The sequence below is a fragment of the Quercus suber genome, unplaced genomic scaffold, assembly GCF_002906115.3.
Source record: "Quercus suber isolate HL8 unplaced genomic scaffold, Cork oak 2.0 scaffold_201, whole genome shotgun sequence".
Lineage (NCBI taxonomy): Eukaryota > Viridiplantae > Streptophyta > Magnoliopsida > Fagales > Fagaceae > Quercus > Quercus suber.
The window spans coordinates 409,859-481,947 of NW_027069659.1; the positions used below are offsets into that span (position 1 = coordinate 409,859).

General features: G+C 35.0%; 2 protein-coding genes and 1 long non-coding RNA gene across 3 annotated transcripts; 2 read left to right on the forward strand and 1 right to left on the reverse strand.

Annotated features, from left to right (window-relative positions):
* Positions 1-10,114: 10,114 nt before the first annotated feature.
* LOC136069981 (uncharacterized) lies at positions 10,115-14,405 on the reverse strand. Its single transcript, XR_010631187.1, has 4 exons — positions 14,290-14,405; positions 13,261-13,323; positions 10,546-10,709; positions 10,115-10,446 (listed from the first exon to the last, which is right to left on the reverse strand). It is a non-coding gene; the product is annotated as an uncharacterized LOC136069981 (long non-coding RNA).
* Positions 14,406-24,373: 9,968 nt separating this feature from the next.
* On the forward strand, positions 24,374-25,654 carry LOC112034521 (inositol-tetrakisphosphate 1-kinase 1). The gene has a single exon (XM_024067337.2). The coding sequence runs from the start codon at positions 24,553-24,555 to the stop codon at positions 25,630-25,632; it is 1,080 nt and encodes a 359-aa protein (XP_023923105.2). The 5' UTR covers positions 24,374-24,552; the 3' UTR covers positions 25,633-25,654.
* A 14,322-nt stretch (positions 25,655-39,976) lies between these two features.
* LOC112019868 (GDSL esterase/lipase At4g10955) lies at positions 39,977-41,192 on the forward strand. Its single transcript, XM_024052411.1, has 2 exons — positions 39,977-39,996; positions 40,442-41,192. Exons 1-2 carry the CDS (start codon positions 39,977-39,979, stop codon positions 41,190-41,192), a joined length of 771 nt encoding a protein of 256 aa, XP_023908179.1.
* Positions 41,193-72,089: the final 30,897 nt, after the last annotated feature.

Genomic DNA, 72,089 nt, shown 5'->3' on the forward strand with positions numbered 1-72,089 from the left:
CAAACATTTGGATCAATTGGTATTATTTGAGGGAAAATTCTTTTATTAAGAGATTCTGCCATTGTGAGAGCATGGAAACAAGATACCCAAGAAACATCCAAATGTATATGGAGGGTCCCATCTGAATTAGTAACCCAATGCATCTCTGCAGGGTGGAAGATTCCGTCTGCTCGGATATCATTTTATTGGTATTATTTGAGGGAAAATTCTTTTATTAAGAGATTCTGCCATTGTGAGAGCATGGAAACAAGATACCCAAGAAACATCCAAATGTATATGGAGGGTCCCATCTGAATTAGTAACCCAATGCATCTCTGCAGGGTGGAAGATTCCGTCTGCTCGGATATCATTTTTGGAATTGAGCTTGGCTACTAAATAGGCTGAAGTAATTTTATGGCCGAATCTTGGGTGTTTTGTTTTTGGATACCCCATCATGAGCATCATTTTTCAAAATTTCAAACTAGAATTTGTGAAAATATTTATTTCCTTGAGGGAAAATATATCTGTAAAACTCTAGTTCAAAATGAAGACATAGGTAATACTCATTAAGTAAATATCACATGTAGAGGTAATGTGCAACATTCCAGTTGGTTATCCAAAAGGCAAAAGGGGTTTTCCATAGTTGGTCTATATCAGGGAAAATAGCAAGGGAGTGGCACTGGTGTTTTTTAAGGTAATCATGAAGGACTCTAATAATTCTTTTGGTTTTGGCTTCAAGGGTCAAAGTTTTTATTTGATCTTTTATTTCTGCGGGAAGGATTTCTACCATTTTAAGGATATTATTAGGATCTAAATAGGAAGGGCCTGAGGAGGAGGATGGATCAGTAATAGTATATATACACAGGGGTAGAGGAATAATGGTGGTATTAAGGATTTGAGGTTTTCTAGAAAGGTAATCAGTGATAAGGTTATCTTTGCTTTTAATGTGTTTTACCTAAATAGACCATTGTGAAAACCAATTTGACTATCTGAGTAATTGAGGATGTAAGAGCATTTTCCTTTTGAACTGGAGCATCTTGGGAAAGAAAGACACATCCATTGCTACTAAAAAAATTATGCCCATGGAGATGGAACTGAAATTTTTCAATCCCGTATTTAACTACTAGGATCTCTTTGAAAGTGGAGTGGTAACGAAGTTCTGAAAGCTTGAATGCACCACTTTTATAACCGCAAATACTTCTCTTGCCATTAACTTCTTCAAAAAGAGTTGCTGGCATAGATAGAACCTATTGTGGCAGTTTAAAACTGCTGGTATAAGCCTTGTTATTATATCCATTGAAGACCTATACCAACGCTTTCGAAAACGTTGGAATAGGTACTACCTATGCTAGTGCTTTTAAAAGTGCTAGTATAGGTTGTATTCATATCTCCGTAAATACCCTAAAAAAAAAAATAAAAAGTGCTGGTATAGGCCCTGAAATCCGCCGGTACAGGTCTTCAAAGCTATTGGTAAAGACTGTCCTGACACAAGTAAAAATGCTGGAATAGGGTCTGAAAAGCGCCAAGACCTATCCCAGCACTTTTCAAAAGCGTTGGTACAAGTTCAGCGACCCTATACCGACTGTCACTGCGCGGGAGTTTGAAGCGCCGGGAAAAAAGCATCGGGATAGGCATTTTGGGTCTATTCCAGCGTGGCCTATCATATATTATTCTCTCACTAGATGCAAACTATAACTATATTTTCTTTCGGGATTATAGATTAGAAGATAAGTATACTTGTATACAATTTTAACATAATTTCTCTTTGGACAGATTTTCTTGACCATGAGTTTTCTTGAGCAAGTAGTGTGGTGTTTGTTCCAAAACTAGTTTTCTCATGAGAAACTTATACCTAAATAATTCAAAAATAAAAATTTAATCAATCGCAATACTCTTTAAAATTATAATAAATAGTCTTTTTATAACTTAAAATAGTTATGTAATACTGAAGAACTTAACTAAAATTGTCAATATTTAGAATCAATATGACATATAATTAAAAAATTATCATAAAAATTAAATAACAAAGCAACAAATAAAACATTGGTGTTTCAATAAGTAATGAATTAAACCCTAGTCCCTATAGGTAGAACAGCATTACATTTGGGGTTTAATATAAACTGAGACTTAATTATAACGTTTTGAAACTTTAGAGTTTAATCTGTTTCTTTCAAAACTATAAGGCTTATTTATTACTTTTTGAAAATTTATGTTTAATTTTGTATTTTTGAAACTATAGGGTTTAATTTGTTACAACATATAAATTATGTGTTTTAAAATGTAATTTAAAAAAAAAAAACTCAAAGATGAGGTGCTTGGGATGGCAAAAATGCCTAGCCTCATTTGGCTTACTCTGCCTCACGCTGATTTTTCCTACCATGAAAGATGATGTGATGATGATAGGTTTTGCTTGCCCCTCCCCATCTTATCATGCCCGCCCAATCTAATCTACCCCTCTATTGCCTCAAGCGGGGTTTTTTTTTTTTTTTTTTGGCCCCAAAGAGGTGATGGAGTGGGTACGGGACACTTATGATCCAACTTTGTCTAGTCTCATTGCCGTTCCTATTAGGTGCCTATGTCCATTTGACCTATGGCATACCATGACTCTATGGGTGTTAGTATGCCTTCTCAACTTTTGCTTAAGAAGAAAAAGAAATTTCCCTACCTCTTTTTTTAATGAAAATTTCCTACCTCTTTCCTTTAGTAAAGAGGATGTCTTATATATAGATAAGTTAATTTTGTTGCAAATGGCCTGGCTGATCGTGGCAGAGCAAATGCAGTTTGAAGTGTTTTAAGATACCCATCCCACCTTTTTAATTATTACCTACTTGTGGGATAGATTGGGATTATACTATTAACATTAAGACTTAAAAAGTTTGTAAAGGAAAATGTTTAATACGGAAAGTAATCAATTGAAAGGTTTTTTCCCCTCTTGGATTGAATTCTATTATAACCTAATCTTAAGTGTATATACATAATCTAAGTATATATATGTGCGAAGCCATACACCACAAGCACTTACTATATATACATGTGTGAAGTTTATTCCTGAAGATTTGAATCCTAACCCTTGCCTCCCCATACACCACAAGCACTTACATGTTAATCAATTGATAGTCTTAAAGGCACCAACATATGAAAAAAATTTCTAATCAATTAGCATTAATTTTTCCAACTAATGAGATGTATCTAATGCATCTTTGAGATATTTATGCATTTAAGATATTTATGAAATAGAGTAATTCTTAGGCACTTCTGGAGTATGGAGAAATAGTGTATAAAAATGAGAGAACACTATTTCTCCATACTCCGAGAGTACCTAAGAATTTTCTTATAAATAAAAATGCCATTGAAATAATCATTTAATTAATAATTAGAATCTATACTATTTATAACATGATTCTCTTCTTTGGACTAGACTTTTATGTGATTCAAAAATGCCCTTATACCTTAATTAAGTTTAAGTAATAACAAAACTTGGGGACAAATATGTAAAATAAAACCCACTACACCACTTTAAATTTTCAAATACATGTTCAAATTAAAAAAGGTTAAAAAAAAAATTGTTTACCTCACAATCCATTCCAATTCAGTGTTTGTATTCTATTTAAGTTCAAATACTAGGCTACTGCTTCTTCCAAAAAAAAAAAGTTCTTACCCTTATCCTTATCTCAACTGAAAATAGATTCCTACAATCCAACACACACATGTTGATTGCCTTTTAATTGAATTCAAATTTTTAATCCCTCATCTAAACATAAAATATGAATTAAAAAAAAGAAAAAAGAAAAAAAGAAGCTATCAGCTACTACCAGCTTTAAAATCCTTGCTCTATTTGTATATATTTCATGTTTCAATTTTTACTTTTTTTGCATAAACACTTTGATTTCCTTAATTACCTTTTTCAATTCATCACCATCTCTTCGTTGAGAAATGTATATTTCCTTTCATATTGTTTTAATTATTACGTTGTTTTTTTCATTGTATTTTCTTTTTCTTTGAACTAATCTAATATGTTTGATTTAATCTCCTATTATTTATTTATTTCTCATTACTCTTATCTCTCTTTTCTAGGTTATTTCCACAACTCCATCGATTCCCTCTCATTTTATCTCAACATGTACTCTTTAAGAAATGTTTTTTTTTTTTTTTCACTATTTAAACATTAATCACCCTTAGAATTTTGGTGAAGAGTTTTGTCATATAAAAGAAAATAGAAAAGCCTCTGAGCACACGCAACGCCCATGCATAGAGACTAGTATATACTATTTTTATAAAAATAATCCAACAATATATAACAATTTGCAATTATAATTTAGGTGAAAATACAATTTTTGTCTCTACATTTTAGAATTATAGTCAATTTGGTTATTATATTTTCGAAGCAGTCAATTTAGTTCATATAATTTTCAATTTATAGTCAATTTAGTCTCTACCTTCAACTCACTAACAAAAATTTATATGTGGCTAATGGATTGCACAGTTGGCAACTTAAAGCATACGTGGCTTATAACAAAATAATATAAAATATTAATATAATGGACATTCTGAAAAATAATTTGGGGGTTTTGGTCTGTGTAAAAGTTGAAATTAGTGAGTATTTTATGTCAATGTATTGTATACGTTGTGGTTGAGGATTTGATGAAATTAGGGATTGATTGTTTGATTTGTTTTTGGTTTATTATGTTTTGTTGCCAAGAAAATTAAAGGAAAAAATTGCTGAATAAGTTTTTTTTAATCTTTAAAAATTTTAAGTTATGATAAATTATTGATTTTTGTTTTTTTAATCATTTAATTGATGATGTTGTACTTTTAAATAAATATTAATATTTTTTAATTATTTTTTATAGGTTACATAAGCTTCAAGTGTGCAGTTATGTAATCTGTTACCATATATGCATTTTTCGTTAATAGATTGATGGTAACTTGGTAAAAGTCAAATTAATTGCAAGTTGAAAATAATGAAAACTAAATTAATTGCTACCAAAATATAAGGACCAAAATAGTATTTTGTCCTATAATTTACTATAAAGTTATATATATATATATTAATAAATAAAAATAAATAAATAATTAAAAAAAAAACAAAAACAAAAACAAAAAACAAGGATCCTCTTAATAGACTCATAACACGTGTGAAGAGGCTGATCGACATAAACCAAATTTGACAGTGTTTTATCCAAAAAAAAAAATTGACAGTGTTTGGAGGCTCTTTTTGGACAACTGACTCAAGGCCCACAGCCACCCAATGACCACAACCCGTGCATATAGCCCATGAATTAATTCAATCCCAACGTATGGGCCTCGTGGTTAGTTGGGATCAATGTTAAAGAAAAGCTAGTCCCATAAATGATGGTCCAAAAGAGAGGAAGAGAAGCCGAAGCTACTAGTAAGTGCGTAACAGGGACATAGCTCCCACCAAATTCATCTTCAAAGCAGCCCAGGCTTTTTGCTGCCTTTAACTTCTTGTTAAAATCAAAGCAAAACAATTGGGGATTAACCAAGGCTTGTGATTGCAATGAGCATCAAGTTTAAAACCAGATTTCCCCTCTATTGTGCGAACCAAAAGGGAATGATCCACATCAATTTGGATCCATTAAAGGCCTAGCAAGAGGGTTTGGAACACTTGTGAGACCAATGAATCCTTATTCATGTCATGTGTAAAAGAAAGAACTCACATGGAACAAGGAAATACTTTCTGACACCAAGTATAAGGCTGTTATAGCCCTTAATTTCAACATATTTGAATGATGGTTTTCCTTTTANTAAAAAAAAAAAAATTGACAGTGTTTGGAGGCTCTTTTTGGACAACTGACTCAAGGCCCACAGCCACCCAATGACCACAACCCGTGCATATAGCCCATGAATTAATTCAATCCCAACGTATGGGCCTCGTGGTTAGTTGGGATCAATGTTAAAGAAAAGCTAGTCCCATAAATGATGGTCCAAAAGAGAGGAAGAGAAGCCGAAGCTACTAGTAAGTGCGTAACAGGGACATAGCTCCCACCAAATTCATCTTCAAAGCAGCCCAGGCTTTTTGCTGCCTTTAACTTCTTGTTAAAATCAAAGCAAAACAATTGGGGATTAACCAAGGCTTGTGATTGCAATGAGCATCAAGTTTAAAACCAGATTTCCCCTCTATTGTGCGAACCAAAAGGGAATGATCCACATCAATTTGGATCCATTAAAGGCCTAGCAAGAGGGTTTGGAACACTTGTGAGACCAATGAATCCTTATTCATGTCATGTGTAAAAGAAAGAACTCACATGGAACAAGGAAATACTTTCTGACACCAAGTATAAGGCTGTTATAGCCCTTAATTTCAGTATATTTGAATGATGGTTTTCCTTTTAAGGAAGCCATTTTTTAAAAGGAATTAAGCAGCCAAGCCGCTGTCTCCAAAACAAACAGCAACACAACCTGTGTTAAAGGAAGAACACAGCTCAATATATAAGAGCCAATGTAGTGTCCAATGAATGGTAGCTATTGCTTCCCCCTTCATTCAACATGTTCTAAATTAAACCAAACACCATTATAAAATAGGAGAGAGGCCAAAAACGTAGGAGGCAAATTACCATCAACTCTGGAACAAAAAGATCAGAACTCACACAGGCACTTAAAATGCTTGAAACCTCTTCATCTCTAATGCATCTTGAAGCATTTAGTTACATTTATATGAACAACTCATTTTGTACTCGTTAATAATCTTGGTGCCCAGCTCCAATGATGAGCTTAACATATGTCAACTAAGAGTACGTAATCAAGTGTTCACAATTACTCGAAAGTAATTACAACTCAAAAGTACTTAAATCGTTTTGAAAACGATGCTGAAAAATAACATTTGCTTACTGTTTTGATCATAACTTTTGATTCACAAAGAATTTTTTAGTAAAGTTTGTTTAATTGAAAAGTAGACATCCTGGGATTTAATTTGAACATAAATAGTGTGAGATTTGGATTTAAAATGTGTGCATTATGGCCATTTGAAGTTAGGTGTGCAGTCAAATTTAGTGTTCGGAAGCGTGCGCACACATACTTGACCATGCGTGCGCATGCTGCATTCTAGAACCTCAGAAATTTAATTTTAAAGGGCCTAAAGTTTCATTCTTTGATGGGGCCAGGACTCTAGACATTTGGGAACGTCCAAAAGTCTCTAAAAGGCCCTAGAAACCCTAATTTACTCATTTAAATACCAATCTTATGCTTCCATTACAAACTCTAACTAGAGAGAGCTTATTTTTTGCCTCAATGTTTTCTAAAATCCTATTCCATCTTTTCTAAATGCCCACACATCCCTAAGCACTTTTTTTTTTTTTTACAGATTCATAACCTCTCTCTAATAGTTTTCTAGAGCAAAACTAATTTTCTAAATTGTCTTACATAAACTTTTTCAACTAAAGTTTGTTCTATTGTGTTCTTTAATTCCTTTGTTCATTGAATTTAATCTTTATGGTATGAATATGAAGTGCCCAATAAAATTATGTCGGCGTAAAAAGTAAGCCTATGTATATATGTATAAGGGTTTCTCAGGGGATGGCTGGAAATTGTCATTGCTTTGGTGTCAGATTGCAAGTTGGGCAAGGCGGCGAGTTTGATGGAATACAATTATATATAAAGACTAGATATTCGGAGACTTCACGGCCAACACCAGTGATCTTCTTATGCTACAAAACAGTAAAAGAGTATTGATAAGTTTATGTTAGTGATACTGATACATACATTAGAACTTTTGCTACAATAAGTGGTAAAAAAGCTTGTGTGGAAGATAGAGATTTAATTAATAATTTTTTTTTTTTGGTTAAAAACCAGATCTGGAAACATCACATGCATCAAATTAAAATCCCACTAAACTCGCCAGATACTCCTAATTAAAGCGAAATTATTAGGTCCATTGGAGGCTAGGACTACTTAGGTGGTCCTCCTAACCAATAAAATGTTGTCATTTATGTAAATATGACATCACTTAGTAATTTTTTATTTTTTATTACTGATGAGGAAACTAACTCACTCATTTACATAAGTGGCATCATTTTAGGATAATGAAATTCTCTACCTACAAACTACACGTCTACACTTGTTGAGCCGCCAGAAGAATCATAGGGTCTGTTTGGATACAACTGGAAACTGAAACTAAAAACTAAAAAATACTGTAGTAAAATAATTTTTAATGAAAAAGTTGCTAAAAAGTGAAATTTGTGGGTCTATGAACAGTGCACACTGTGTACTATTTATTAGAAAAGTCAAATATTGCGACTACTATTCATGAACATTAGCTGAAAACGCAAACGCCCAACGTGGACGCGCAAACCAAACGTACACATAATGTCACGTACGTAACATCCAAATAGAATGTTAATTTTATGGATATATTCTTATTTATCAAGAAAGCATATATATATATATATATATATTTTTTGTTTCATTAATTCTCTTTCGATCGGTGCCATATTTTGGGAATGAAATAAAAAGTGGGTTAACGTAAGTTTAAATATCTCCATTACATAAAAGAATGGTGCTTGTAGGGACTGAATTTGAGCACTTCTACTATTGAGAGAGTGGACTCAAGCCCGGTTGGCCCATTACAATGAATTTGTAGAGAGCGGGCTCAAGAACTCGGCCCTAGCAGACGGACAATGCCCAATGTAGAATTCCCTTCCGTTGAAGGCTGGCGCATTAGGGTTACCCTCCAAGGTCGCTCCTCGGCACCGATCCAAGGAACTTGACAGTGGTCTCCCCCCTTTCTCCCCCTGATTTATCCGTTTCTTCCCCATATATAGCCCATTTCCTCACAATCTCTTTCTTCCACCTGTTAATCATCCACGCCCTTCCCTTCTAACCGTTTGTCCCATCAGCTGCTTTACCAGTACTCATGTGAGTTGCAGCAACCAAGGCTGCCTTGTCCAGAAGTCACGTCCCCATTAGTGCGGCTAGAGGGTTAGGTGAGCGCATTTAGTGTGGAGGTGACAACCTACCATGGGCTTGCTCCCCCATTTAATGTTGGTCTCGGTCCTCTGAGGACAGGGTCATCCTCGGCGGAGCTCCGAGCAACTCAGTCCTTCATACTTCGTCCTCGGGCGCTCCTTCTTCCTCGGCATGGGCCCTGGGCCGGATGTAAAGTGGGCCGGGATTACCAAGTTCTCAGGCCCCACAGTGCTCATAAGAGAAAGCAACTGAGTATCATTCCTAGGGGTGTGCGCAGTTCGGTCGGCTCAGTTTTTTCTCAAATTTGTTACCGAATTGATAAGGATCGGTTTTCTCATAATTAAAACCGATGCATACTGATTAGGGTCGGTTTCCCGACCTATAACAGTGCGGTTTGATCGGCTCAGTCTAATCGGTTTGATCGATTTGAAACATTAAAAATTCTTTTTTTTTATTAAAAAAAAAAATCTATTCTACCTATTCAGTATTCACACAAAATCTGTTCAAAAATCTGTTCAATCTCATCAAAAAACAGCAACAAAATCTGTTCAAATTTCACAGAAACTTCATAAAAAAATTTGTTCAACTTGTTTACACAAAATCTATTCAATCTGTTTAAAAAAAAAAAAAAAAGCAACAAAATATGTTCAACTTGTTCACACAAAATCTATCCAATCTACTTAAAAAACAGCAACAAAATTTGTTCAAATTTCACAAAGACTTCATAAAAAAATCTGTTCAACCTGTTCACACAAAATCTGTTCAAAAACCTATTCAATCTATTCAAAAATCTGTTCAATATGTTCAAATTTGTTAACACATAAACAATAATGATCCAAATTTCATCATTTCATTCATAAAAACAATTTGTGCAAATTTTTTTCACAGCAAACTGTCTAAAATTTTTCATTTCATTCACCATGCAAAAATGTTTTGAAATTGCCTCAATAAAAGTTCAACTCCCAAAACATTATCATGAAGCATATAATATAATTAGTGTCACTATGTGTGTTAGTGTCAATAACAATAAGCGTTAATGCATCCACTTAATAACATATACAAAACCATTTGTCGCTCTCCACAAATGCCAAAAGAAAGATATACAAATTAAATTAGCATTTATGCAAAAGAATGCTAATTACTTGTATCCCCAATGATAATCTCACCCATGACTACCCAAATAACTATCATTAGTGAAAAGTCCACTACCAATAACATGTTCAAATATAATTAGCATATAGGCAAAAGAATACTAATTCTTATAAGTCCTTTGTCCAGTAAGTCTATGCACTATGGATCATTCTAGAACTTTTACAAAATACTAAACAAAACAAAATAAACACGTGTTAGTAACAATAAAACGTTTATGAATAATAAAATATTTATAATTAATACAAACGCATGATAATAGCAAGGATACTTACATAATACTAACTACTAACTAACTCCAAGCAAAGAGTAACATATCACTCATCATCATCCAACACAACGGTGCTTGGATCCTCCTCCATAGGCATTGGGCAAACCGATGCAATTTCTACAATTCTATTCAAAAAATAATAATTCTTAAGCATTGAGCAAATAAATAAACAATTGAATAATTGATACATACAACAAACAAAATGAACATATATATATTTTTACCAGTGTCAATCCCAAAATCATCCATATCCTCCACATTATCCATGCACTCCCGAAGCTTTATTGATCTTTTTTTCTTTGCATCCTTCAACCAATTTTGGGTACAAATGACGGCTTCAATTGTATTAGGAGATAGTGAACTACGGAACGAATCCAAAACATGCCCCCTGTATTAAAAGGAGACACAGATGCAACTGTAGAGACAAGAATAGCCAACACATCACGTGCAATTTGGGAAATGACTCGATATTTAGAAGAATTCATTTTCCACCACATCAAAATGTCAAAATCTTCCACATCAAGGTTCTCAGAAGATTCCAACAAATACCTATCTAACTCAGATTTGCTTTCTACACTGTCCTCATCTGCCAAGTGTTGCTTAAACCTATTATTTTAGCTTTTAATGCGATCAGACAATGAAGCATTACCAACACTTGACTTGGAGTCCCTAGACAATGACACGGAGCTCCATTTTGACTCACTCTCTCCATTTACAACCTCTTCAATGCATCCCAAAACTTAAAGCTCATCTCATTCCTCTTGTCCTTTCCATACCACTCCCTAAACCAAAATTTGACATACTTCAATCTATACCTTAGGTCAAGAACAACAGTAACAAAAGTATCAAATTGATTTTATCTATACTTCCCCTATACTTATCATATATATTTTTTTTCATCTCTACCACCATAGTCCTCAAAAGTGGATCTCCATCAACACTACACAACTGTTGTAATTGATCTTCAATGCAAATTAGCTCACGAAAGTATGTATTAGAAGTGACAAACAAAGACCCAAAAAATCTAAGTGTCGCCTCATAAAATATGCCAAGAAATTTCACAAAGGTCTTGACATTTTCCCAATCAAGATAGTTAGAAGGATCAATGGACTTTTTCCATTTTCCATCCGTTTCACAAAAATAAAGTTTGTTATGCCCATCCTCCTTTTCCAACATATCAAATGCCTTCACAAATTTTAAAGCACAATCTAACATGAGATAAGTCGAATTCCACCTTGTTGGCACATCAAAGGGCAACAAAAATTTGGCTTTAATTTTCTCATTTTCAACACATTCTTAAAACTTCTCAAACCTTGTGAGAGAGGCTCTGACATATCGTACCGCATTTCGAACTTTGGCAATTGATTCATGAATGGACTTCAACCCACTTTGCACTATCAAATTCAAGATATGCGCACAACAACGCATATGCATGAACTCACCACCCAATATGCTACTTTCTCTTTCTTTTGTTTTCTTCTTCACATAATCAATTGTCACATCATTAGAACTAGCATTGTCCACGGTAATTGTAAACAATCGGTCTATACCCCACTTCAACAAATATGACTCAACCGCTCTACCTATAGTTTTCTCTTTGTGATTAGCTATAGGGCAAAAGTTCAAGATTTTCTTTTGGTAAGTCCAATCCCCATCAATGAAGTGTGTGGTGACTACCATGCAGTTCAAGTTTTGTATTGATGTCCAAGTATGCATTGTCACACAAACCCGTTGCCCAACAAAAGCCCTTCTCAGAATATCCACCTCACTAGAATAAATCTTCATGCAAGCCCTTGCTAGGATAGTGCGATGGGGAATAGGAAACCTAGGCTCAACTATTTCCATAAATTCTTGAAAGCCTTGACGCTCCACAAATTTAAAAGGCAATTCGTCAATAATGATCATTCTTACCAACACCAATCTTATCCTCTCTTCACTATAGTTTGCAATCACTAACACATTTGAACTACTTTTCCCTTCTCTCTTGGCTTGGAAAGACAAAGTTTTTTACTTATCATCACTGGAAAAATGCCACTTCTTACACACCTTCATGTGTTGCAACATGCCTGAAGTACCATTTTTCTTACCATGACATTTATATTGATTTTTACAATACTTGGATTCAGACCTAGAATTCTTGGGATTAGGACTAGCCAACTTAATGAAGTGCTGTCATACTATAGACGGGTCCTTACCACCTTATTTAGGTGATAGTTAGGGAAGTGATGCACCAAGTCCAATTGGTGCTGTAGGTTCAAGTGGGTTAGGGTTAGCACTACTAGGAGGAGGTGGGTTAGGGTCCCTAGGGGCACCAAATCCAAGTGAAGCATTGACATCCATCTAATAAAAAAAATTTCAACCAACAAAAAAACAAAGTTTCCACAACAATGTCAAATTATAATTTTTTCAGCAAATACAATATCAAATAGCTAACTCTCAATCAATGAATGTCACAACCAGATCCAATTATAGCAATAACTAATCGGTTTAGTTATAACAAGGCAATAATAACAGACTAATACAATTATTAGTCATTACTCAACAATTCATGTCACTAATATTAACAACAATTCAGAACTAGAGAATTAGCTTTTATTTTATATTTATATTGAATAAATATAAAATAAAAGCTAATTATATATATATATATATATAAACTTAAAGTAGTTGTTACTAAGTGAACGTTTGGATACAACTGAAATTTTTTTTCAGCTGTGTCCAGCATCTGGTAGTGGGTTTCATGAACTGTTCACGAGACCCACAAACCTTTTTTTTAACAAAACTTTCATTAAAAATGGGTCCCATGGAATTATTCATACATTTAAAAATTATTTTGCTACAGTGTTTTCAGTTTTCAATAATAAGCAGTATCCAAACAGACCCTAATTACTAAAAATTTAAAATCAAAATGTTGAATATAGTGAGTGATTAGTGATTACCTCTCGGTGAAGGATTGAAAGTGAGTACTCTCTCATTCTTTGTCTCCCTCAAAAATTAAAATGCTGAAGAGAAAAAAAAGGGTAGTAGTACTTAGTAGACTATGACACACCGAGTCATTAATTAGCTAGCTCATGCAATGCAACTATGCAAGTAAGTTACTTATAAAGAATTAAGTGGGACTAAAGTAAGTTACTTAAGACATATTAATTAAAGTAAGTTACTTATAACCCTAAGACATATTAATTTATTAAAGCAGTCGATTCAATCGTTTGACCCTAAGACAGTAAGGCATATTAGAGTATTAATTTTTTTATTTTTTTGGGGGCTAAGTACTAGACTATAATATATATATATATATATATCACTTTCATATGATATGATATTTTTTTGGGAGGGTATATATACTCGTTTCAGTCCTCTTCTTAAATAACTCAAGTCAAAGAAACTACAACAAGAAGGGCAACAAATATTTTTGTTGTATAAAATATTGGCATATTGAATCAGGCATACTTGATTTAGCCTATCATAATAGGTGTAATATTGAACCATGATGGAAAATGAGATGCATGTTAACACAGCTCTGATCATGGAAGAAAGTAGGACTAGTCTTTTTGATGGTCCGTGTTTAAAGATAGAATGATAACCCGGATGAAGATGTTGATAGACAAAGAAATACATAGTTCATTTTATTAAAAGGGTATTTGAAATTTTTTAAATATTGAACTATAAGATCACTTTTTTCTTTTTCTTTTATATTATATAAGATCAGTGTTTTTTTTTTTTTTTTTTTTTTTTTTTTTGGGTAACCTTTTATAAATGCTTTAATTACAGAAAGGGGAGAAATGTATATTTCAATGGGCTAGATGAGAGATATCTGATAAGGTCCAAATCAATCGTGGGCTTAGCATGTATCTTAGTACCGAATCAAGTTTACTTCACTAATCAAACAAAGAGAAAAGAAAGTAGAAAGAAAATGGTGAATCATGACTGAATTAGATTGGGCTCAAAATTAGTTACCGGTGGCTTACCGTGACTGCTGAGTGAGCGCCTGCTGCTGGCTGCTACAGAGGCCAGCAGAGCCAAGCGACGACGGCAAGAGCTCAGAGGCAAGGCATCACTGCGTTAGGTGAGAGGCAAGAGAGAGAGAGTTAATGGGTTATGAGAGACAAAAGAATGAATTTATAGTAGAGTAGAATCTGAAAACCTAGTATAAAACGGCACCGGTTTTTATTTTTTATTTTTATTAACACCCTTACGACGACGTTTTTTTTTTTAAAATAAAATAAAATGAGAACCTATAAAACTATGCCATATCCAAACTTGGGAGAACGATATATAGGTATCAGTTCAGTTAAGCATGTCTTGGTTTCAGATTTCCAACTCCGATGACTGCACCGCACCGGCATCGAAACTCCCTTCGCGCTCCAATCGTTGGCATCGGCTTCATCAGTCGGTTGCAGTGGCTATATGAGACGATCGATGTCGGTCAGTTGGATCGATGCTAGTGACTTTCTACTCACCCCTAATTCCTACAACATATCACTAGAGTTGCAAGTAATCTCCCTAATCACGCAAAGAACCTTTCAAGTTCCATAATTTTTATCTACTTGCATTAATGATAGCTAATTCTGGCGCGCGCGCCACACACACATATATAGTTATTCTTATCTTCCCGATATCCAGTTGATATCTTGTGATTCAAACACGCAAAGATCCCCATTACTTTTTTTGTTTTTATAAATATGATATATATTTTTTATTGTATATGTTTTAATAACTTGCTCTTTATTATCATGACAAAACACCAATTAATTATATAGTATAGGTAGGTAGGGTTCGAATTTTAAAAAAAAAAATTGATACAAAATAGAAATTTTACTATAACCTAATCTAAGTATATATATATGTGAAGTCCTCTTCTGAAGACTTGAACTCCGACCCTTGTCTCTCACACCCCACAAACACTTATATTTGTGAAGTAATCATCGCACTAAGGGTGTGCGGTGGTAGGATTCGAACTTAAAATCTCTTATGTGATTACAAAATTTTTTTTAAGTTAAACTAATTAGAATTCAAGTATTATTAATTATTTAAATTACAAATTTTTTTAAAGTAAAATAAAATGAAATGGAAGGCCCCACCAAAGGGCTATAGTAATTTGAAATGATCCTCATGCCAGCATGGCACCCACTTCATTATATCTCGTAGGGCCTACATATTGAGCATATAATATTAATGGTTATGGCAATTGGCAATTTAGTGATTTAGTCTTTATGCTCCACATTTGGTAGTATTGAACATTTGGAGGATTATATCCAATTATATGTTCTCTTTGTGATGCTCAACCACCCATTCTTAAATTAATGGAGTCGTTATTTTTATATTAAGATAATTAATAAACAAAATAGCTCCCTACTGATTGGTGCATGTATCCCATCTTTTCTTCTTTGTAAAGCATTGCAGCTTTGATGACTTTCTAAGGAAAAAACACTTGATTTAAAATATATATAAAATCCTATCCGAAATCCAGTATCCTGGCACATAGAAATGTCTAGGAAAGTATTAAAATATACTAAATAAATTTTAAATAAACGAATATTGACATTGATGTTATTATATTAAAGAATCAGAAATGATAATGATGAAATATACTAATAAAAACGAGAAATGATGACATTGATGTTTTTGTTCGGGGACGCAATTTTGCACTAAACATAAAAGCAATTTCTTTGCTTATCCATTTCACACCCAGAGTGAAGGGGCCTAAGGGGAAAGTATAATGTCTAATTTTTTTTTTAACTGTAAAATATTTTTGTATGTAAGGATGCTATCTTTACATCTCTTTATTTTAAATGCATGGAAGGAGACCAACAACCTAATCCAATTGTTTAATTTATCCGTAAAATATCTTTGTATTGTTAATTAGACTTTAAAAGAATACTTCAAAGACCAATTATGAGGTCTGAACAGAAATTTAGAACCCTTTTATTGATTTTAAGGGAAATTAACAAAGGGAAATGCTAACAAATTATACAATTCAAGTTGTTACCAATTAATTACAACAAATTATGTAAATCACCAACTATAAAGCAAAAAATAGTAAAATACTACAGTAAATAACACTTCAAAAGGCAACAAATATATATATATATATATATAAGAAGAAAACACAAGATCTTAGTGAAAAAAATGAAAACCTATGGATACATCCAAAAGAAAAATTATAATGAGGGTTCTCAAACCCCAAGAAGAAACTCGATCACTAATAAATAACCAAAGTTTACATTTGAATCATACCTATGATCCTATACTTCACAACCTAGAAAACTTATTAATGTGAACCTACGATTAGTTACAAGCCGCTTGGACTCTTCTATCTTGAATTACTTCCATGAACTATGTCCGTGACTCAAGGACCACCATGAAGGGTTTGATCTCCACCAGCAAACATATTGGGATGGCTTTATGGGTTTAGCCTTGATCACAGGTGGTCATCCAAGGTTTAGGGTTTTCTCTTTTGTAGCAAACGACACAAGGTCTTTGACTTCTTGAAAAGGTCTTATTTGGTCAACTAAAATGTGTCCTTAGTTATGCATGTAGGGCATGAGTTGCAAGTCTACAACCGACTTAATTAAAACTTCTTAGAATCAGGATTCTCTTGTCTCAATCAAACGAGACTTAGTCGAGAGTGAGTCAAGTAGCCTGCTTTGATCGATCAAGACATGATCGAAGGACATTCAAGATTCCAAAATATGTCTTCTTTTGAGTTGGTTCTTGACACTTGATCTTGATCTTATGGATGATATTACAACTCAAACAAGATTACAAGTTATGGAATTTGCCAACCTCTATACAAGTTTATTCACGATTTATGCATTTTACCCTTTTGTCATCCAATCCACACCTTTTACCTTGTTTAGGAGCATCGACTTTTTCTATAAACATGAGAATATTTTTAATTACGAACACATAGTAGTAGGTAGTCATTTATGCATTTCTCTTTCATGCAATGTATAATCAAGATTTTTGATATGGACACATAGGTCATACGCCCGATTTCCTCAATCACTCACATTCTGGCACAACTAACTAGTTAGTGTGTAAGATGCAATGCTAAACTACAAATGGTAAAAGGTCACAGGCTTTGTGTTTATGGCCTTCATGTTAAACTCTTCTTGCTTGGCCATAAACTCTTAGGATTGAATCCCCTAGAGTCTTGTCATCAAGGAACGAGTGCTTAAGTTATTAGGAGTAAAAGACGGGTGTCTACACTTTGAACGAGTGGCCCACTAATTTTTCTAGCATCGTTAAATATAATTGGCACAAAATTATAACTGTATGACATTTGTGTTGGGTTATATAGAGCATAGTTTTGTGTTCGATCGAGTTTGTCACCCAACTCGATTTGGAAGCATGCAAATTTTAAATGGGATGTTTTGTGAGACATAGTCCATAGAATGGACGAGCGATGATCCATTTTGTGATCTGACTCAGATTCGTTTTTTGCCTATGTGTTTGGGCTATTTATTTGTTACTTCAGAATTATTCTTTGTTATATCATTGTAATTAGAAAGATACATAATTCAGAACTCAGATGTAATTAGAATTTATTTTAGATTTTCAGTTAAGATTCCACTTTAATATATTATACATGATTGGATTTTGTGATAGTACTCGTGTATTAAAAAAGCATGTGTTCCTCATGGAAATGCCAAACCATCTTTTTGCGGGTTTGTGTTTGGGCTATTTATTTGTTGCTTCAGAATTATTGTTTGTTATATCATTATGCTATAGCCACCTCTGCACGTCTCTCACTAATGTAGTGAAATTTGTTACGACTCTATGAATGTAGACATATTACCAAACCCTGTAAATCTTTGTGTCGTGTGATTGCTTCTTTACATATTTTTTTTCTCTATTTTTTGCATCTCTAAGCTTCTAGGAATCAAGTTAAATTCCTAACAACTTGGTATAAATTGGAGTGCAATTGAAGTATAAAGACATTTAGCATCATATTATAGTCCAATTAGAATGACACCGGGTGTGTGTTTGGGGTTTGCTTTAAAAAAGTATTGTTTTTAAAAATAAAAATAAAAACTTTTTGTCTCACTTTTTAAAATTAAAATAAACTAGTTTTGAACTTTTTGTCACATATCTATATATTTATATATATAATAATAGGTGAAACTGAGAGAAACTCAAATTAGAATTCCAAGTTAGAGTTTCAATTCTACACCATATGTTTTAAATTATTTATTCTTAAAGAGTTTTATTTCTTAATTTTAAAATCAAATATGAGACCACATCATAAATATTCATTCAAGTAAGTTATCAAGTAAAAAAACTAAAGAGTCTAGAATGAATGAATAAAAGAAAAAGTGTTTTACAATAATAATAATAATAATAATAAAATGGACAATTTATATTTTATACTTAATAATATCCTTATAATTTTTTAAAGAGTTAACAAAATATAAAAATAACTATCAATAGTATTTAAATTATATATATAAATTATATTATGCATCTTATTATATATCTTTAAGTGTATTCATGCATATATATAGAATTACAAGCTATTTAAATATAGAAGCTACCAAATCATATCTTTTTATAAATACAACACAAAAAAGTTACCGAAATTAAGCCAAAGCAGCCAAAGTATCAAAATATAATTTTTAGAAAGAAAAGTAATACAGAACTATGATGTAATTAGAATTTATTTTAAATTTTCAATTAAGTTCCACTTTAATATATTACACATCATTCTCAAAAAAAAAAAAAATATATATATATATATTATACATGATTGGATTTTGTGATAGTACACGTGTACTAAAAAAAAGCATGTGTTCCTCGTGGAAACGCCAAACCATCTTTTCGCCGGTTGGGAGCACAACCGAAAGTTAACAACTCCACTACGAAAATGCCAAAAGTATCTTTGTCAAAAGGGATCCACAGCCACAGCCCGCAGGCCTCAAATCCACTAAATTTGTACTGGCTTGGAGATAAGTTGTTGCGGAAAACCTGAGAAATTTTTTTTTTTATTTTAAATATTACTTTGATAATGTTATTTAAGTATTTTTAACATAAACAGAAATGTTTTAGAAATATGTGTTATATTGTTTAAATAAAAAATTATTGTTTAAACAACACAACAAAATATATCCTAAATATTTTTAACATAGGCGAGAAGAGAGAAGAATGCTTTAAAAAAACTAACAATGATTTATATCCAAAAGAGTCTAAGGGTCCGTTTGGTTAGAGTAGTGGAAAAGTGGAAGGATAAAAAATTAGTGGGAGAATGGAAAAGTGGGAGGATAGAAAAGATTTGGTTTTCCCTCATATGTGTTTGGATGGAGGGAAAAGTGGGAGGGTAGAAAACTTTTTTATTTGGTTGGAGAGAAAAAAAGAGAGGATGGAAAATGTAGTTTATATAAATTAACTATTATGTCCTTATTATGTAATAGTGAGAAAGTGAGAGGGGTAGGTGAGTGTAATAAAGTAAGGGTATTTGTGTAAATTACATTATCTGTATCTTTTCATCCCCATTTTCCTCTCAAATTGGGAGGATAAAAAAGTGTGAGTTCGGAAGGATTATTTTCCTCCCCATTTTCTATATCTCTTGTTTTCTCTCCTGAACCAAACGGTGAAAAATGCAATTTTCCACCCTATTTTCCATCCTTCCTGTTTTCACCACAACCAAGCATACCTCTTTTTAACTCACACTCATTTTCCAATATGAAATTAATTCATTGTTTATATTTTTAGAACACTAAGGGGTGTTTGGTACATGGACTTAATCAATAGTTTTCAGTTTTTAAACAATATTACATGTATTTTCACACTCTTTTTCTACATACACGTATTTTTAAAAAATACAAATTACGTTACTAGAACGACATTACCAATGCTCTAAGTAATTTTGAACTTGTTTGGTACATCAATTTAAATATATATTTTCAGTTTTTAAACAACATTATACATATTTTCATATACTTTCTCCCTCACATATATTTTTAAAAAGCTTATAAAAAAAAAGTTATTTAAATACCCGTATTAAACAGTCCTTTAACGATAAGACTGATAGCTACATTTTTTTTTTCGCCTATAAAACCGTCTTTCTTTTCCTTAGTATACTATTAATTTTGATATTTTGCTAACTTTATGGTCACCACTAGTCGTGAATGACTCATTGTCATGTCATGCAGTCTAAGAATGCACTTGGTCATCCTATGAACTTCCACTGTATCCATTAAATTTTGCACAAGTGATAAAGACATGAATTTATGGGCCACTTGTCTCCAATCAAATCATTAGTCGTACCGGAATGTGATAATTCACATCACAAAAATGTGGTCATCTCAAATTCCTGTTATACAATGGAAGAAGATTGTGGAGACAGGTGAGAAAAAGAGAGAGAGAAAGAATGTGAAGATTGGTGAAAAGAGTGACGAATTGGGTGCCTTTTTTTTTTTTTCTTTTTTTTTTTTCTTTTTTTGAAACACTAACAAGATTTTATAATGAAATTATAGATTTATCCATTCGTTAAATTAAATGATTTTGTTAAATATTAAAAGAAATTGTAATTATATTTGTGTCACTTTTATGTTTAGATTAATATCAATTTTAGTTTTTAAAATTTTAATTTTCAATATCATCTTTTTAATGTTTGATCCCATTGTCAAAGGTTTCTTTCAATTCCGTAAAATTCATTTTTGTTAGATGTCGCATTACAGTGATGTAGCTTTAACATGAAACACTATATGAAACTATATATCAATTTTTTTAGTATAGTTAATCCAATATATATTATACCTAGTGTATTAAGGTTGTGTTCAAGTTATACTTGATGTAGTGTTAAAAAAAAAAAAAAAACTTGTAAACAACAATAACATTTTCAAAATTTTAATTTAATAAATAGTTATTAAATTGTGTAATATTATTTAAAATTACAAGAAATATAATTTGATTATAATCCATATAAAATAAACAATATATATATATATATACATTCTTCTTTCCTCTTTTCTCTTTCACTAATTCATTATTGTTTTTTTTATTATTTAGTTTTTATCCTTTTCAATTCTTGTATCTTCGAGTTGCACAAGTTTGATAGCCTATAATACTCCAACAACCAACATCTAATTAGCAAAACCTCTATAAAATCTGTCATTTTTTCTTTACTACTTACAATTCATCGCATGGATGAATTGTGACAAAAATGGTGTCACTTGTTGTAGCACTAGCGTTTTTCATTTTTTATCCTTCAAACATATTTTTAACTAGTTGATTATAATGTTAGGCATAATTAACATAAATTATGCTTTCGGTTTGAAAAATACGCGACTACTTTGTATGAGTGCGTATATATTATTATATATAAAAACTAATTGAGGCTTCAACCAATGAAGAAGTTAATTTCTCTTAACTTCCATGTCTAAAAAAAATAATTCCAGCCTAGCATTACCACATTCCAACCGTGGCAATTTGTTTCTCTTTTATTTTAAATGGAAAGAGTTATTTATTTTTACATGTTATTCATAGGGATGGCAATGGGGCGGGGCAAGGCTGAAGGATGGGATCTTCGTCCCTGCCTCACCCCGCATGACGAGGAAAACTTTCTCACCCCATCCCCGCCCCTTGGGGCCCCGTAAAGTCCCGCCCCACCCCGTAAAACTCTACTTTTTATTAATTTGCCTTACAATTAGTACAGTTTTTTTAATGAAACCTATTTCATTAATAAAAAAAAATACTTGAAATTATAACTAAATTTATCCCATCAAATCAAATCAATTTTTAGAAAAAAATTGAATAATATATCCAAGCGTTTAACAAGACAATCACAAAAAAAAAACTCATAGTATAACACGTAATAAAATAAAGACAGAGAACAACATTGGGTAGAATAAAATAAGCTAATATTGATATGTTATTTAAATAGTAGGGTTTTAGGGTATAAAAAATTTACAATTATAACCCTTAGCAACTTGGGTGGGGGCGGGACGGGGCGGGTCTAAAGAGTCTAAACCCATTCCCGCCCTGCCCCGTGGTACAGGGCTAAAATCTTACCCCATCACCTTTGCGGGGCGGGAAAAACCCGCACGGGGCAAAGCGGGGGAGGGGCGGGTTAAACGTGGCAGAGCAAAATTGCCATCCCTAGTTATTCATGCATATTATATATGTGTTATTAGAAAATGCTAAATAAGAGAGAAATTTGTCTGGGTAATGAAGCTGACATGATGCAAATACATGACAAAAACACGTGTCTACATTGTGCCGACTCCAATGCACGAGAGCTTACCTCTCTACTGTTCAACCTACATTGATACCATCAAACATCGGCACAGATTGAGAAAAGAGGTTTTTACCTTTGTCTACACGGATACTAAATCATTGGTGTAAGTATTGTATTTATCATGGTAGTTGGGAGAGACATAAATGCTAAATAAAATAATGGAAAATGTTAACAGGTGATTTTAGGATAATTGTTAATAAACCATATTAGGGAAGTTTTAACACAAATTTTATAGAAAATATACAAAACTGTCAATAACATTAATTATTTTATCATTTTTCCATAAAAACATTTGTAAAAATAGTTTCTAAACCAATTTCCTTAAAGCATTCGTTAACATTTTTCTAAAATAATCTCTCATTTTACCATAATATAATCGGTATATCTTTTGCTATATATGGTAGCAGAACTTATAAAATACTAGAAATTTGTAAGCCAAAGATAAAAGAAAGTTCTTTAACCGAATAAAAGCTCTTTAATTAATTACTTAAAAGTTGAAAATTAATAAATCATATATATATATATATGTATGTATATTGAATTGGTTAAAAATACTCTATGAATATCCCATTTCTCTACAAAACTCCCTCAAATTTCCTTCTATTGGGAGGTAGTATCGGGTTCAAATCTTATGGCAATAAATCAACATAAATTTGTAAAATTAACCCAAAAAAGAAAAAAGAAAAGGCAGAGAGTCCACATATATAATGTATGAAAATGATGCCAAAATTTTTACCAAAAAAAAAAAAAAAAAAAAACAACTTGTAACATAGTAAGTTGTAGTTAGTAAAAGAGTATTTCCACATAAATTCATCATCATCTCTCTACCAACCATAACTCGCCATGTGGCAAATTGTGACATTTATTATGTCAAAATATATGGCACTAGACTTACTCCTCAACAATACACTTAGCAATCAATGGATGAGCAACAAGTAATTTCACCAAGTAGACCTTTATAGTATAGTGGATGCCAATTGCACTCCCACAACAAGAAGCATATGCACAAAATAAAAAAACAGAAAAAGAAAAAAAGTGGCCCAACCTTTTTTTACCTCTTTCCACGCACACATGTCACAACCCACCAAAAAAACCAACATTTCAATTCCAAATTTCCACTCTCAAAACTATCACTATATTGTATCCCCACCATCCCAAAACCCCCCTTAAAAAAAGTCACACAGTTTTATAAAATAATATTTTAAATTTATAGCGTCTGTTTTTTAATAATTACTTTTTATCATCATTAAATTAAGATATTAATTAATTTTTGACGCAGATAAATGAATTGAATATTTTTGAAAAGAGTTTTAATTTATGTTGTTCACTCCTAATAATAATTCTTTATCATTAAATCAAAATACTAATTAATTTTTGGTGTAAATAGGTATTGAATTTTAAATTTTTTATTAAACTATTAAAAAACTTTCTTAATTGGGCTAACTTAAACCGACTAAATGAATAGAATTTCATATCTCTCGTTGCTATCTAAAATTTGGTGTGAGATGATTATGAAATTGACGTTTAGGCCTGATTCTGAATTGCAACAAGTGGTCAAGGGCAAGTCAAAAAAAAGTCACTCTTATTAAATAATTATTAAACCCGAAAACAAACACACGCATAGCTTGAATCTGATTCCTATTTATTTATTTAATCAAAACGTTGACCTAGAAATATGCCACGTGTGCGGCGCGAATCAGCATAATTACCTAGAGAATACGCCACGTGTCTATCTCACAAACAAACCCAGGTTAGTTTATCAAAACCCACTCCTTCCCTCAACCCTAAAGTCACCCCCAATAAAGCATAACGGCCTCTCTTCTTCTCTGTTTTTCCTTCTCTGCCATTTCCGTTCTCTCTCCCAAAGCTTTGCTTTTTTTTTTTTTTTTTTTCATAACACTACTCATTTTTTCACTCTCACTAAACGACTCGCCGTTTCCGCAAACTTTTATACACACTTTTTGTTTAATGTGTGCGTCTACGACAACCAGCAATGACTGAACCTGAACGCGAACGCGAACGCGAACGTGGACCACCGAGATTCACCGTGGGCTACGCTCTGGCGCCGAAGAAGCAAAACAGCTTCATCAGAGACTCGCTCGTTAATCTCGCGAGATCTCGCGGGATCGATCTCGTGAAGATCGACCCGACCCGAGCTCTCGCGGATCAAGGCCCGTTTCACTGCGTGCTCCACAAGCTTTACGGCCCCGAATGGAAGGAGCAACTCGTCGAGTTCCGACTCAGAAACCCTAATGCCGTCATCATCGACTCGCCTGACGCGATCGAGCGGCTCCACAACCGAATCTCCATGCTACAGGTCGTTTCGGAGCTCGAAATCGAGCCTCGGAGCCTAACGTTTGGGATCCCGAAGCAAATCGTTATATACGACAAGGAAACTCTCTTCGATCAACAATCTTGGGTGGCTTTGAAGTTTCCGGTTATCGCGAAACCCTTGGTCGCTGACGGTAGCGCCAAATCGCACAAAATGGCTTTGGTTTACAACCACGACGGCCTCAAAGAGCTCAAGCCCCCAATCGTGCTCCAAGAATTCGTTAACCACGGCGGAGTCATCTTCAAGGTCTACGTCGTCGGCAGCCACGTACAGTGCGTGAAACGCAAGTCGTTGCCGGACGTGTCGGCCTCCTCCTCATCCTCAACTTCCGGCGACGCGGCGGTGCTTCCGTTTTCGCAGGTGTCGAACATCGCCACCGACGAGAAAGCGGAGGAGAAGTACTACGAGATGATGGATATGGACGACACGAAGATGCCGCCGCAGGAATTCATCGAAGGCATAGCGAATGGGTTGCGGGGAGCGTTGAAGTTGAACCTGTTCAACTTCGATGTGATTCGAGACGCCAGGTTTGCGGAACGTTACTTTATAATTGACATCAATTACTTTCCGGGTTATGCGAAAATGCCGTGTTATGAGACCGTGTTGACGAATTTCTTCTGGGATTTGTTAAATAATTGTAGTAAGTTGAATAGTTTTGATAAAGAAGTGAGCAATACTTGTTGTGGGGATGGGGATCGCAAGAGAGAGAGAGAGGACAAGGAAAATTCTATTCATGTTTGACTTCATTGTTAGTGAATTTAAATACCCAGTCACTTTGCTAAAAAGTCTAGTGACTTTGGGGGAGCATTGAGGATTAGGTAGGAAAATGGGNCATTCATATATAAATTGATTGTACATCAAATGGATGTTAAGACAGCTTTCCTAAATGGTAATCTTGATGAGGAAGTTTACATAAAACAACCTGAGGGTTTTGTACTTCCTAGAAATTAAGAGAAAGTTTGCAAGTTAGTCAAGTCTTTGTATGGCTTGAAACAAGCTCCAAAATGATGGCATGAGAAGTTTGACTCAGCAATTTTGTCGAATGGCTTTGTGCATAATAGTTCTGACAAATGTATGTATTCCAAATTTACAAAGGAATATGAAGTCATTGTATGCTTTTATGTGGATGATATGCTCATATTTGGTAAGAATATGAAAGGTGTATGTGAAACCAAAGTATATTTCTTCTATATTTCAAATGAAAGATTTAAACAAAATAGATATTATTTTGGGAATCAAAATTAAAAGACATAGTGAGAGATTTGCACTATGTCAATCTCATTATGTTGAGAAAGTGCTTCAAAGATTTGAACATCTTAATATAAAAGAAGCAAATATACCTTTCAATCAGAACATAAGGTTGGGTGAAAATACTGGAAGAGCAATAGCACAGCTTGAGGATGCTAGTGCTATTGGTAGCATGATGTATGCTATGCATTATACAAGACTAGACATATAATTTTCAATGGGCAAACTTTTTAGATTTACAAGTAATCCAAGTGTGGATCATTGGAAAGCAATTGGTAGAGTTCTTGGTTATTTTAAGAAAACCATAAGTTTGGGACTCTTTTATTCTGAATTTCCAGCTGTATTGGAAGGTTATTCAAATGCTAGTTGGATTACTAATGTGAGTGATAATAAATCCATGTCTAGTTGGATATTCACTCTTGGTGAGCAAACTTTCTAGATTTACAAGTAATCTAAATGTGGATCACTAGAAAGTAATTGGTAGAGTTCTTGGTTATTTAAAGAAACCATAAGTTTTGGACTCTTTTATTCTGAATTTCCAGTTGTATTGGAAGGTTATTCAGATGCTAGTTGGATTACTAATGTAAGTGACAATAAATCCACGTCTGGTTGGATATTCACTCTTGGTGGGTGGCCATCTCTTGGGCATCAAAGAAACAAACGTGTTTTTCTCACTCCACCATAAAATCAGAATTTATACCCTTAGCGATAGCGAGCAAGGAAGTGGAATGGCTAAGAAATATGTTGTTAGACATAGAGTTGTGGCCACAACCAATACTAGCTATTTCAATATACTACAATAGTGAAGCCACCTTGGGCAGAGTGTATAGTAAAATGTATAATGGTAAGTCTAGACATATAGGTCTAAGACATGATTACATAAGACAATTAATAGAATATGGTACTATTTCGATTGTCTATGTAAGGTCAAATAATAATTTGGCAGACCCTTTAACCAAAGGAGTGTCTCAAGATATGGTTGGGGTAACATCCATTGGAATGGGACCAAAACCATTATTTTAAGAGAATCACCAATAGTGGGAACCCAACCTCAAATTAGTTTAATCTAAAGAGGTTTAAAGGGTAACAACAAGCTATTGATATGTGGTTAATAAGAGCACTAATTTTGTGTCTCATTCAGGATGGATTAATGCAAATGTTACGATATAATTGAGGATGAGTTTTACACTCTTAATGAAGTTCATAAAGTATAAATGTCTGTATAACAGGGACATAAAAAGAACTTCACCTTTGTAAACATAGAAGTGGTGCCACTTTTAGCAAGAGTAAAGGGTTTTCTCTTGTAAATGTTTACTAAACTAGGAAGAGCACAAGGCCAAAATTGTGCTAACAACAATGGATTTCTAAATGTGTTGTGGATGTTCTAATGTGTGTGTTGTTTTCGATTTCAATACATAAGAGTTTTGGTTTAAGCACCAAGCCACCATTAACTCTGTTGATTTCTTGAGCAATTACACTAAAAGGAGGTTTAAGTTGAAAGATACCTTCTATTATGAATGAGAGGATATCAATCAAGTGAAACATATATTATTACAACCTAGTGAGGGATTGTTGTATATATAGGTAAATACAAGGATAAGTTGTAATAATGATGTTTGAATTTGGAGAATATAGTTTCATAAAGTGAAAATTTAGTTCTGGAATTTTCTAAGTGAAAATTCAAAAATTAGTATTTTCAATTGATTGAAACTTTGGCTTAATCAATCAAAAATAGTAAAAAAAAAATCCTAGAGTTTTTAGATGTCTCGATCGCTGCTTGATTCTTGTTCGACCAATCGAAAAGAGCACTTGATCGATCGAAAGTAATTTTCGATCAATCGAAAATCGTGAAATAGAATTTTTGTAGAATTTTCTGGTGACTGTTCAGAAAGGTTGAAGAGGTTTCAAGCCTTGTTAACAGTTTTATGAAACGTTTTAACTCTCCATATATGCCTTATGATGAAATATAACCCTATGGGTATAAATAGAGGCTTATATTAGAGAGATATACAAGAAATCCTGTGGTCATTTTCCAGAATTGCTATCTAAAGAACTCAACATCTTGGTTGTATCATGGAGACAAATTCGCAATAACCCTTTAGTAACAATAATGTGGAGGGAAAATATTTTCTAAGAAAAACGAGATAGTGCCTCTAAGTTATTTATTTTCTGTTTGTCTTTTGTGTTAACCTTGTTCTTCCATTATTATTTTGTGTAACATCCGCAACAATAACCACGTAAGACAGCGACGCTTTTTATACAAATAAAAGCATTAGTATTGGTGGTGCTAAAAAAGTATATTGCTATTTTTAACATCACCAATACTAAAAATCAGGCTACAATAGTGGTGTCATAGTTAAAATTTTTAGCTGCTTGCTATAGTGCACAGCCAACTATAACTATTCGCAATAGCAAAAATGCTAAACTTAAAATATTATTTTATTACACTTCCACACTCTCTTTCTCCCATAGCTAAAATATTATTTTTTATTACACTTGTAGCATATGAAAAGCAAGCCACATTATACCCGACAAGGACAACGTCTAGTCAATTTGAAGAGAAATATTAATAAATTATTTTAATAATATTTTAACACATCTTTTATTAAAAATATAAAACCATAAAATAAATAATTTTTTTATAAAATATACATTTTTAACCAGTACTTTTAAGATATCTGTTATTTTTTCTTAATATTTTTGGGAGTTTATAAATAAAAAATAAAAAAGTGAAAGAGAATAGGAGAATTTTAAATGAGCGAGAAGCCTAACCCTATTTTAAAGAAATTTGGGAGGTGTTTGGTAAGTTGTTCTAGTAATATTGTTTACATTTTTTGAAAATACATGTGGGTGAAAAAGTGTGCGAAAATACGTATAATATTATTTAAACACTGAAAATTGTTGTTCTAATTACACTACAAAACAACCCATTGATTTTTTTTGTCCTTCTCGGAACTCTAAGCCATATTTAAGTCCATTTAATATGGTGCCTCGTTTTTTTTTCCTCTTAACAAACGAATCCGGAAAACACGACGATATGTGTTTAGTAAACTACTATTACTCCTCTCTCATCAGTCGTCAGTCTCTGTTTGTCTCGGATTACATATAGATGCTCAAGTTAAATGGATGGATGTCGTGAAAGAGTTTTGCTCTTGCTATAAAGCCATTTGATTTTTGTTTCGCTTTAGTTCCATGTATGTATGCTTCCAGGAGCGTAGTCAAAAAATTTTGGTTGGGGGGAGCCGAGTTAATATTATCATATTAATTTGCAATTCAAGAAAAATTCAAAGTATGACATATATACATATATGCATGCATGGTTTAAAAAACCAGTACAGTGAAAGAATCGGAATAAGGAGTGTTTGCCGGCTTTATGGTCCGACCGATGGTCGAACCGATAATGTCATAAATAATAAATTATTAATTATTAATTATAAAAATAAATAAATAATTTTATAACTAATCATTTTAACTAAAAAAATTAAATAATAGTAAAACATTAAATATTGACTCACCAGCTTTTGGACACCACTTAACAAATTCAACCCAAAAAAAAAAAAGCATAAAAATGTCAAGTGTAAGAATTACAAACCATTTTTAGTTATTCATTAATTTGTCAAAAAACAAAAAGTAAGTCACCTATGGGTTACAATATCATTGCCCACTTGATATTTTTTTTCCCATCTATCCACACTTGCACGTCTATATTACACCCCCCACACGTCTTGAAAATCTACTTCATCCACACGTTTTTTTATGTTTTTGATAAGAAAACTGCATTTCATGCAAACAGTCAAATTACGTTAGACGCATCCTCATTCAGTACATTAATAAGGAAGCACGGGTCTTCCTCTATCCAAGTTCTAAACTCAGACAGTCCCTTAGCGTGCTGCGCTAGCAAGTGGGCTGCCTTCATCCACACCTTTTATTCAGACTTTCAAACAACATATCTGAACTTATTCTTTCCTATTCTACTTTTTGCTAAACTTTCATTTCCCTCTTCAATATTCTCTCCCTCTCTGTGTCTTTCTCATCAATATGGGTATGTGCAAGTGGGCAACTGTGCAAGAGCAGCAAACAAAGACCGAAGCGGACTGATCAAAGCATTGTAAATTTGCTTGGTTGTTGGGCTCCTTCCTCGTCACAAAGATAGGAGATCTGATGTTTTTGGGGTCACTGTTGGTGTCTTAGGCTTCACCATTTCAGGCTTGAGAGCATTTTCAAAAGCAAAAATCTCTCTCTCTCTCTCTCTCCCTCTCTCTCTCACACAGCATTTGAAGTTTTAATGAAGAATTGCTAAAAACCGGTTTAACCGTACCGGTTTTTGGTTTTTAACGATTTTTCTTTTATTTTCAGTTTTTAATAATAATGGGACCAGATTAATATCCGGTTCCTGGTTAAACCGATTGAACCGGTCAGTTCTATCTAGTTTTTAAAACCATGCATGTATGTCTTCTTGCATTAGTTTTAGAAAAAAAACATTAAATCTAACCAAAATTAGACTATATTTATAAGAAATAATATTTATAGCAATTATATATAACAAGCATCCATAAAATAAACAGTAGTTAAATTTAACCAAATTAGGCTACTATAATAGTATGGTCAAAAATAAATTCAAAATCAATTTCATTCATCCCAACTAAATTCAAAATAAATTTCATTCCCACTAATAGTCTAATATTGGACCCTCATAGTCTCTCTATTCTCTAATGATAATTCCCACATTAGTTACTAGTAGAACTATGTCTTTGAATAGCTATGGGATATGGTCTCACTCAAGAAAAAAAAAATGGAACATGGCTAATATGTCTTAGAGAAGGAAAGGAAAAGTCAAAAAGTTGAAAAGTAGGAATTTGGGGTGGGGGCATTTTTTTGGTTACATAGTGGAGGGGGGCCAACCGACCAAGTTTTTCTCATAGGGAGACCAGTTCTTAAATGAGAAAATGTGAGACTTATTTTTTCCTAGAAATTATAGATTTTTAAAAAATTTTGGGCATTTCTTCCTAGAAATTAGAAGCTTAAAAAAAAAAAAAGGGCAAAACGTGTCTCCGCCCCTCTATGCTTCAGAGGAATCTAGGCATATTCTTTCTCAAAAAAAAAAAAAAAAAAAATGAGAAAGAAAGAAAAGGGAATCTAGGCATATTTTAAGTCTATTAATATAGTGCCTCAATGATTACTCATGCTCCCTCTGCCTGTCTCTAACCTCTTGAATTACATATGGAAACTCAAGTTGTATGGTTGAATGGGTGAAGGAGTTGTGGCAGCATTATTCAAAGTCTTCTGTATATACGGTAGAGTTCTTTTATTACTGGTCTCATTAAATTCTTTTTCTTTTTTTTTTGGGTAAATCACAAACAAAAATAGCAGGTTTCTTTTACTCTAACAAGGATGAGTTAGAGGCTAAAATGGAAGTAGCTAGTAAGAAAAGGAGATAGCCTCTACGGCATGGTTATCAAATCATGATCTAGATCGTAAGATTGCACAATTTTACAATTCTACCTCACCAAAACATTTAAGATTGTATTAAAATCGTAAAAAAAAAAGTAGGATCGTAAGATCGTATGGGATCTTACTAATTCTACCGATCCTACCAAAACATTATTTTTTGGTTTTTTTTATGGGATAAATTTTTTGTTTTAATGAAACTTTAAGGATTTTTATTTTTCTATGTTGTGATGATATGCCTTTCATTTATTATTATATGATTATGTTAACCTAAGCAAATGTTTTCTAGTTTCTAGTTCACTTGTAATCAAAGTGAAAGAATGCTTTATCATTTCTAAATGAAGAATTTATATTGATTTTGCTACCTATTTATATTGATTTTGCTACCTTTTAAGCTATAACGATGTTAAATTTGTTTGATCAATATACTAATTTATGTTCTAATATTACTAAATGTTTTTCTTATATATAATTTTATTAGTATATGCTTGTATTTGTATATTGATTGATTGATTTTTTTTAGCATGCTCTATAATTGTTACTGAGTGGTATAACTTAAATAGATGAGGGTGGAATTATATCTTAATTTCTTTTGCTGCTCTAGTATACAAATATACAATGTCTACATAGATAATGAAATTGATGATGGTGATTATATAGGACGGTGGCTATAAGAACCCTAGAATGAGATAATTAAATGTTCACTTCACCTTAATATTCATATTGCTTTGATTTCATATTTTAGGTAGCTAGTTCCCATTTGGTAACTTATTTTGGATTTTAAACTTGGAACTTGGAACTTAGAACTTCGAAAATACTTCCATGTGTGTTGATAAATATTTTGGTATTAGGTTGTTAATTAAACATTTATTGGACATTTTAGATACATTGAGTCAAAACTTGAATATATTTTTTTCATTAGTATAAACGTAGTGATGTATGACATGCAAATGGCATCATATGATGCAAATCTTTGTTTTTTTATGAATAAATTCACAATTTACGTGATTATTCAACATACAAAGTCATTATCAATGTGTTTTTTGCTTTAAATATAAAAATATTTGTCTTACAATCCACGATCCAATCCTACAATCTACGAACCCACCTACCTTCTATGATCTTACATAAGATCTCGATTTTGAGAACCTTGCTCTCCAACAGAATAATGGCAAAGCAAGATTTTGAAATGGAATGCAATGCTTTTGTTAAGTCTAAGTTGAATCAGAGAATATTTAAATTTCTTCTCCAGGAATATCTAAATTTTTTCCATTTGACATAAAGGTCATGCCTTAGCTTCTATACATTTTCATTCACTATATACAAGAGATCTGTGCTTATAAATGACTTGAGATATGACAGAATCTCCTATGTGAAGTCATGTTTTAATTTCATCTTGTCATGCTTCACAAAGTAAGAATGCCTTTTTTTTTACAACGCATATCTCATATATACTTCAAATGCTTGTACAACACAACGCTTTAGTATTTGAACAAATTCTCCCTTCATTCAGAATCCAACATATAGAAATTAAATAAAATAAAAGGGGGGACATTTTGTAATATTTGACTTGGTGCTCATTAAACATGTTATATTCAATTAGCATTTGACTCATACATATCTAATTATGTTGAACATAAATTGGCACCATAAACTATTTCAACCTTGTGCTTTTGCTTCCCCCATGGCAGCTTATTTCAAAGGAAATCAAGAAGAAAGGAACATAAGGAGTAATGCCTTCTAAGAGGCAAATTGTCGCCTGTTCAGAACCACCACGTATCGAAGGTTTTAACTGGTAAGACCACTAAGCAATACTTCATTAACAGGGTGTTTTCAATTGCTAGGGGATTCCAATGCACCCAGAGTACATGATTTTCGTTTTGACCACTAGTCAAAACTCTCTCTTTAACGTATTGTAACCTATGCTCGGTAAAAAATTATCAAAATTGGCTGATACACTCTTTTGCGGCTGTTCTTATTCACAATAGTTCATTAACCCATCCAAAATAGCATACCTTGTTCATGGTTTCATTTTTCTGAACATACAGGCCAGGCCAGTCTTTGATTTTAATCATCTGAGTGAACTAAAAATCTGTATTGCCACAGCCTAGTGGTTCGATGTTATTTGCACCTCCCAAGAGAGAATAGATAACTGACTTTGCTCTTATTTGACTCGCAATTAATTAGGATGAAAATATGCTTAGAGAATAAGAGGTAGATATAAATGAAAGTGATATAACTAGCTAGCATGCAGATAGAAATTTTTTTTATTTATTTAAATTTTTAATTAAAAAAACCGTTAAAACATGGAGTTTCTTTTTTTTTGAGAAAGAAACATAGAGTTTCTTTTTTTCTTTTTTCTTTTTAATTAACTTGAAACAATTACATCCAAATCTAAAATCGAAATAATATGCGATGAGATATCTTCTATCTATACTTGTAAATTTAGTATGCATAATATATTTTTCGTCAGCCTATAAGCAATCCTATTGCCGTTTCTCAATCCTATTGCCGTTTCTCTTAACATGAGAATACAACAATCGTTCAAAACTAATAGCAACCCTTTTCACAACGTCTACCAGTAGACTTATTGGAGATAAGCTACACTATGTTGACTTCAATGCTTTAATCAGACCGAGAGAATCACCTTCAAGAATCGCATTTTGAAAACCCAATTCACGCACAAAGGTGACTGCCTTCAAAGCAGCCAGCGCCTCAGCCTCGTCAGGCTTGTAAGCTTGATGAATTTTTTCTGAACAGGAAGCTAGCACAACTCCATTATTATCCCGGATTACCACTCCAACTCCGAACTAATTTGATTCACCGAAAACAGCTCCGTCAAAGTTTATTTTCACCAAACCTTCTTGCGGACTTGACCATCTTGAGCCTCCAATATTGCTGTCCGTAACCTACACATCAGTATTCTACCAATCAGCTCTAAATTGAGCCAGTTTTTGCTTCGCTTGTTCAGCCACTTGATGGAGCAGAACAGCTTGTTGGTTGACACGAACTTTGTTTCTTTGGTTCCACACCATCCAAGCCGTATAAGCAAATAACTCAAGTGACTTTCCTTTTGCAATCAGCCATGACAGAAGCTCCTTCACATCTGTAAACTCCACCTCAGACCTGAAACACCACTCTTCACCCACACCCCAAACCTCTCCCAACCCCGGGCAAGACTAGACAGCATGCACGGACTCCTCCACAGCAAAACGGCACCTCTCACAAATCGGGTCAGCTGTAACTTTCCTCTTCAACAGTGCCTGTTTTGTAGGAAGAACATTACGACATGCTTGCCAAAGGAAATTTTTAATTTTTGGAGGAACTTGCAGCTGCCAAAACTTCTTCCAGACCAGTTTGTCATGAATTGGTGGGACTTGTTGGCTTGCTTCCATCTCTGATTCTTGTTTAAGGAACATATAACCGGACTTGCATGTGTAGTGACCCGACGTGGAGTATGGCCAATACAAAGAGTCCTCAGTTGTAGCACGGCTAAGAGGAATCTTCTTGATCAATTCAGCATCCTCTTCCACAAATAAACCATCAATTAGCTCCTCATTCCATGTTCTTGTGTTTGGGTCTATGAGCGAATCCACAACATAATTTTCAAAACTCTCCAATGGACACATTGGCTACCTTGGAGGGTGTTTTCTTGGCAGCCAACGTTGCTGCCATATATTGATTTTTTCCCCACTTCCAATCCTCCAAATTGCCCCCCTTTTAATAATATCCCTCCCCCTAAGGATGCTCTTCCAAGCATAGGAACCCAACCTTGAATCAACAGCCTCCATTATTGAAGAATTAGGGAAGAAGCGAGCTTTAAATACCTTATAGAAGAGTGAGGACTTATTATGCAAGAGCCGCCAAGCTTGCTTTGCCAAAAGAGAATCATTGAACATGGCAAGATCACGAAAACCCATACCACCAATGGTTTTTGATTTTGTCAAATTCTCCCATTTAACCCAATGAATCTTTCTTCGGTCACCCCATTGTCCCCACCAAAACTTCTTTATAAGGGATTCAATCTCATTGCACAAACTTACCAGCAATTTAAAGCATCTCATTATGTAAGTAGGGATAGCTTGGATGATTGCCTTTAAAAGCACTTTCCTTCTAGCTTGGGAGAGTAATTTTGCTTCCCACCCTTGAAGTTTCCTCCACACCTTCTCCTTAATAAAATTAAAACAATTTTTTTTTTCCAACTAGAGAGGGCAACCCAAGGTATTTCTCATAGTGCAAAATTTCCGAAACCCCCAATTTCACCTTTATTTCATGCTTGACTTCTTCCAATACAGAGTTGCTAAATAATAACGAGGTCTTGCTTCTATTTACTTTTTGCCCCGAGGCTTCCTCATACTTGTATAATAGGTCCAAAACCTTGTCACACTTCTCCATAGTAGACCTGCAAAAAATAAGACTATCATCTACGAAGAGCAGATGTGTTAGTTTAGGGCCTCTCTTACAAAGGAAGTAGCCATGGATATCTTCATGTAATTCAACCTTCTTATTCAACCCTTCCGTACAAAGAAGGAATAGGAAAGGGGAAAGTGGGTCTCCTTGCCTAATCCCCTTAGTAGGAAAAATCATTCCACATGGATCTCCATTCACCAAAACAAAATATGAAATTGTTTTCACACACCCCATCACAAGATTTATCCACCTCTCCCTAAAACTCATCTTCCTCATTATACCCTTTAAATAATACCATTCCACCCAGTCATAAACCTTACTCATATCTAGTTTTAGTGCCATATACCCATATGAGCCCCCATTATACTTCTTCATACGATGCAAGGTTTCAAAAGCCACCAAAATGTTATCCGCAATTAATCTTTCTTTAGTGAAGGTTGATTGGTGTTCTGTGATAATGGATGGAAGTATTTTTTTTAGGCGATTTGCAAGGACTTTGGAGTATATTTTGTTAAGTACATTACATAGGCTGATGAGGCGAAATTGGTGAGCATATTCAGGAGAATTTATTTTCAGCACAAGAGTAATATACGTATGATTTAAGGGAGATGGTATGGTACCTGAATTCAGCCAAGACAATATGGATGAAGTTACATCATGATTTACCCTACTCCAAAAATAATGATAAAAGAACAGCGGCATACCATCAGGTCTAAGTGCTTTAAGGGGAGCCATTTTTTGGAGGGCGCTAATGACTTCACACGCCTCAAACTCCTTACGTAGGGTTGCATTCATCTCTTCATCAATCACTGTAGGCACACATTCAAGCATGCTGGCGAAAACACTACCCTCTGTTGAAGTAAATAATGTATTGTAGTAATTTACCATAACTTCACCCACATCTTCTTTAGTAGTTTTCCATACCCCTTTCTCATCTCTAATTCCCTCCAAAGTTTTTTTCTGGAATCTCTTTGTTGCACAACAATGGAAATACTTTGAGTTTTTATTCCCTTGGTTAGCCCATAGTACTCTAGATCGTTGAGCCCACATAGTTGCTTTCCTCTCTTGTAAAACCTCAATATCTTTCTTGATTTGTCTTACCTGGAAATTGTTCCCACTAATCATTGCAGCCCTTTCCTCTTTGGCTAAAACCTTCTTTAACCAATTCAACTCCATTCTTACATTACCGAAAACATTTTTCTCCCAATGCCCCAAATCTTTCTCACACCTCTCCACTTTCCTCAAAATATCTCCTCCATCACCGTGCCCACTCCCACTACTCCAAGCTGAGAACACCACTTCCTCACAACTTGAATTTGAAAGCCACATTTTTTTGAAACGAAATAATTTTTTCCAAACCGGTTGAATCAAACCTGAGAGTGAGATGAGAATTGGAACACGATCCGATGACGTACAAGTTAAGTGGAACACCCTACAAATCTCATGAACCAGCTATTTGTGACCAAACACCTATCTAACCTCTCCCAAATTGATCTTCTATCCTCAAAGTGCTTGCTCCAAGTAAACTTTGAGCCCTCGAACCCCAAGTCCATGAAACCACACTCATCGATCACCTCCCTAAATTGTTGCATTTGCCAATGGGGTCTTCTTGCACCCCCAAGTTTCTCATCTTGTCTAACAATTTCATTAAAATCCCCAAAGCAAAGCCAAGGCTTCTCTGGCTGTGAGTTTAAGTTCCTTAACTTACTCCAAGCTTCATGTCTTCTAGTTGTATCAGGTTCACCATAAAACCCAATTAATCTCCATTTATTCTCTAAATTTTTATCAATCACGGCATCAATATAGTTCCTATCAAAACCCTCCACCTTTAAATTTACCGAAACTTTCCAGTACATAACCAATCCTCCACTCCTTCCCACTCTTGGTACCACCCATCTATAATCAAAACCAATACTGCTTTGAACAAATTCTAGCCTTGCATCGTCTGTAAGTGTCTCGGCTAAAAACACTACAGCAGGATCTTTTGCCCATACGATTTCAACGAACTCCTTCCCTATACACAGGTTCCTAAGCCCACGATAGTTTCAAGCTAAACAACTCATTGCTCTTGGCGGGGCTAAACATTCACTCCTGCCATTACTGAAGGTGTGGTTTCATCCCTGAAGGTCGCTTAAAACCTTTTTGCTTTCGAATTGGATCGCTCTACCTCTAAATTTGCTGTTCTTTTTTTTCCTAAGGACTTGGATTTTTCTACTTTGTCGCCTGTATTGCTTCTTTCTCTGCGTTTCCAGGTGAGGGTTGAAAGAGTTGAAACCGTGTGGAGGACCCTAGCTACTTGAGTGTCACGTGCTTTTTTAAGTTTTGGAGAATAACTTAAAGTGGCACGTGAGCTATGTTTTTTTGCTGACTTCTTTCCCAACCCCTGAAGTGTAGCTGCCCCAAATTCCTTTGCCAAACTTAATTCCTCATTATTTGCTTCCATGTCAGCTTCAGTTACATTACGAGTCTTCAATTCCCTCGTAATTCCCTCATTCATTCTGACTTTTACAACCGTGTCTTCCTTTCTATTTTCGTCTCTCTTATTGCTAATTAATGAGGAATTAATTTCATCATCAATGCTCTCATCTCTGTCTACCGTTACACTTTGTGACTGCTCCGGCATCCTCCCTCGGCCAGAATCTGAAAATTAACCAGGATCACAATCAGCGAACAAACTCGAACTCACCTTCTTCTTCGCTGCATAATAACTAGGGACAAGAATTGCATTTTTCCTTGTTGCAACGAAGGGGGGTGCCCTCAATTGTGGTCCAAACTCACGCTTAGTGTGCCCTCACTCTCAATCTACAACTCACAATCTCTATCATCATGAGTAAGTCACCCACACCAGTAACATAAATTTGGCAACCTTTCATACTTGAAAGAAATCCACACATACTTACCTCCTTCATCAACAGATAAATCGATGGAGACCTGCAAATGCATAAAATGACCCCCATCATATAGTTTTGGATCCTTTGGCATTGAAACTTCTCCCAACACGCTATAGATTTTCTTTGTTGCCTCAATAGTCATATACTTGAATGGAATTCCGTGCCCCTAAACCCAAAGCTTAGTTTTCACAAATTGAATACCTTCAAGTGACGCTTCATTTTCATATCGACTCATCACCACCAGATGTTTATCAACACTCCATGGTTCGCCCTCTAAAATTCTATCATCATCCTCCTTATTGTCCAAAGAGAAAAGAATTTTATGGTCACCAAAACTCTGAATCTTGAAACCATTTCTAGCTCTCCATAGTGGGGTGAAAGTCTTAGCTATAATCTCCATACTGATGGCCCGTCTAGTTAAGAACTTTGCAGCAATGGAGAACTTCTCAACTTTTTCATCATCCAGTAAACAGCAACCTGGCCCCTCTCTATTAGAGAGAGCAAGCCTATTCCATGATTGAGCCAACTCATCCATCCTCACTCACACTCAAATCTGTTTCCCAAAACCCCAAAAAAGAACCCAACAAACCTAGGAATAACAATATTACTCCCAGGATACAAAAGCACCTTCTAAGAAGGGACACTCTAATTCTACTGTATAAAGGAAGTGGAGAGAAAAATCCCACGTCTCTACTCAGAGAAACTTTCTTCATAGAGTTTCTTGATCATTTTAGTGTTGTTTGTTTGTAAAATCTATTTGGTATAATAAAAACAAATTGCTCGTGTTAAGTCCACCACTAACAATACTTTTATTGTTAACCACTTAAAATTTGTCATCTCAAAAAGTTAAAAAAGAAGTATCACTAGGCTTATTCTTTGACCGAACCACCTCATCAGTCTAGCTAATCTTTCTCTTCTTTTGATTTCCTCCTTCTTCTTTTTTCTTTTCTTTCTTTTTTTTTCTTTTTTTTTTTGGTGTCCCCTGAAGGCCCATTTCTGAGCAAAAAAAGGTTGGTCATTTTTGCTGGGTTGATGTTGAAATCTGGTGCATTCTTTTAACTCATTCGGATTTTGGCCCATGAAAAATGATGGGGTACAAGTACCAGTGGTAGGTTGATTACACCAAATGTATCTCAGAGTTGTTTGTTATCCTCTAAAATATTGTTTTCCTCACTATTTGATTTGTGAAATTAACCTTGGTTTGGTTAGTTTAATTAAGTAATGTATTCAATTATCGAAATTAACATTGATTTGGTTAGTCGTATTAAATAAATTTATTTAATAAATATAATAATAAAACTTAGGTACAATATTTTAAATAGAGTAAATTAGATCCTCCAATTGAATTCAAACACTTGAATGCTTGAATTTAATTGCCCTTGAAAAATCTAAGTTTTATTGTAAATATAAAAGGCCTTGCATAACTTTTTTGCCTTAAGACTCAAACTATATTAAACTAAGTTTTATCGTAAATATAAAAGGCCTCGCATAACTTTTTTGCCTTAAGCCTCAAACTATATTAAACTGAATCTAATTTTACAATCTCTTTTCAGGAACAACAAATGTCACGTAATTTTTGCCTGCTTGGTTGACTCAGTGTACATTCTTTGCGATGAGTCCGAGGGATCTCAGGATCCTGCTCTACCTTGTTTGGACGACTTCAATTTCAAATTAATTGATAGGCTCATAGACAAAAATGACAAATCCATATTTGGTGCCATTTTTGAATACAAAGGCGAATCTCTTCCAAACATCCCACAGTTTGTTATAGCCTTTCGTGGCACAAAACTCAAATCAAAGACATGGGTACAGGACATCAAGCTAGACGCTAAGTGCAGGGCGAACACACCTCACAATAGTTCCCGCCTTCAACATGCAACGAACTACGTTCGTGAAATGGTTACTTCTAGAGCTAGAGGTGCAAGTGTGTGGCTGGCTGGACATTCTCTAGGGGCAGCTATAGCATTGCTTGTAGGAAAGCAAATGTTCAAGGAGGGTCATTTTCTTGAAACATATCTGTTTAATCCACCATTCTGCTCTGACTTCATAGCGAGTTTGATCAAGAATGAATCTGTGAACTTTGGGATCCAGCTTACAAAGAATCTTCTCAAGTTAGCTTTCGATCGTTTTGGAAAGGATCATCAACATAAGGAGGCTCAAGCAAATGACACCCTAGCTTTCGATGCATTATCTAATTGGGTTCCTCACATTTTTGTGCACCCAGATGATCCTATTTGTTCAGCCTATATTCACTACTTTCGAAACAGGCAGAAGATGTTGGAGATGGGATTAGAAAAAAGTTGAGAAGGTTGCAGCAATGAAGACCATGAGGATGGTGTTGGGAATGGATTCAAGTTCAGAAGCAATGCATCTCCTTCCTTCAGCAATTCTGACCATTAATAAGGTTGAATTCCCCCGAGAAATTCAAGGACGTTGTGGTAAGATAAAAAAAAAAAAAAAAAATTAGCTCATCAACTTGAACAGTGGTGGAGTCCTAATTCTTCATGTCAATCTTACAAGTGTACAACCCTCCAAACTGAATGAAGCAGCTATATATATTGATGTGTGTTGTTGACAATAAATATGCAGGCCCAAAAGACTACCCAATACAGTCCCGCAGAATGGGTCTTGGTTACGCTTTCGTCTGACCCAGATATGACGTGGGTCTAGCCGTCTAGGGTGCTTTTGCTTTTTGTTTTGTTTATTTGTATGTTTGTTTTGTTTGTTTGTTTTTTTTTTAAGGAAACTTCTTGTTTTGTTAGAACCATAGCATGTTACAATTTAAATTCCTTCTTTAATTTTCTTCTGTTGCATTTTTTTTTTTTTAATTCGTATTTTTAGAAGCTGTTGGAATGAGATTGTTTTCAATCATCATATCATTATAGTTAGTAAGAAAACTTTATATAGATGCATAATGTTTCCTGATATATTGTGAAATTCCAAGATGAAAAACAATCAGATCAAGTCAAACACAGGCCTTAACAAGCACAATCAGACGCAAACAGAGACCTACAGCATCTAAGTAAACTCAATATGAGATCACTAATTAGACTTAAAAGATTCAAAGTGTTGGCCTAAGCCTTCTTAATTTCAACCGAAATTTTAATGGGGAAGGGCATAAGTAAAGCAATCACCTTCTCTCATCCTTAATATATATATATATATATATATATATAAGATGGGTTCAAGTTACAACCTTTTTTTTTTTTTTTATGAGAGAAAAAAAAAAAAAAAAAACAACTAGCTACCAGCTTCATCCCACACAACAGAGGCAAAACAAGGGGGACAACAGCCAATATCAAAGGAGCCAAAAAAATTACATGACAAAGACAACTTTGCTAGAGAATGGGCTGCCATATTGGCTAATCTAGAGACCCAAGTGACAAAACATTAGAAGGAGCAAATAGCAGGATCTGCATCTCCATAACTTTGGACCTAATTCTCCAAGGGGAAGTTTGACTTGGATTAATAAGAGCATCACAACAAATCTTGGAGTCAGTCTCAATATAAATACCCTCAGCTTCCAACTTGGCTGCCAACAACAAAGTCCATTTAACTGCTTGAGCTTCAGCTTGGAGAGGGAAGGTGGTATTCACCTTTTGAGAGCAAGCAAAGACCAACCTCCCTCTCCAATCTCTCGCCACTGCAGTAACAGCAGAAAATTTTAGACCAATTGCAGCATCCACATTAATTTTAATTGAGACTTGCCTAGGGGGTGACCATGCATGAAGCAACTATGTTGATCTCACAGAAACCATCTCAGCAGATCTGGAATTTTTGAACTCAGTAAGGAGCCTCCCAATTCTAGAAGATAAGTCATCAATGCTTAGAGGGAGATTTTCAAAATGAACTTGATTCCTCAACTTCCAAATTCCATCATAAAGAGTGGCTCCAAACAACAAAAATTCATTTCTCTGATCAAGACTCAAACTACCCAAGAAAGGGGGGGAGAAAAGAAATTGAATAAGCTCTAAGGCCAAAGAAAACCGAAGAGCATCTAACCTCTCTCACCACTAACTATTAAACCAAAGAGCCTTTGCCACAGGGCATAGAGCAAAAAAATGGATTGAGGACTCAACTTCTACCTTACAAAGGGGACATAGCTCATCTCCAATATATAAAAAAATCTAGCTAAATTGGCCATAGTAGGCAAGCATTCAACTGCAATTCTCCAGATTAGCATTTTAAGCCTTTCATGAAAATTGGATTTCCAAATTTGATTCTAGAGTGGCTCAGGTGTCTGACTAGATGAGAAACCCCAACAAATCCAATAAGCAGATTTAACAATCAAATCTCCAAAGCTTGTGGGGGTTCATGTCCACCCATCCTCAACAACACAAGAAGATAATGGAATATTTAAAATTAATTCAATTTTTGAATCCTTAAACCATTGCTTCAGCTTGTGAATATCCCAAACATTATGATCAGAATTTAGAAGCTGAGAAACCAACAATATCTCATCTGGGTTAACCCCAGATTTGGGCTTAGGAATAAATCCCTGAAGATCTGGAATCCAGGGGTCATCCCAAATTCTTATGGTATTGCCATCACCAACAATCATACAAGCTACATTAGAGAAAAGGTGCTTTACTCCTAAACTTTTCCAAATTGGAGAAGAGTTACCTTGAGAGAGATGGAATAGCCAATTGTGTCTGATTTTGTATTTAGCTCTAAGAAAATTAACACATAGATAGTTCTTTCTAGACAAAATCCACAAGGCAAGTTTTGATAGAAGGGCTTGGTTGAACTCCCATGACTTCCTAAAGCCCAAACCACCTTCCTTCAAAGGTCTACAGAGAGAAGACCGAGAAATAGGAGTCCAATAATGTCTAGACTCCGTTTTAGGATTCCACCAAAACCTTCAGACCACCGAATCGAGTTGGTCACACAAATTCTTGGGGAATTGTAAGGCAGCCATGGTGTATGTTGGAATAGACTATGCTATTGATTTGATTAGAGTTCCTCTTCTTGCCCAAGATAAATTTTTACTTTTCCAGCCACTAAGTTTGCTCTCTAACCTGTCTTTCACCTACATGAGGTCTTGGGATTTGCTCTTAGATAAAAACACGGGAACACCAAGATAGGTGGTGCACTGAGGGAGAGAACTGAGACCCCACCAACATTTTATTTGGTTGAGAAATTGAGAGCTAACACCTTTAGAGGGGAAGACACTAGATTTCCCCACACTAATTAATTGACTAGACCAAGAATAGTATTTTTCAAGGCACATTTTGAGCAAGGCAAGCTCAGAATCTTAGCTTTACAGAAAAGGATAACATCATTTGCATAACATAGTTTTGAAATAGCAGGAGCAATGCATGCCACTCTCACTGGAGATATGTTTTTCCGATCCACCTCTTTATTAAGAACCTCACTGCCTAAAATAAATAGGTATGGAGAGAGAGGATCCCCCTGTCTGAGGCCACAACTAGGAACAAAGCTTGGACAAATTCCCCAATTTAGCAACAAGGAATATTGAACAGTGGAGATGCATTGAAATATTAATTAGAGAATTTTTTGCTAAAACCAAAAGCTTTAAGCACCCTCATTAAGAAACTCCATTCCATTTTTTCATAAGCTTTCTAAAAATCTTGTTTTATCCCCAAGAATCCCTTCTTCTTCTTCATATGCTTGAAACTATGGACTATCTCTTGCGCAAAGACCACGTTCTCTGTGATCCATCTATTAGGGACAAAGGCAATAAACACTTTCACCCTCACCATTGTCTTCTTCTTCTATCCTTCTCTCTTTCTCTCTCATGTACCAAGACCTCCATAAACTCCTCCAATGAACCAAATAGATCAACAAGCGAATTAATACATTGTAATTTTATTAGTATTAATGCATTTTTGCCCTTGCACTGCATTACATGTATTGAGTTTGCATACAGGGCATCAAAAAGCTGCATAAAATCCTTTTAAAATACTTATTAGAAGTACCACCATCACATGTATTAAGTTCACATACAAGGCATTTAACTGTCTAACAAGGAATAGCCACTAAACTACAACATCTCTATAGTATCTTCATTAGGGATTTTGAACTTCTCTGTTAGGAATATAGAAGAATCAAAGAAAAATGCACCAATTCGCATCCAATTTGACATTCCCATCACAACAAATTAAAATTAATAAATCAGTTGATCTGCTAATGCAAGGAATGTTTTTTATTACTTATATATGTTTACTTCAGGAGAATTTTCAAATAAAAAATTAATTCAATCATTGCCAATTCCCCTGAAATCTATTTACACAGATGCATATAATTCACATCTAACTGAAAAGATGAAAAATGCTAATGCTTTATCCCTTGTTGATTCATTTGGTTCATTGGAGGAGTTTATGGAGGTCCTCGTAGATGAGTCATGAGAGAGAAAGAAAGAGGGATAGAAGAAGAAGAAGAAAACGGTGGGGGTGAAATTGTTAATTGACTATTTGTTTATTTTTAGAAGAGAATTTAATGACTTAATGATATTAAATATGGCATGTCACTAGTGGTTTTTTAACCATTAGATCTAATAGAAATCAATTATTTAAAAAATGTGTAACTCTTATAGAGTTATATCATGTGTAACTTGAACCCAAGAGAGAGAGAGAGAGAGAGAGAGAGAGAATATATATATATATATATAGATAGATAGATAGATAGATAAAGTTTACAAAATTGGTTGTAACATAAAACTACAACTTTACTTAATATCATTTATATTGCTACATATTTTGAAAATCTAACCGTTGAATTGTATGTTCTTTACGTTCTTAATATACATATCAAATTTTGTGCCAATTAGATATTATTTACTATATATCTATAAGCTTACATTTTATGTATAATTTTAAATTACAAAAACTTGCAATTTAAACAATTTATTGATGACATAGTTACTGATCTTAAATTTTATAGAAATTTTGCAAGTATGTAGAATATAAGAAGGAAATGTAATCCAATGATGGATTTGTTAAAATTCACCCCCAATAAAAAGATATTAAGTAAGATTATATCCTTAAGCTACAACAAATTTTGCAGCTAAATTTTATCCTATATATATATATATAAGTTAAAAGCGTAACATTTATTATTATTACACTTTTGTTGAGCCATATCAACTGCCGTGTCATCATTTTCTTTCTATCATTTATTTTAAAACTATGTATATAAAATTATAAGTTTTAATGTACGCAATAATCCATTGTGGGTTCTTTTTTTTTTTTTCTTTTTTTTTTTTAACAATACCCAGGCCCAAGTAGGAACAAAGATCCTGAGCCTTGTACTTAACTGTTTGGTGGATTGGGCTTGGTTCACCGCAGTTGTGTTGGGCTGATTACGAATCAAGTTGTGCACAAAACATGGATACTACAACACATACACATTTATACATACAAAATATATATGTATTGTACAATAAATGGCTGCGGAACAGTAAAGGAGTAATAAAAAAAAAAAAGTAAATAAGACGTTAAGGATCCTCAGAAAGACAAACTATATTTCATTATTTTTGAGTTTTAGTACATTGGGCCTATTCTTCCACTGGGATATGTAATAAGGTCCATATAAGTTCAAAAGTCATAGACTTAGATAGCTCTTAGTAGGCTTCTAAGACTTGTGAGGTTTGAATCCCTTAAAATCCAAGTGTATCCTCCAGTACCTATCTCAGGATCCCTTACAGTGTTTTCCCTCTTTTCTCCTTTTTTTGGAATTCTAAAGAAGTTTTCCAAATGATCTTTTTTCTTTGATTCCTTATTGTTGAATGGTTTTTGCTGATGCCTTAATCCCCTTTTATAGTACCTTTACAGGGTTTTGGGTGTACCATTAATTCCCTCCATCTGCTGCCCTAGGTACCAGTACCAATGTTGTGTCAGCAACATTGGTGGCTGGTCCATTCTTTATTTTCTCACTATATTCTCCTTTTAAGGCTTCCCCCCCAAAAATTCCCCAACTTACCTTCCTCTTTTGGGGGATCCTAAATGCAAACTTTCAATCCTCTCATCCCGAAGCTTTTAGATGCACTTTTTCAAACCCACCTTTTTGTCTGCTTCACATTTTTTCATTTTCTCTAAATGAGAAAATTCCTCCCTGTCAAGCTAAAAGATCCCTAGCCACCTTCCTTCATGGTCCATCTTCCTGCGTTCCTTGAGGTATCAAGCTTCTTTTCATGAAGTGTTAATTCTTGAGTCATCAACCCTTTTCTGAACCATAGGAGACTGATGGGACATGCCTATCTTCGTTCCTTGTGTCCATGAGCATGCTCCCTTGAGCTATCCCAATCCCAACTAATCCCTTCCTGCATTTCCCGATGATCCTATGGTTCTAGAAGTCCCAAAGTATCCTGGTCCAGTCCCTTTCTAGGCTCTCTAGGAAATTTTCTCACAAAGGGTAGGCTAAACTTCCTTTTTTCTTTTCCTTCCTTCTCTAAGGTCCAAAGCTTTGTCCATTCATAGGTTTGGGTTTCCTCTTGCTCATTTTAAGTGGGCCTTGGCTAGCGGATTGGGCTTTGCCTATCTTTGAGGGCCCCTTGGGTTTTAGATTTCAACACTTGTGATATTTTGGGCCTCAACACAACACTTGTGATATTTTGGACCTCAACATCCATTAATGTCTTTACTCATTCTCAAAACTAATTATAACTTATCAACCATGATCCGATCATTACTTTTCACTACCATGACATTACACATTCATGAACCTAAATGTAACTTATAAGAGAAAATACATGTAACATAAACACCTTGGACAAACGGGGCAACTCTATAGCTGGCCTAGGGGGTTCAAATGAACCCCCAAACCTAGCCAAAAAACAAAAAAAAAATTTACAAAATTTTTTATTTTTTATTTTTACCCATAAAATAAAATTTTAAACACCCTAACCCTAAATTTTGTTTAATCCTAGTTGAAATGAGCTTGAATATGATCATCTTAGTGCTATTTTTACAATAATTTTACAATAAAGGTTAAGTGACAAGTTTAAATTGGTTTTTTTCTAGACCCACAAATGACATTTTTTTTTTTTACATATCTTTAACAACTTGTCACCTATATTTTATTGCGAAAATGTTGTGTCAGTAGCTCTACTCTTAAAATTATTTCTTCGTTTTTATAAATAAATAAATAAACATTCTCTCCCAAAAAAAAAAATCTCATTCCACTAATATATTCATATTTTTATGCTAATGTAGTATTCAATATCAGGTTAAGAGGTCCAATTCTGCTCCTACTTAAAGAACCATATGTCATTTTCATCAATTTCAAGAGGTAGAGATAATAAAGCCCTTAACAAAGGTTTTTTTTTTTTTTTTTTGTAAAATATTACATGCAAGTAATTTTCCTAATATGCTTTTTTATGGTATCAAGTTCAACTTGAATAAAACTATCAACAAGCACATAGAATTACAAATGCACGCATAATAATTTAGTTTAAAATATTAATGTGATAACAAAATGGATTGATGTCACTTCCACATCAAACCACTTCCATCACATTAGGATTCATTACTTATCTCATATTATGGTTTTATATCACTTCATTATTGTGATTATTATTAATTTTTTGAGTTATGTTTACAAATTATAATTTTGTGTAATTTGGTTAATTTCGGTCCAATTAGATTCTTTTTTATCTAGTTCGGTTCATTTGGTCTACTTTGTTCATTTTGGTCCAATTCAGTCTATTCTGCTTCATTCCACTTCGATTCAATTCGGTCCACTTTGGTCAATTTGGTCTATTTCGGTCTAATTCAATCTATTGGCTACATTTGGTCTATTTTGTCCAATTCAATCCATTCAGTACACTTTCGTATACTTACTTAAGAATTGGAAAAGAAGTGGATGGGGTTGTAATTATATGATAAATTTTTATTATTATGATAATATCCTTAAGAAAATAAGAAATTTGAAACTTAAAAATTTTAATTGTACCAAAATAAATTAGAAAAATATAATGCTAATAACAATAGTTAGGAGAATATAGACCACTTAAAAATATATATATCAATAAAAAATGATAAAATTATATGTGGGGCCCGTGGGCCTGACAGCCTCAGCCCATCGCGTAGTCGGCCCAAGGTTGGCGCCGAGGAAAACTGACCATCCAAGGCTAAGTTGGGGAAAGCCTCCACGCCGAGGACTTCTTCGTCCTCGGCATACTAAGGATAATTTTTGGGAAGGGACAAGCCCAGAGCAAGCTGTCACATTCACATTTAATGCATTCACCTAACCCCTCTGGCCGCATTAATGGGGATATAACCCCTTAGCAGGGCAACGTTGATCAGAGTGAACCACTTGAGTACTGATAAGGCCTCTAATGGGACGGACGGCCAGAAAAGAGGCGAATGGATGATCAACAGATGGAAGAAGGAGATAGGAAGATGAAGACTATATAAGAAAAGCAAGTAAAGTAAAAAAAGGAGGAGGGGGAAAAAGGGAGAAGAAAAAGGGCTCATCGGCCACGGGCCGAGGAGCATCCCCCCAGTTGTAAAAAAGTTCTAAGTATTTTTTAATAAAAGAATAGAGTTCATGCTTGGTGAACGACGGCCAGCGCCTAAACCTTCAATCCACTCTCTACAAATTTATTATTTGGGCTTGTTGGGCTGAAAACCCATTCGTACTCAGGGTCAAAACCAAATTGAGTCCCTACAATTGGCGCCGTCTGTGAGAAGGATTAGGGTCCTGGCTAGCGCACCAGGCGATTGTTCTAAGTGATCGTTTTACAGTAGGTTGGCGAAGTAAAAAAAAAAAAAAATAGAAGATTTGACAGCGAAAAGAGAGATCTTGATATTATTTCATAAATAGAAACAGTACAAATTACAATCAGAGGCTCAGGCAGGCGTGTTTCACAAACAAATTTACAAGCTAATTCTACCAACTAGTTCTACAATCAGAGGCCCAAGTGGACCCGCCCTAAAAAACTAGCCAGAGGGAAGTGTCAAGCCGTGCTTTTATTGGCATAAAGAGAATGGGAGAGCTTGACACTAAAAACAGAGAAGGGGGAGGGCCAGCTTGTTTCAAGGCCACCAACAATACCCTTCTCGGAGCGGCAGAGCTGGAACAAAGAGAGGAGCAGATGCAGGGGTTCGGGACACCTTCCCCCATGATGTTCCCTTGATTCTCTCCAATCCTCACTAGTGTTAGCCATTGGAGACGGCAACACTTGAGCACCGCCCATGATATGAATTCGCACGTCTTCTTCGTCGGGGGTGCACTCCGAGGAAAGACGTTAGGTACTTCAACAACATCCCTCCGGGCCACCTTGTAGGGCGCCATCAGGGTTACGCCTAGATTCTGCCGCACCGGAAGCCCAGTGGGGGCTACAGCCATAACGGCTCTTGGCACGGATGTCCTCACACCCGCCCAAAGCCGCCTTATATTTGCAAATTCCAGTCACAATTCCGGCGGGGTTGTTAAAAGGGCTTGGGGAGCTGAAAGGGTGTGTTTTTTTCTGTTTGTGTTTGGAGGTTCATGGATTATGGAGAAACCATCTCCCCACCTTATATAGGGGATGAGGGTTGGTGAGAATTAATTCGTGCAGAATTCGAAAAGAGAATTATCAGTTGGGCTAATAATGAAGCTACCAATTTCCAAGGAGGTCGTAGACCGTTGGACTCATGTTAATTCACGAGGACATTAATGAAGGCGCGTCTCGCGCACCGAAGCGTCAAGCGCGGAACACGAACAGACAAAGGGCGCTTCATAAATGAAAAAGATGGGGCCTCGAGCTGGAGGCGGGATCAACGCCACTTGTAAAGATCATAATCCGACCCAAGGAGGAATCATCTCTAGTAAAGCGATCCGAGGATAAACCCCTATTTACAGAAAAATAGAAGTGGTAGACAAAACCAAGGTATTGCATGGTCTTCGGACCCAAGCCTATAGTGAAACTATTCACACCATTATACCTGGTACTAAACAGAACCCAGGTATTGCATGGTCCTCGGACTCAAACCTATGGGGAAACTAGATACTTACAGAAAAATAGAAGTGGTAGACAGAACCAAGGTATTGCATGGTCCTCGGACCCAAGCCTATGGTAAAACTATTCACACCATTATACCTGGGTACTAGACAGAACCAAGGTATTGCATGGTCCTCGGACTCAAACCTATGGGGAAACTAGATACTTACAGAAAAATAGAAGTGGTAGACAGAACCAAGGTATTGCATGGTCCTCGGACCCAAGCCTATGGAAAACTAGATACTTACAGAAAAATAGAAGTACTAGACAGAACCAAGGTATTGCATGGTCCTCGGACCCAAGCCTATGGAAAACTAGATACTTACAGAAAAATAGAAGTACTAGACAGAACCAAGGTATTGCATGGTCCTCGGACCCAAGCCTATGGAAAACTAGATACTTACAGAAAAATAGAAGTACTAGACAGAACCAAGGTATTGCATGGTCCTCGGACCCAAGCCTATGGAAAACTAGATACTTACAGAAAAATAGAAGTACTAGACAGAACCAAGGTATTGCATGGTCCTCGGACCCAAGCCTATGGAAAACTAGATACTTACAGAAAAATAGAAGTACTAGACAGAACCAAGGTATTGCATGGTCCTCGGACCCAAGCCTATGGAAAACTAGATACTTACAGAAAAATAGAAGTACTAGACAGAACCAAGGTATTGCATGGTCCTCGGACCCAAGCCTATGGAAAACTAGATACTTACAGAAAAATAGAAGTACTAGACAGAACCAAGGTATTGCATGGTCCTCGGACCCAAGCCTATGGAAAACTAGATACTTACAGAAAAATAGAAGTACTAGACAGAACCAAGGTATTGCATGGTCCTCGGACCCAAGCCTATGGAAAACTAGATACTTACAGAAGAATAGAAGTGCTAGACAGAACCAAGGTATTGCATGTTCCTCGGACCCAAGCCTATGGAAAACTAGTTACTTACGGAAAAATAGAAGTACTAGACGGAACCAAGGTATTGCGTGGTTCTCGGACTCGAACCCATGGAGAAAATAACTATCTGGAAAAAAACCAAAGCGTTACCTAGAGTCAAGCTATAATACGGTCTTTAGATTTATATTTGAAGGATAACAGATGATTTCATGAGACTAACTCCAGAATAGAATACAAATATCGAGCAGAATATTATAGTAAAGCAAATAAAAGAAAATATCTGTAGTTGGAAGCAAAGTATTAAGCATTCAGCTCAAACAGAAAGTATTCAATTTCCTTACAACGCCACTGAGGCAAGAAACAAAATGAAATAAAAGAGAAAATAAAAGAGAAAATAAACAAAATTATCCTATGTCGTATACCAGTCTCCCCAACTCAGTAGGCAAATTAATTCGATAAGCAAATCAAAAGACTTTAGCCAAGGCCTAAGGGCTTTGTCTCGAAGGGTCCACCGGAGGCCTCGCCACGCCTTGTGGTATTTCCTGACCCCCGGTTATAACTCCCCCCAACGTTCTCTGGGGTTTAACCTCCTCGGATGGTTGGTCAATTAAAGATATATCATCGGCGGTCTTATCGTGACTCTCCACCGCTGGTAATGAGGACCCCTCCTCGGGAGCAGCAGAGGCAATCTTGCGAATTGCAATAGGGTAATATACCCTGTCCTCCCTCCTAAGGTCAGAAGAGGCATCAACCCCTACTTGGTTGAGGGCTTCATGCCAGGTCTGAGAACAGTAATGCCTGCACACTGCAGGAACTTGAGCCCGAAGGGTGGCTTCGGTCTTAGCCACCCCCTCTGCGAAAGCCTCCTCCTCTGCCTGTTCTACAGAGCGCTCAGCGTCTATTTTTGCAATTACCGCCTCGTCTTTGGCTCTTACAGCCTCATCCCTGGCATACTCGGCAATACCTTTCTCATGGATTGCCACGGTCAACTTTTCCTTCATATAGGCAATGTCCCCTTTGGCAGTCTGTAGTTGACCCTCAACGTCTTGCAAGTGATTGGTTTGATCCTCAGCTTGCTTCCTAGCCACGGCTAGGTCGGAGGCAGCAGTGTCCCTAGCCTTCGTCATCTCCTCCAGATCCTCGGTCGCTTTCTTTAGGTCACCTCAGATCTCTTAAAGGTATTAGCAGCTTCTAGGAACTTGTCACGCTCTTGCGCTAAGGCATTGCTCTGGCCATCGACCTCCTCGTCTAACCTGAAAAGAGCCTAGATAGCCTGCCAATAAAAACAAGTAACTCCGTAAAGAGAAAGGAAAGTACTAAGCGACAAAATTCGAATAAAGTAAATAGGTGCCAAAGGACCTACCATGCCTAGATATTTCTTAAGGTCAAGGACAACCTCTGACCCACTCATACTTCTTAGCTCGGCCATGTCAGTGGGAAGAAGAAGAGATTTCTCCAGGGTATCGGCTACAAGAGCCCCCTCGGCTCCTTGAGATTCCCGCATCGATGCGTTATCTATCAGGGGCTGATCATGGAGCATAGCAGTGGGCAGCCAGGCTTGAGCCTCGGACTGCTGGATGGTCTTCTTACCTTTCCGTTGACCACCGAGCTTCAATTGCTTTGGAGGCCTACGAAATCTACCCTCCTCAGGCGGGGAATGGGATTTGCTCCCATCCATTGGCTCCTTACCCTTGGAAGGTCTCTTCTTTTTCGGGTCATGAGACTCGGTCTGAGGTTCTGATACTGTGGGGACAGAGGATGACCTGGGTTGCACAGTTAGAATCTGGGGCGGAGGTGCTGGGGGCTGGGGCTGTGACTCTTCTGGTGCACCCTTCTTGGAACCGCTTTCGAGCAGGTCAAGAAGATTGGTTTGGGGCTGTCTTTTTAAACCCATCTCAGCCTGAGTACCAACTCTTAGGGACCGGAGATCGGCTTCAGACAAATGAGGGTCTCCTTGATCACCAGAGGGATCCTCGGACTGATCAGCTAGGTTGAACACACTATATTCGTCCTCAAAAGAACCCAGTTCAACCACCTCCCTTGCCTTCTTAGATAGTCCTTCCTCGGCCACCGTTACTTGTTGGGATGAGGAAGGACCTGCTAGCGGAATGCCTTCAGGTAAATAAGACCCCTCGAAAAATGCAAAATCGTCCTCCACCACGGTAATCTGCTTAAGCCGAGGATCACGAGCTCTAATTACGTGCTTTGGGACTGGGAATGATTTCTGAGCTGGGTCGCATCCGAGGATTTGATGGGCAGCTCTGACCTGGTTATCAGTTTCGTTCAGAAAAAGGTCCGACCTAAGAACGGTTTCCAAATCCGCTTTATTAACCAGGTGGAAATGACGTGCAAAGGCGTGCGGATCTGCGAAAAGAAAAGTGAAACTCCTATGGTTAATAAACCAAAGCGAATATACAGTGATAAACATAGAAATACTGAAACCTAGATTGTCTCCTACTTCAGATACCCTACCTGGCTCCCCCTCTACTATTGGGCAATGAAGACCGTTGTGCCACTCCCCCGACATTATAAGAAAATCTTGAGTCAACCCCTTATTGGAATCAGGAAGACACTGGATGAGACGAACCCTATCGTCCCTTATCTTCATATAGTACGTCTTACCCCTCAGGTGATGAAGGTTGTAGCACCTGTTTACATCGTGGTGAGTCAGTCTCAGCCCCATTTTCTTATTCAAGGTATTTACACACCCTAATATCCTAAATACATTCACGGCACACTGGGTAGGAGCCAGGCGAAAATGCCTAAGGTAATTAAAAGTCACCGGCCTCATGGGGATTCTCATCCCTCCCTCTACGAAAGCGACTATCGGGATCACGACTTCACCCTCTCTCCTCTTAATGTACCACTCCCCTTCTTCACAGTACTTCAAACTCACATTATTAGGTATCCCGTAGTCAACAATGAATTTTTTTATCATCTCGTCGGACTCAACCAACTTCTTAAACTTACCCATTCCTCAAGGATGACTAAAAGTTCCAGAAGAAGAAAAGGAGGAGTAGAGTCAAGGAAAATTTGGGGTCACTAGAAGAAAAAGACTTACAGAAATATGACGACGCTTTTCAGATAGTGTGCAAGTTGAACCAGATTCAAATCATACGCATCAATGGTTGTAAGCGCGAAAATGAGGAAACCAGACGGTTTAAACAGGTACTTATACTCCCCCTTAGGTTCCCCAAATGTAGCCGCTTGCCCATAAAAGCAGGAGATCCCCACCGAACAATTACCATCATACCGTTGAAAGTAGGAAACGTGGTGCCGCCAAAATTTAATGTGGGCACACATTAAGTTTTGAAACGCCAAAAACGCGCATCGGGCAGTCGAAAAGTCGCCAGCATTAACACGAACCGAAGTGGGGCGACTCGTCTAGAGGGCCCGCAGGTATCAAAACCCTCCTCCCAGTCCGAGGGAACATGCAGCAGGGTTTTGAGGGGCTATTGTGGGACCCGTGGGCCTGACAGCCTCAGCCCATCACGTAGTTGACCCAAGGCCGGCGCCGAGGAAGACTGACCATCCAAGGCTAAGTTGGGGAAAGCCTCCACGCCGAGGACTTCTTCGTCCTCGGCATACTAAGGATAATTTTTGGGAAGGGACAAGTCTAGAGCAAGCTGTCACATTCACACTTAATGCATTCACCTAACCCCTCTGGCCGCATTAATAGGGATATAACACCTTAGCAGGGCAACGTTGATTAGAGTGAACCACTTGAGTACTGATAAGGCCTCTGATGGGACGGACAGCCAGAAGAGAGGCGAATGAATGATCAACAGATGGAAGAAGGAGATAGGAAGATGAAGACTATATAAGAAAAGCAAGTCAAGTAAGAAAAGGAGGAGGGGGAAAAAGGGAGAAGAAAAAGGGCTCCTCGGCCACGGGCCGAGGAGCATCCCCCCAGTTGTAAAAAAGTTCTAAGTATTTTTTAATAAAAGAATAGAGTTCATACTTGGTGAACGACGGCCAGCGCCTAAACCTTCAATCCACTCTCTACAAATTTATTGTTTGGACTTGTTGGGCTGAAAACTCATTCGTACTCAGGGTCAAAACCAAATTGAGTCCCTACATTATATATTTTTAAAAATAGAGAAAAAGAAATTACTTTTTGAAAATTTTTAATTTTTAGGGAGAGCAAATTATCTACAATAAAATTTAAAAAATAAATTGTAAATTATACAACATCCCAAAATAATTATATATTTTCACGCAAAACATGATCTGCGACTAGAATATATAACAGAGGGATCTACCGTCTACACAAGTTCCTTCTTTTTGGGCTCAAGAACAGAAGGTCAATGTTAATTCCCATGTTAGCTACCATCCCTGCTATATAACTCTCAATGCTAATTCTATACTTGTGCAATTTAAATCTGGCAGCTTTTCGGTAGCAATTGTGCGCAATTGCTCAATGGTGATCTTGCCTACTTTCTCCATCTTTGTTCTTTAGAATCTTTATCTCCACTTACATATCAATCAGGATAAATAAAATATCACTGCACAATTATAAAAGTTCAAATTTTGACTGGAAATCCTTATAAAATCACCATGATCCATACCAAAAGTCAAGGTACAGATCTGTTAACTGGAGCTCTCTGCTCTTCTTCATCACCTGCTATGTGAGCTCTGGATCACCTGCTATGTGCACTCTAGACCTCTGTTGCAAGCTCTGCTTCACTAATTGTGTTGGTCTATGATTGTAAGAATATACAACTAGAATAAAAACTGAAATTCAAGCTTACTATTTTCATACGGTAAGGTAGTATTTAACTATTTATAACATTTGAATTAACATTTCTATCACAAAGAATCAGATTTTATTACTTCTATCTTATCCAAATCTTTACAATTTGATACCTCACCTCTTACCTCTAAAAAAGTCATAAGGAGCCACATCTTACAACAACAAAAACCAGTAGCTTTTGCCTACAATTTCATTACATTAAAATTAAAAAGAAACAGACATGCATTGATGTATCCATTTGGATTTGAAAGCCATTACATTTCTTAGAAAGCTCCGTCCCTTATCTTATTATGCCGTTCTCTGTATCTACCTTCAAAGCCATCTCAACTACTTTACCCTTTATCCTCATTGCACGCAGCAACTAATACACGCATTCGCCATGTCAATTCTCCTAGTTTGAATACTTCAAAATGTAGCCTCATTCCATTGCTTCAAGGTTTTATTTGGTCTCCTTGATCTTGCTGCACAATCTATACTCTATAGCCTGGCAAACCCCCAACATCTTTACATCCAGTGGATGTTCACCAAAGCCTTGTCTAATCTGCCTTTTATATGAGCAACCCATAATTTTATTTCTTATTTTAATTAGGAAATGGGGAGGAAGAATTTCAACCCAATTAAGCTAAAAATCTCATAGAAATCAATGTCTACTAGTCCTTCTAAAAGTTCACTAAAAATGTTGTATTCAACTTAGATTTTAAGTAAATATAATTGTATTCAACTCAGGTACAGCTCATTAGGTTTTTCAATTGAATTCAGCCCCTTGTTGCATTACCCAATAAAACACATATAGTGTACAATTAAATTCTATTTCTCCAGCAATTTTGTATTCATCAGATAAGTCAGTATGTACACATCAGATCCATTTTAAGAGCGTGTTTGGACTTCGAATCAGCCTAGTTCCTAAAACGGTAAGACTTCAATACCATTGAATTCATTTTCCACAACAACCAAAAAAAAAAAAATTTATTGAATTGAAGCTAAAACAAACATATCCTAATTAGTTTTAAAAACCCATAAAAGAAAAATACGAGATCGGCAAAAAAAATTTTCTATTTTTAAGAAAAATCAAAATGGGTGGAGTGGGGGAGGGAAGGGAGGCTCAGATTCGCCTTTTCTCAGACAAGAGAGAAAAAAGAAGGCACACCGCCATGGCTGCAACAAAGAGACAAGCTCTGTGGGAAAAGGGCATAAAAGTCATTTTCCCACAGTAGCTCGAACTCGGAGTCGCCCCGCCAAGAAACGGGTACCCATTTTTTTCCCATCGTCTGGTTATCAAGTTGAAAAAATCATCACCGCCTCATAGTGAAAGAGATAGAGAGATAGAGAGACAGAGATTAGAGAGAGAGAGAGAGAGAGAGAAAGAGAGAGAGTAGAGATAAATATATATATGTATATATGTTTGTTTGTGTTTGTGTGTGTGTATGTGAGAAGAGGGCGGTTTGGTAACAAAGGCTAGATAAGATAATCATCGGCTCCGGCAGCATTCAGAGAAGGGCAACCACCCTCAAAACGCCGCGGCCTCTCTGAGAGCAGAGCCTCATTCTTAAACTAATGAGAGTGAACCCTAACCCCCACCATCCATCCCCTATTTATATTTTTTTCTTTGTACCCCTATCCTTTTCCATTTGCTTTGGTTTTGTACTTTTATTCCATTTTTACCCTTACTTGTTCATCCTTTGAGGCCGGCGTGGTGTGGAAGAGGAGGGTGTTCTTGTCAATGCGTATCCTTGGATTCTTGTGAGATAGGGGATATGATGGTAATTTTTGAAAAGTTGTTGTATTATACTACTGTTTTTCCTAGTTTTTTTTTTTTTTTTTTTTAACTTTTAATCAAAAAAATAAATAATAAAAAAATGTTTTTCCTTTTTTTTTTTTTTTTTTCCTTACACACACATAAAAGTTAAGGAATACCGTACTTGTAACACTATTCTTTTAAGAAAGAATTACAAGAACTTTGTTGAGTGCATAATAAAATTAGTATTAATGATAAACCTGAGTAAGAGTGGTATTAATCTATTTACAACAAACTATATCAACAATTATAAGATCAGAGTTTAAGTCTCTAGATAGGAGTTTACACACATATACACTTTGTAGCATTTGAAAAGCGTTCGGTGTCTGCGTTTATGCGTTTTGCTAAAAAAATAAAAGTCTCACGGCACTATTTACAAACTCACAAAAGTCATCCAAACACAGATTTTAATATAAATTTAAGTTCTACAAAACTATTCACACATTTAAAATTATTTTGCTATAGTTTTTTCAGCAATAAGTTTTCAGTTTTCAGTTTTCAGCAAATAAACGGTATCCAAACACACCCTTAAATTAAGTTAGAGTAAAATTTCTATCTTATATATAAAATATATATATATATCAACAATTATAAAATAAAATAAAAATGTGAAAATTGGTGTGTCCCTAATATTATTCTTTCTTTTTTTTTTAATCCCCTTCTCAATAGCATCATATATTCCCCCATTGACTCTATCCTAGTTTGGGAACAGAATAAGCAATTCTATCTACCTGCACTTTAAATAAATTCGTTGGTTGGTATGTAAAAACCTTGCCTAAAAACAACTAAAGACTTTAAGTCTTGCTTGACAACAGCATATAAATACCATTAGGGTCTACTCTTTTGTGTGGCCTAAAAAAGGACTCTACTATGCCACCCACACACAAACACCTATTTTCAAGCTGCTGGATTTACCCCAATTCAGAATAGTGTAAATTGGATGTTGGAAGTTGATCTATTCTTGCCTCATTCTTTGGGAGTTATAATGGATTAAGAAATCTCTTATTATACATCTTTCCATAAGAACTAAGGTTTTTGATTGTTGGATTTTAGAGGAAAAAAATGGCAACTTGAGTTTTGTTTTTAGTGGGATAATAGGATTGACTGTTTTAATGATTATTTTGGGCAAATATTTGACCAATCCCACATTTTGAACTTGCTGAATGGAAACATCCCCTTAGAAACCTATTGAATTTGTTGAATGTGGTTAGGACTTAGGATGCCTTAGATACAGCCAACCTATTTGTTTTAACTTAGGTTAACCATCCAAATTTTGTGGCAAATACAACTCTAATCAGTGTTTTGTTTTGTGTTTGTGGCCATGCATAGCCTTATCACGGACCTTCAACTTATGTAGTGTTCCAAGCTCACTCTGTGGGGGTTCAAGTTTAAGTTCATAAGTAATCTAAATAGGTCTATTATTTACTCTTTAAACCGCACTACTTCGATTTTCCATTGAAAATACATGGGATTGGGGCGCTCAAGGTCATGGATTTTTTCCCCTTTATATCATTAATATGAACAAAAATGTCATTGGATCCATTTAGTTGCTTGAAAATTAAACATTTTGTTTTTTCGGCATATTTGATTTGAGTGCGTTTGGCATGCCCAAAAAATAAAAATAAAAAAACCAACTTTTTGGGCTTTGAGCCTTTGAGCATATTTTGGTGCCCCACCAAGAGAAATACAATTTAAAAATTAATTACATCTATTTAATCAAATTCATGCTTTCAAAACAAAATCTCGATGCTACTATTAGGTTGTACAGTTTTACAAAATTATATTTATATTTTATTATTACTATAATTTTCACTTTATTAATTTTTATGAAAAATACGGTTCTCAATGTCATGTTTGATTTTTTTTTTTTTTTTTAATTTTTAAAACACTATCGTTTTAAATTGTCCGGCTAGTGGATTAGGGCAATTCACACCCAAAGAAAGCAATGCGACGTTAATGGTAAACTCAAATCAGAATCGGTTATCAACTTAATTATTATGAAAAATGTTGAGTTTTTTTTTTTTTTTTTTTATGGGTAACAAAGCATTACTCAAATTAGGGTGCAATGCAATACAATGTAGGGTATTCAAGCTGACTGGTCTACTCTTTAGTTGAAAATCCACAACATAGGTTTTGTGACAAATGAAACTAGAAGAAACTTTCAATTTAAATTACAAATTTTTGGTGACAATCCAAAAATACTTTGGGATCATTGATTTACACTTACATTTTTACTAAACAAATAAAATGTCGATAAATTAAGAATAAAAACTAATGATGCAATGAGACCCTCAAAAAAAAAAAAAAAAAAAAAAAAGTATATTAGGTACATTTCTTCCTATGCGCATAATCTCTCACTCACGGTGTATGAATAATGTGTACAATCTCAGGGAAAAAAATAATAATAAATAAATAATAATAGTGTACATTTCCTATTTCCTCGTTAAAAGAGCTACTTTCATCAATTCCAAATCTCCAGTTGCCTCTGATTGATGAAGCTAAAGTAAAGATAATAAAGGGAATTCCGAATTTCAATCCAAAACTCACATGCAAAAAACACTAAGACAAAACGGTAAAGAAAATTAGAAAATGCAGAAGCAAAGCAAAACATAATATAATCTCCACTTCAGTCAAAATGTTTATCATTTTCTTGAATCCAAAGTGAAACTATTGTACTTTTCTTAGTCAAAACGTTCATCGGGAGCTACTCCCTCATTTTCTCAGTATCCAAACAGGAAAGATCAAAAAATAAAAGCCAGATCTACTGGGTTTCAAACCAAAAAAAAAAAACACAAAAAATAGAGACAGAGATCTGAAAGAGGGGAAAGGAGGTGAGGCTCAGATTGGGCTCTCCAATCAGGCAAGCAAAAAGGGACACCGCCATGGCTGCAACAAAAACCGGTTGCCTAGATGTGATAAAAAAATTCACAAAGAGGCCATCCGGGTCGCCCCGCCAAGTAAAACGGACCCTTTCGACTATACCCGAAACTTCCACACTCTTAACATCAACAAAGCCATCGTCACAGCCTCTTTCATTATTGTGTCCAGAGAGAGAGAGAGAGAGAAAGAAAGAATCATAGATCAGAAAAGAAGAAAGGAAACAGATACACATACATATATACACACACACACACACACACACACCGAGAGAGAGAGAGAGAGAGAGAGAGAGAGAGAGAGATATGAGATATTCTTTTCTTTTTCTTTTTCTTTTTTGGGTTTTGGGTTTGGAAGAGAAGGGTCTTGGGTGGTTGATTTGAAGGGCCAAGTTGGTGAAATCATTGGATTCAGAGAGGGGCAACCACCCAACCATGCACAATCTGAACCCTCTTTCTGAAACTGTTAAGAGTGTGAGGAAGAAGAAGGAGAAGCAAAGCCCTTTGGTTCTTTGACTTAGGGCCTGTGTGTGTTTTTATTTGCTTTCATTTCAGGGAGTAGGAACAGGCACTGACCAATTTCCGTTTTTGGCCTTTGTTTCAAATTTCAAACGTTTGTTGTAGAATGTTTAAATGGGAAAAAAAGGAGGGTGTTGTCGTCTTTGTGTTTTTTCTCAAAAGCCAAGCCGGCAACAAATGTCACTCATGCCTATCAGCATCATTCATTTTGTATTAGTGCTTGGATCCTTGTGCACCAATAAACTTGCCATATTAAACAATGGTGAATCCCCTCAAAAAACAAAACCAAACAAAAAAACAATGGTGAAATTTATGAAAATTTTGCTCCCAAAAAAACAAAACAATTAAAAAAAATGTTGCATAGCGGCCATGAAAGGAAAATACTTAAGGAATGAATCCTCGAGTATTGCTTCGGGCTTACGCAAAAAGAATGTAGCCCACTTATATGAGAGCCTTTGGACAATGCAAGTATTATTCGGCATGAAATTTTCAGTGTATATATTTTCTGGTATTTTAAATTATATTTAAGTAAAGCCAATTATAGGTTGTTAGTAGGACCATTGTTAATAAAATATTTTATGAAAGTTTTGACATTATTTTAATAAGAAATGTAAAAAAAAAAATATATATATATATATATATATATTACAATAATTAATTATTTTTCTCTTTTTACATTAAAAAAAAAAAAATTTAAAAAGATTTCATAAACTAATACCCTTAGCACATCTGTTAACTTTTTTCCTTTACATAAAAATAATGTTAATGACAAATCATAGTTAAAAGTTATATTAGTTTACCCAAAAAATAAAAAAGATGTAAGTGATATTACTCCAATAGTCTAATTACAATAAGTGGGATCATCATATATTTTCCAAATGACCATATTATGGTTTGGGAACATAATAAACAATTTTTTGGGGGGGGGGGGTGAATCAACAACTCTACCCTTAGTTTAGGTAAATTCATTTCATTTAAAAAAAAAAAAAAACTTGCTTGACAGCAACTAAAGAAAGTAAAAATCTCGCATGATGGTAGTATATAGATACTAAGAGAATCTAATCCCTTTTATATGGTCTTAAATATTTGGTGAATATGATCTTCTGTGGACTAAGAAATTATTCGCTTTTATAGAAGAAGTGTTCCCTCTTCTCGTAAAGAGTGTAAGCCTTACAGTAGATCCCACACATGAGAGGGAGGATTCCTCACGTAAACTTGAATAATTTTTCTAGTAAGTTTAAGCTCAAAACCAAAGGTAGGTTTTGATAAAAATGATTATAAAAATGATTATCAAAGGAGACATATAGAATGCAATCCAACCCTTAGTCTCACCTTCATCTGCTCCTAACTAGTCAATAGATCCCATTAGAGAAGTTTTGGTAATCTTGTCTAAATACCAATTTTGATTAACCTAACATGTTTTCAGAAAAAGCAAAGATCCTTGCAAGTGAATAGGTAAATGACCATTTTGTTATAATATAGCGGTATCTATTCATATCCTAATATTCATAACTCTATTTTTGTGTGAAAGTTCTAACCCATATGAGAGGAGGGTTACATATTCCCGTGACACCTAATACCAGCTCCTACTTTGGAGGGCATAAAAGTCACAAATCTTTTCAATTTATCATCAATATAAATAAATAAATAAAAGTTTTAAATAAATAATGGGTCTTTATAGCTACTTGTAACTTAAACCTCCTTTGCCATTTTTTGTCAAGCCAAAAAAGAACACCTAATTTTTGAGCATTTAAGCTTATTTTGCTAGTCCCACATAGAAAAATATAAAAGAAAAAAAAAAATTCCCCTCAACTATTACCCCCTAGATACATTATTATTACCATATATATTTTTATCAGAAAAATTACACTTTACCTCCTTATATTATAAAAATGCACATTTACTCTCTAAACTATTACCCCCTTTTACACTTACCTCTAAATGATTATCCGCGTAACACTTACCCTCTTAAACTATTAGATAACACACTTACCCCCTCTAAATTATTACCCTTGTAACACTTTGCATTCCATTCCATGGATAATAGTTTAGGACATTAAGTAAGTGCACATGTTCATAGTTTAGGAGTGAAGTGTAAAAATGTGTTTAAGGGGGTAAAGTGTGCATTTTTATCATTTATGGGGGCAAGTGTAAGATGGGGTATAGTTTAGGAGGATAAGTATGCATTCTTATAATCTAGGAAAATAAGCATAAAAATTAGTATAGTTTAAGGAGGTAAAATGTAATTTTTACTTTTTTTTTTACCTTAATTTTTTTATTTATGAAAATGTCGATTCTAAATTCAACCCTATGATTTAATTTGAATAAACACTCTTGTTGATTCTATATAAGTAAGGATGACAATTTTGCCCCGCCTTGCCTTGTCTAGCCCCTCCTCACTTTATTCCATGTGGATTTTCCGCGCCTTACATAAGTGGTGATGGAGATGGAGCGAGATTTTAGCCCCCACTATGATGGTAATGTCACAGTTTCTCATAAGATAGATCTTATTGTTTAGTTGAAAATCCACCAAATACAAACAGTGATTTTGATTGCAAGAAGAGCTCTTATGGCTAATGATTTTGATTCTTGGCTAGAAGCTATACCACATGATAAGTGTAGCCTACTCTCCCGAGATACTTGAATTAGGTTGAATGAAATTATTTGCCTATTTTTCCAAAAATAAAAATAAAAAAACCACCTCATGGATTTATTGCCAAATTTGATATGAAACTTTTTACTTTTAGGAAACGTTTTAATTCAAAATACAAATTATGGAAAGTGAGGTAAGCCAGTCTCGTAAAGAACAAGAGAAGTATTACGTACACAATATTTTTATAATAATTTCATAATAAATCATAGGTGATAAATTGTTACTAGTTTTAATTTGTAGTCACAATTACATCTTTTTTTTTTTGGTCTACTAGTAGCAACTAAAAACAACATGTCACTTAAGATTTGTTGTAAAAATATTATGAAAATGTTATGGACATTTTCAAAATAAAATTTATTTCCAATGGTTTACACCTCCACTAATCCTTTCACTCCCTACAAAATACATTATACTAAAATCTTCTAATGTTTTGAAGGGAGAATGTAGTTTCAAATCTTATTCTCAAAATTTGGTCACAACTCATATTCTTGATTTGAAAAGAGACCGGGTAAAATGAAATTAATTTTACTCTACCAATGTGGGTGCAACATAATTCTTTATAAAAGTAAAGATTTTTTTTTTTTAATAAAAAGATTATAAAAAAATATAACTCTTTATAAAAAATAAAAAACCATGTTTTTTTTTTTAATAATGAACCAGAAATTTTATTAACATAGAAAACAAACTACACAGGCATACATGCCTCACGCTGAAAAAAAAATCCTCTTAATAAAGAGCTACTTTCATCAATCCCAAAATTCCAAATCTCCTGCTGCCTTTGATTTGATTGAGCTAAATGAAAGAGAAAGGGAATTCCGAATTGCAATTCAAAACTCAAATGCCAAAAATACACTTAAAAAACAGTAAAGAAAAATAGAAAATGTAGCAGCAATACACACATAGGCACAAACATAATAAATAAAATCTCCACTAAATTCAAAATGTTCATCATTTTCCCTCATTTTCTCACTAGCCAAACAGGAAAGAACAAAAAATAAACGATGCTAGATCTAAAAAGCAAAGACAAAGAAATGGGGAAATGGGCGAGGCTCAGATTGGGCTCTCCGATCAGGTAAGCGAAAGAGACACCGTCATGGCTGCAACAAAAACCGGTTGCCTAGATGTGATAAAAAATTCACAAAGAGACCATCCGGGTCGCCCCGCCAAATAAAACGGATCCTTTCAACAGTACCCGAATCTTCCACGCTCTTAACATCAACAAAGCCATCGTCACAGCCTCTTTCATTACATGTGTCCAGAGAGAGAGAGAGAGAGAAAGAGAGAGTCATGAATCTGAAAAAAAGAAAAAAAAAAGAAAAAGAAACAGATACAAACACGAACGCCAACACAGCAACAGAGAGAGAGAGAGAGAGAGAGAGAGAGAGAGAGATCTGCTATTTATTATTATTATTGTTGTTGTTGTTGTTTTGATATTCTTTGGGTTTAGGACTTAGGAGAGAAGGGTCATGGGTGGTTGGTTTGAAGGGCTAAGTTGATAGAAATCATTGGGTTCAGAGAGGGGCAACCACCCAACCATACACACTCTAAACCCTCTTTCTGAAACTGTTGAGAGTCTGAAAGAATAAGGAGAGAAGCAAAGCCCTTTGATTCATTGACTCAGCGCCTGTCTGTGTTATTTATTTACAGGGACTAGGCACATGAACTGAGTACTTTCCGTTTTTGGCCTTTGTTTCGACTTTCAAACGTTTGTGGTCGGATGTTAATTTGGGAAAAAAAGGTGGGTGTTGTCGTCTTTTGGGTTTCTTCTCCTGAAAGTTGAACCCACCAACAAATGTTACTTTTGCCTAATTGCCAATCAGCATCATTCATTTGTATTAGTTGTTTCGCACTTATGCTAATGTTAATTAATACGATTTTTTTTTTTTTTTTTTAACAAACAAAGTTATCCAGTATCTTCTTCGAGACTATTTTTTTTGGGCATGTACAATCATTCTGTCTCAGACACACCGAATTATTACATGAAAAAATTCTTTAAAGGGGTTTCAAGACGTTAGTAAGAAGCTTTGAACCCAAAAGGTTGAAGGCCTATTGAAGACAAAAAGGCAGCTACATGGGAAATATTTTTGCAGATTGGGGGACAAATTCAAGTAATTGTGGGGGGAAAAATTGAAGCAAATTCATCATGGCTTCAAATAAAAAATTTTACATCACCTCCTGACCCCTCTGTTGGAGTACAGTTTTGTGCACAACTTCCCCAGCCGAGTTAATAAAGTAGATTATTTGCAACATAAAAATCTATCATTTGGTGCGGATAAGCTTTAGACGGGATTATTGGGCATTTTAGACATTTGATGGAAGTTGAATTAGTCCACTGTATTCCTTTTTTTTTTTCTTAGTCCATTGTATTCCACAAAGTGGCTCAGTGATTATTATCACTTTTCCAGGTTACACTGTCAACTATTTGTTCAAAATTCCATGTTGAACACGATAGACTAATTCAAACTTGCCAATTGTCCAAAGATACCCAATTTTTTAAAGATATATTCATAATGCAGAAAGATTGAAGACCCACAATCTCTAGTGAAAGAAGAAACCCATTAACCAATTCTCTGAGAAATATAAGACAATGAAAAAGTTTTTTTTTAAAAAAAGTACGCATTTGCGGAGTAAAATGTAGGACAACATTGAAAAGTATGCATTCAATGGATCTTATCAGAGAAGTTTTGGTAATCTTGTCTAAATACCAATTTTGATCAGCCTCACATGTTTTCGAAAAAACAAAGATCACTACAAATGAATTAGTTAAATAAATTAGTTAAAGAGAGATACTACGTCTATAATATTTTTACAACAAATCACAAGTGGTTAGTTGTTATTAATTTAAATTTGAACCTAACACTAAGATCACTTTTTTGCTCCAACAATAACAACTAGTAACAACCTGCCATTTAGGATTTATTGTAAAAATGTTGTAGACATATCATTTCTCTTAATTAAATGGCCTATTATGATATGAAGGTATACATTCACTTCCTCTTATTCATAAACCATAATCCCATTGTTGGAGAAAATTTTACCCCATATAAGTCCCATATAAGAGGAGAGTTACATATCCCCGCGACACCTAATACTAACTCTTGTATTATAGGGCATAAAAGTCATGAATCTTTTCCATTTCTCATCAATATAAACAAAAAGGATAAAATAAAAACAAAAAATAAAAAATAAAATTCATTGGGCCTTTTTAGCTGTTTGTAACTTAGAGCATTAGCATTAGAGAATACTAATGTCAAATCTAAGGGAAATTTAGCATTTTAAGCCTAAAAAACTCTTGCATTAGGGAATTGTAAACAGCAATATTGCAAATTTTTTTGCAATACTGCTATGGTATAATTTTAAACATAGAATTACACTGTTCACAGTATTGCAAATATATATATATATATATATATTTTACTCCTTTTTCCCCCGAAATTTCTCTTTCATCCCTCTCATTTTTTCTGTTCTCTTCTCTCTCTTCCTTCTCTGTTTCTCCATTTGCTCTCTCATCTCTAAAGTTTCATTGCCGAAATTTCTCACCCATCTCACACAGCCTCTCTCTCATCTCTCATCGCACGGCCTCTCTCTCATTGCACCGGTGCTGAGTTTTGGATTTTTGAGGTTGGAGGTTGGATCAGTGTGGATTGGCAAGCTAGGTTTGGATCAGTGGGTTGGGATTAGTTGATGGTGAGGGGTTTGCTTTGGTGGCTCCAATGATGATTTTTTTTAATGGGTTTGCTCCGGTGGCTCCAGTGATGATTTTTTTTTGAATAGATTTGAATGGGTTTGCTTCGGTGATGATTTTTTTTGAATGGATTTGAATGGGTTTGTTTCGGTGATGATTTTTTTTGAATGGGTTTGCTCCGGTGATGATTTTTTTGATCAGTGTGTGTGTGGCTCTGTGTGTGTGGTGATGGGATGCTATGTTTGTGTGGCTCTGTGTGTGGGTTTGAATGGGTTTGCTCTATGTGTGGGTTTGAATGGGTTTACTCTGTGTGTGTGTAACTGTTGAAAAGCCCAGGAAAATAGGATTGAAAAACGATTGGAAATAAATAATAAAGAAGGGTTAAAAAATAATATTTTAATGAGTAAAAGAGTAAAATAGAAGTTTGAGATGTGGAGGAATTGTGAAATTGTATGGTATAATAATAAAGTGGGTTTTAAGAATGGTAAAATAAAATAGCATTGAAATTTTCCAATGCTAATGCTCTTAAAGGCTCCCTTTGCAAATTTTTAGTACATTTGGCGAGCCAAAAATAAAACCAACATTTTGAGCATTCAAGCTTTTTTCGGTGGCCCCACATAAAAAGAAAAACTTTTCCCCTCATTTTATACTTTATCTCAGTCAGATGAGGAATTGTTTTAAAGATTTGAATTAGCCTTGATACATTATTATTACCATTATATGTTTTCAAGAAAAATTACACTTTATTTTTCTAAATTATACCACATTTGTTTCTAAAATTAAAAAAAAAAATTATACCACATTTTACACTTACTTTATTAAATTATAAGAATTAAATAATGCACACATACCCTCTAAATTATTACTCACAAAACACTTGTCCCTCCTAAACTATAAGAATGCATACTTACCTCCAAAACTATTACCTTAATACTTCGCACTCCACCATATATACATATACACACGCATTCTTATAGTTTAGAGAGGATAAATGTAAAAATGGATATAGTTTAAAGAGGTATTTTTTACTTTTTTTTATTCATGAAAAGTATGATCCTTAATTCAATTTTATGATTTAATTTGGAGAAACACTTTTGTGTGTGTGTGTGTGTGTGTGTGTGTGGAGAAACACTCTTATTGATCCTATATAAGATCTGAACAACGATGCTTATAAAGATGGTAATGTCACACTTTCTTGTAAAGATCAAAACCACTCTTTAGTTGAAAATCCACCACATAGTGATTTTTGGCAAGAAGAGCTCTAATGGCTTGTGATTTTTTTTTTTCCTGAATTTATGGCTAGTGATTTTGATATTTGGCTAGAAGCTGTACCACATGATCTGGATTCTGGAGTCTATTCCCCAGAAAGACTTGAATTAGGTTGAATGAAACAAAATCGATATGAAACTTTAGGAAACTCTTCAATTCAAATTACAAATTATGGAAAGTGGGGCAAGTCAGTCGCTGATAAAGAATTATGAGTTTTTAAAGATAACAAGCCGCAATATATGGTTCTACCCTTTTATCAAAAATAATTTCTCCCAAAAAAAAAAAAAAACTACCTTTTATCAAGAATAAAACAACAATATTTGGTGACAATTAAAAAACCTTAGGTTCGTTGAGTTACATTTTCATTTACTGAACCAATAAAACATTAATTTTTTTTAGAATCAAATACGATGTTGATTAACTCGTGTTTCAAAATAAAAATTAATGATATAATGTGACCCCTTAACCCAAAAAAATATATCTTAATTCCAACGGTTTACCACATCCACTAATCCTCCCACTTCCTACAAAATATTAATGGTAAAATGTTGTAGTTCAGCTAATTCCTTTTAAGGTTTTGAAGAGAGAAATGCAGGTTTTTAAATCTTCTTCACAAAATTTGGCCATAATTCAATAATTCTTGATTTGAAAAGACACTCAGGTAAAATGAAATTAATTTTACTCTACCAATGTGTGTGCGACATTTAACTCTTAAAAAATTAACCCTATATCCTCGAAACAAAGAGCTACTTTCATCCCATCAAAAAAAAAAAGAAAAAAAAAAGAGCTACTTTCATCAATCCCAAAATTCCGAATCTCTAGCTGCCTTTGGTTTGATCGATAAAGCTAAATGAAAGGGAAAGGAACTCAAAAGCAAAAATCACTAAAAAAAAAACGGTAAAGAACGGAAACTGAAAAAAATTCAAAAACAAAAAAATGTAGAAGCAAACATGCACGTCGACACATACATGTATAATACTATCTCCACTTCATTGAAAATTAGAAAATGTTCATCAATTTCCCTCATTTTCTCAGTAGCCAAACAGAGAAGAACAAAAATAAAAGAAGCTAGATCTACTGGTTTTACACCTAAAAAAAAAAAAAAAAAAAGCACAAAAAAGCAAAGACAAAGAAATGGGGGAAATGGGTGAGGCTCAGATTGGGCTCTCCGATCAGGCAAGCGAAAGAGACACCGTCATGGCTGCAACAAAAACCGGTTGCCTAGATGTGATAAAAAATTCACAAAGAGGCCATCCGGGTCGCCCCGCCAAATAAAACGGACCCCTTTCAACTATACCCGAATCTTCCACTCTTAACATCAACAAAGCCATCGTCACAGCCTCTTTCATTATATGTCTCCAGAGAGAGAGAGAGAGAGAGAGAGAAAGAGAGAGCCATGAATCTGAAAAGAAAGAAGAAAAAGAAACAGATACAAACACAAACACAAACATAGCAACAGAGAGAGAGAGAGAGAGAGAGAGAGAGAGAGATATGATATTTATTTTTTTTTTTTTTTTTGTTTTTGATATTGATCTTTGGGTATAAACAAACATAGCAACAGAGAGAGAGAGAGAGAGAGAGAGAGAGAGAGATATGATATTTATTTTTTTTTTTTTTTTTGTTTTTGATATTGATCTTTGGGTATAGGGTTTAGAAGATAAGGGTCATGGATGGTTGATTTGAAGGGCTAAGTTGATAGAAATCATTGGGTTCAGAGAGGGGCAACCACCCAACCATTCACAATCTGAACCCTCTTTCTGAAACTGTTAAGAGTGTGAAGAAGAAGAGGGAGAAGCAAAGCCCTTGGATTCATTGACTAGCGGCTCAGTGTGTTATTTATTTACAGAGACTAGGGACATGAACTGAGTCATTTCCATTTTTGGCCTTTGTTTCGACTTCCAAACGTTTGTGGTCGAATGTTAATTTGGGTAAAAAAAAAAAAAAGGTGGGTGTTGTCGTCTTTTTGTGTTTCTTTCTCTTGAAAGTTGAAGGCTTGAAGCCACCAATAAATGTCACTCTTGCCTAAATGCCAATCAGCATCATTCTCATTTGTATTAGTTGTTTCGCACTTAGCTAATGTTAATTAATACTTTCTTTTTAGTGCTGTTCCCTGTCTCACACACTGGGTTATTATGGGAGAAATCTATTAGGTGCCGGTTTAGATAGCTAGTAAAGTTACGTTGCATTTTACTTGTTGCATTTTTTCTCTTTTTCTTTTTTTTTTGGCCGGCTTTGTTGACTTGGGGAGACAAAATTCACTGTGCGTGCACTGTTCACGCACTGTTCATGTAATATTTAATATTAAAAGTGGGTCCCACAACACTATTCATACATTTAAAAATTATTTTGCTACAGTGTTTTCAGCAACAATCAATTTTTATCAACTTTCAGCAACAATAAGTGCTATCCAAACGGACCCTAAGAGTGGCTTCAAGAGATTTTGAATCTAAGATCTTGTGAATATCATGAGGCCTTAGTAACAACTAATACGAATTTCTAATTGTGGTCTCACTTAGTTTTTTCCTGCCTCAAACCAAACGATTTAGATTTTTTTTCTCTAGTCAAATGAACAATATGGAAGAAGATGTTGAATGAAAATTTATTCATCATTAATGAGTATTTTTAGGACATTTGTTAATCGAGCATTTTAAGAAACTTTCATAAAAAGTTATCAAAAAAAAAAAAAAAAATTTCATAAAAAGTTTCTAAAATTATTTCCTAAACCAAACATTCACAGCAACGTTAACTTTCCCATTATTTTCCAATATGCAATTGTGTAGTTAAATTCTCTATTTCACTTGAAGATTAA

Bases quoted from the DNA above. Each gene is read 5' to 3' on its own strand.
- LOC112034521 (XM_024067337.2), top strand. From the start codon at position 24,553: ATGACTGAACCTGAACGCGAACGCGAACGCGAACGTGGACCACCGAGA.
- LOC112019868 (XM_024052411.1), top strand. From the start codon at position 39,977: ATGGGGTACAAGTACCAGTG. The intron at 39,997-40,441 runs GTAGGTTGATTA...ATCTCTTTTCAG, and splicing joins ATGGGGTACAAGTACCAGTG to GAACAACAAATGTCACGTAA.